The following is a 72,089-nucleotide window of genomic DNA, read 5'->3' on the forward strand; positions in this document are numbered from 1 at the left end:
ATAATGTTAAAAATTTAAGTAAAAAAATTAAAATGAAATATAAAAGATAATTTAGGTCCTAGGGTTGAATATTAAGCTTCCCCACTCATAAATTATTGTTTTCAAGCAAAATTTTGAGACACCTAACCATTTCTTAGAGGAGATGTCCACGAGCACCCATTTTGGGAAAATGTATCCCCACACTTTTGGGAAATGTTTCCCCTACTTCACCCCCTTTGTCTCCACAAAAGGGGAACGTAAGGAAACATTTCACCCCGGGCATCCCCTATCCCAATTGCATGGTAAACGTGAAGAACTACTCATCCAACAAAGAACCATAACGATAATCCTATAGGTCACTAGCGTCTGTTTATAAACTCAAGATAACCCAATGAGAATCAAATTCTCCCCGTACCTACCAATCTTCCCATCAACGTGATTTCTTTCTTTCCATCAACGTGATTTCTTTGGGAGAGCTCCAACAAAGAACCATAACGATAATCCTATAGGTCACTAGCGTCTCTTTATAAACTCAAGATAACCAAAGAGATCAATTTCTCCTCAATCTTCCCACCAATCTTTCTTTTTTCCATCAACGTGATTTCTTTGGGAGACCTGGACATGGCTTATGATTTATCATATTCATACTACCAATATTACTTCTCATTGGCTTGGCCATTGAATGGTTCAGAAATGTAGCTTTTGTCCGCATGATTATATCGTAGGCCGAGCTTGGAGATGAAGTCCATAATGCCATTGAATGGTTCAGACATGTAGCTTTTGTCCACATGATTATATCGTAGGCCAAGCGTGGAGGTGAAGTCCATAATGCCAGGATTTGTTGTATACAACAAAATAATGAGTACTTTCTATATAAATGTTTGCATAATATATAGATGTTGTATATTATGTAGGAATGTTTCACCGTGCAATATTTTATATATGAATATAATACCAAAGGTTTTATGTATTTGATGGGTCATTTTTAAGTTGAAGGTCAGATCAAAATCTTCAGAAAAATATTCCCTAAACCATTCAAAGCATACATGCAGCCGTCAATTTTTAAACCTAGTTTGCAGGGAGAACAATCCCTGGCATTTACCAATTGACTTTACCTAATGATGCATTTGCCTATAAAACTTTCCACTAAATGGTTTGTGTGTTCACTCAACCTAGTTGGGGGAGAACGATTTTTAGCAATTATGCCAATTGTCTTTATCAAATAATGCATTTGTCTATAAAACTTTCACTGAAATGGTTTGTGTTCACTCGAAACAAGTGGGTTGAATCTTTAAACCTAGTTTGCAGGGAGAACAATCCCTTGGCAATTATACCAATTGACTTTATCTAATGATGCATTTGTCTATAAAACTTTCCACTAAAATGGTTTGTGTGTTCACTCAACCTAGTTTGGGGGAGAAAAATCCTTTAGCAATTATGCCAATTGTCTTTATCAAATAATGCATTTGTCTATAAAACTTTCCACTGAAATGGTTTGTGTTCACTCGAAACAAGTGGGTTTAAGGTTGGCTTACACGATTACACGTTAGAGGAATCATTCACATCACAGAATTTTATTTTCAAAATGTAAAATAATAATAATAATTTATTCTATATGTAAATTAAAATATAAAATAATAATAATAATAATCTAATTTTAAAATCACTGTCAAATTCAAATTTAAATGATGTATAAACCCTGCTATTTTTATTTTTAGTAATTTAAAGAAAAGTTCACCGAGGTCGCCCTAACCTGCCCTACCCTCTCTGAAAGTGTGTACATCTCAATATAGAGTATGTATGGTTTTGCTGACTCACGGGCATGTAGGCATTATCCTTATAATACTATCTCTAAATGTCACTTATTCATGGTTTTGATTTAGAGCTTGGTTTTGATTTTGAGCTGGCTTAGCTCAAAATCATTGTTGAATAGGTACGCATGTTCCACAGCGGTTGGGAAGCCCACAACAGGGGCTAATAATTTGCATCCATTTAAATATCTTAACATTTGATATTCTATCCGTAATTTGATAAAAAGAAACCTTTGGCATTTTATCGGGGATTACCATTGACTTCAGCAAAACAAGGAATTCATTATTGATTTTTATTGCGTAACAGCAACAACCAATTTTATCAGAAAGGGTTCATGTACAAACCTGAGAATACAAGCTTTCCTTTCAAGTAATGAACTCAAAATCGTGTAGAACACGATGCACTGGAAAAGATTGACCATCTAAGAGATTCATGGTATATTATTGCAGTAGAGAAATTAACTTATATTGTAACGTGGTACACATTTTCCTGTACCTGAAGTAGGTAATGAACTTTTATCTATCTAAAGCTCTCCAATCACATGGTACATACATACTCATGTGAACACAAATAATCATGTGAGTACAAATATGCAACAATCGGTTGGGATGCCTCATCTGAGCAGAAAGATATAACAAGTAGTTGAAATGGCTTCGTCTGAGCAGAAATGTGTAACAATCAGTTGGGATGCCTCCATGATGTTGGTGAACAGATAACCTCTTGATTCCAAGTCAAAATTGGCATTGATAAAAGCCTAGGCAGTGTAGCTTACGATGCCAGAAGGCTTGCGTGTTTGGGTCAGTTCATAAAGATCTGATAAAATAGTTTACTGAAGGATGTACAAATAAGGATTCGAGTAATCATCATTCGACCTTTGGCATATACAAGCCTAATCCACCCTGCTGGTAGACACACATTGGTTGGAGCTCTTCAATCGTGTCAATGTCTTTGTACCCATGAACTTCTCGCAATGCTTGCCAACCACGTCGTGCTAATAACTCACGAAGATCATCTTCACAATATAAAGTCTTCTCCTCAGTGGTCACTGTTGGTCGACCAGACCCATCGTAATAACAAATCTTCACTGTCACACCTGCAATAGTGAAATCAATGGCATTAAATATCAATGAACATTCTGCATACATAGTAACTATCAACAAAGTGTGCTAATTCCAACCAAATAATAGGAATAACAGAATGATGTAGAAGCAAACCTGGATCAATATGCAGATTGTAAGTTCGGAGAGGCATGTCACGATCAAAGCAACGGACAACACCATCTTCATCTTCTAGCCAGAATGCTCGTTTCGATCTCAATCCAAACACACTCTTGATGGCATCCTTAATGGCTTCTGCTGAACCATCAATACCTACTCTTCGGGTTACATCACCCCATTTTACAAGAATAACCCTCCCTGCAGGTATACTGCGATCCATTCCCGTATTCCACTGAGGTAAACCTGAGTAAACAGTAACCAAAATTGTCAGTGTGTTCTTACATTTATGTTCCTAACAAGACAAAATCAAGTAGATAAAGGAAAGTGCAAGCTAACTCACCATTGGCACTAGTATCCCTCCAACTCCATGGACTCATCCCATTTGCCAATGGTGACTCATGTGACAACAAAGACGTTGTTTGGCTGTCATTATCCAACCTTTGGTCGATATTTAAAGCAGGCCTGTCAAAATCTGACACCGACAAAAATTGTCAATTGCCCTCATTTCTACTAATCACAGCTTTGTATAATTGTATAATTTAAACTTGAAAACCGAGAAATATCTCGAATTTGTAACCTAACCTTACAACATCTATTCGATAATTGTATGGGAAACCTGAAATTGTATTCAAAGAAAACGACCTTGATTTCTCTATATTTACAAATTGTAAACTTTTTTTAACACACGATTTTGTGACAATGCCTACCTATCTAGCTCAAACAGATTTTTATAGCAACTGGCAAAGATAAGATAACAGAATGGATGGGAAAGAAAAATGAAAGCAAAGCGCTAGTTAGCACTCTGCAACCAAGAAACTCTTCCGGGGATGATATTAGTGTACCATCAAAGCATAAATGAAGGAATAAAATTATGAACCACAGTAGTTGGTTCGACACTGACCAAAAAAACTGATTATGTGATTAATCCAGAAAAACAATCTCAAAAAAAATGCATAACGTCTCTGATGGTTATTGATTCTCTATGCTCTCCCACAGGGGCATATAATGACACCAACATAACATGTCCTAAACGGCTACAGATGATATTTGTTCGTAGACAAAGTGATACATAAAGCATATCAATCTGTTAATCCAGAATCATTTCTTTCTATTGTTGAACCACGTCTAAAAATGATTATATTTATTTGCAGTTATATTAAAGTTAGTAATATATTGTAAGCTTTAGAATTATCAAGTTAATTCTGGTTAATAGCATAAAGCCTCGCTCTGAAGAATTTTGAATAATTGCATGGCGTTTTTCCTATTTAAAGGTGTCTTCACAATTATTTGTCAGTATTGAATCTCAGGTTGAAGCTTTTGGGGAGCTTCCAGTAAGTTGTCCGTTCTGCTATTGTACTCTTCTTGTTCTGTACCTACTGTTTTTGTTAATCAGATCATATAAATCACCTTCAACCAAATATACGGTCTCAATGACCTCTGGATTGGATTCTTTGGTTCATTTTTGCTGCATATTAGGCATTCTTGCTGTTCTTCTACATCCTCCTGGGCACGTACCTTATTATCTTCATGCTTCTCATGTGCATTTGCCCATAGTGGAATGTTTATGACTTGATGTTAGGTGAGAGGAGACTGAGCTAAAGATCCGACGGAAAAAATTCAAATTTCCATTCACAATAGATCCAAGCAACATGCAGTCAAGTATATCTTCCAGAACAGAGCATATATTAGTTGGTCATGTAGCATATTCCTTGGATCAACCAAATCAAGAAAAAAAAATGCAAAATGTCTTCTATTTATCTAGCATTAAAAAAAATTGGGCGCATATTCTCCCACGATAAATAAACTAGTTAAAGAAGATACACTGATACCATAATTTAAAGGACTCGGCCACAATAGTAATATCCCTTCAGTCAAAACAAATCACCAATTACTCGATAAGTCAAAGAAACATGCCTAATAAAGAAGCTTCATTAGAAAATCAGTCATTTTCAGCACAACTTATATCTGGTATGTATCATACACCTAACAATGAAAAGATGAGAGCATTTATGAATAGTAGTGGCCTTGAAGTTGGTGGGCTCAACCTGTCAAGAGTACAGTGGTGGCGACTTCAAGAGTGTTTGCTGTGAGTAATAAGGGTGGTAACCCATGAGGGCCTTTGTGGAGTTGAATGCATCGCATATCAAATATGCAAAATATAAACTTTTAAACAATTGAACTAAATTTTATCCAGTACAGTAAACTTAAACACAAAAGAACATTTCATTGATTATAATTGTGGCAGGTGCTGGAGGGGCTATCTACAGCCCTAAAGAGACAATTGTATATTCCTATGCACCGAGCCTAGGTGTCATGACCAATAACATGGCAGAAGCCTATGCCTTGCTATAAGGCTTAAACTTGGGAAAAGGAATGAACATCTATACTCATTGTAATCGGAGATCTCGAATAGTCATCAATCATATGCAAATGGATTCACCTTCATCTAATTTTCATTTAGTGTTTCTATTCTGGAAAGAATCAAGCATTTTTGTGAAAACTTTGACAGGGTGCAATAATTTCAAGTCTTAAGGGAAAATAATTCAGTGGCAGACAATCGAGCCAATTTGGCCACTGAGAAAAAATTGTGGGACAATCATTAACGATCACTTGTATCCAACCCATACCATAACCCTATGGTTCCAACAAATTAGCCCACACCAAATCAACACTTGGTGAATTGCACGACCACTCTCTGGGTAGGATGCAATTCCCAACAACTTGGTTGGAAGCCTATGAATGAGATAAAGAAGCCAAGATGGTAATCAATGCCCAAACCAGAAGTAAAAGACTCATTCACCTCTCATATATGCCCTCCTTTGGCAACATTCACCAACCTCTCCATCTTCCCTCCCTTAAGAACCAACAGTTGTTCCAAGAAGAGACAACTATACGCCAATGCCTCTGACTTTCGCATAATTGTGATTAGTATTTCAAAGGGTAAAGAATAAAAATTATTTCAAGACGACTCAACAACAATCCTGAACAAGAATTCGAACACACAATCCCTCCTACTCAAGAAGTAACATGTTAGTTTATGGCAGCATCGGATAGGTGTTCTAGTCCCAAATGATGCTACGAGACTAAGGAACACTAGATCTCCAAAACCCAGAAAAAGTTTCGCGAGATAAGCTTGAGAAACACCTTAATTAGATTAATTTGTCATAATTAAATTAGTTCCTACGCCTAACCTAGGAAAAGTTGTAAATTAAAGTTAATTAATTAAGAATGTTTGAGTTTGCTCTAGAGACTTCTATTGAAGTCTATTTGATCTGATGGAGATTAAATCGTGGTCATTGAGATCAACGAGAGATTATGAGAGCAAGTTCAAGGGCTTGGAGATAGCATCAAAGTCATCAGAGTGATCATTGTGACAAATTGAGCTACCCAGTTCACAGGTTCAGTGAGGGCACAGTTCCAACCAAAGGGAGAGCATCAAAGAGAAAGCAGCAGAAAATTTGGAAGCAAGATTCCAGAGACTTTTCTAGGGACTCTCCAATGTCGAAGAGACAGGAGATAGGAGGCTGAATTATCTACGGAGATGGCAGCAAAAGCCAGTGCGAATAGCCAGAAACCCTAGTGTGAATTGTCGAAAGAGCCACTGATCAGCAACTAGAGGCCAAAGCTATTTCCGGAAGGAGGTGCGAGTGGTTTCCAATGAAAAAAGAAGGTAATATGGCTCACTTTGAGCCAGTTTCCAAGCAATGTGAATTATTCCAAAGCCAGCAGTCTAAGAGGAAATAAGCGGTAGACAATGTGGGGTTAGAGCAGACCAGAGAAGACCGAGTTGATTAGCAAAGGAGATCTTTGATCTCCAGATTATTTTGCCAGTATATTTCTGGAGGATAGCCAGTTGGACATCCAGTTATAATAATTTCCAAATTGCTACATAATAAAATAAACCTTCGTCTATTGCATCGGTTTTCCCTTCAGGGTTTTCTCAAAGACTTTTAGTCCAAAAATATTGGTGTCATTTTTATTGTGTGCATCTATTTCTCAACCCCTTATTTTACTTTCTTGGCGTATTTTTAATTGTGAAGAATGCATCAGTTATTTATTTGTTATTTGTCGTAAACAAATAAACTGCTAACAGTTAGAAGAATAAACTCTAGGCGATACATTCAAGGAAATTTCACATAACAACCTTAGCAATTCCTTGTGAAGAATCTCAAATTTCTCTCCATCCCTTATTTGGTTATCTGAAGTTGATTGGGTGTATCAAGAACGACAAGGGGATTGTGTTGATTCATAGTGGTAGCACCCACAATTTCATCCATAGGAAAGTGGCAAAAGATACTTATAGTTATGCTAATGCCATACCTAATTTTCAAGTTATGGTAGCCCAAGGCTACTTGGAAGCGGGAGCAAGAAGCGAGAGCAGGGGCCACAATTTTCAAAAGCTTCCAGGTCAAGAGCGTTTTCAAGATCGATTTTTATATTTTTATATATTTTGATCCCATATATGTCAACAAAAGCATGTGGAACGATGAATTAGTTATAAAAAGCATAAAATTATGGATTAAACCATATAACATCAATCATCTTGTATTTATAATCTTCATCAACCACAAGTCCACAATATCTCAAATTTCATCAATGTTTTTGATAAAATTTGCAAGTAATAAACCCTATTCTAGCACTAACCCTATTCAAATTGCCATGTGGATATGTTTCTGATCAAGATTTAGAGGTGTGTATTTTCTTGTGTTTTCATTTTGGTAACAATTGTTTCAGGTTGAGATTTTCAAATCCACTTCCACCACTAAGGCATGGTTGTTTGGCTATAATTATCATGTTGTTCATTGTTTACCACCAAGGCATGGTTGTTTGGCTATAATTATCATGTTGTTCATTGTTTACCACCAACTACATGTCACCCTATATTGTCAATGAAGATAACATCCATTCAAGACATTCACGATACAACAATGTTTGAAAAGATAGGGCTAGGGGCAAGCTAAGGTTAAGGATAGTCTAAAGGGGCAACAATAGGGATAGGGGGATCAAGTAGGAATGTTTACAATCATTGGGGCTTGTACAAGGATGATTTATATAGCCATCATGGCACCTCTAAGACGAGTGCCTCTCTCCATGCATTTTAGGACCCTTCCCTACAAAACACTTCACCACAAAACCCCTGTGCACGAACTACTCAACCATCTTTTGCTCATAGAATCACAAGCTACTAAAATGAAATGGCAACCACAGTTTGAAACATTGCTCACAAAATCTCTCAATTGAACCCTACATGAACCTCCTACACCTCTACTTGAATCCCTTCCACATCTGTATTGTATATCTGCATGACTCTATTCATGAAAAGCATCCCCACCCACAAAACCTCTAATCACACAACAACAAAATATCCATAAAATATTCCCTAAGCAATGTGAAACAAAATTCCAAAATTTATAGAATGAAGAAAAGGCTATGCTTTAAAGGTCATGTTCTCATGAAGCTAAATTTAAAGTATGATAGAAACTCTAATACAAGACTCGATATGAAATATTATATATCTTTTTACTTCGGCTAGTAGAGTGAGTAAATCTCAAATGTTCTTCATGTACATTCTTGTGATTAGGTTTTATAGGATAGATTTTGCAAAAAGTGCTAAAGGGATCCAACTCGCTTGAGCTCTTATATCAATCTAAATATACCAACCAAATAATACCAGGATGTTAAAATCGATTGAATATAGCAACTCCAATAATTAAGTAGATGTCAAGAAAATGAGAAAAAATAAACCTAAGATTAACTAAATTCATGGCAAAAGACTTGTATTATTGTTATTATTATCAATTATTTTCAAGGAAACCTAGGGACACTTCCCCACATTTTATGGATGGTGACTGTAGTGAACTCATTCGCAAAAACTATTACACCTCCCCTCTAGGACCTAGCCGCAAAATTTCATCCTATTGATGGTGCTAGAAATTCGTCAACCAAGGGGATCTCACTGATTAGAAGTCTCAATTAGACCTCACACCATTTGGAATCGGAGCCCCATTCGGAGTATCAACCCGGTTACCATATTTTCTTATTGATAAAATTGGCAACTAGGGCCAAACTCCACATGGGTTATCTTATTTATGACAGCTAATATTTTTCTTGGATTCCTCTCTCCCAAAGGTGTAGGATTGATCCAAATATCATCCGATTCCAACATGTACAAATGAAGTTATGAATTTATTTTGATTATGGACAAATTGTCAAGGTCAACCAGCAAACTTATGTTGGCTCAGAAGCCCAACAGTCACGTCTATTCATCCTCAAGGTTTGCTATAAATACATGATGCCTCGCCCTCATTTGGACACACTTCACTTCACACTTCACTTCGCACTTCTCTCTCCCTCTCGTCATTGATTGGGTATAGATTTTTGGGCCTCTCCCTCTCCACATGTCCAAAATTTCAGGAGCGAAATTTAAGAATGCGAAATTTCAAGAGAGCGAAATTTCAAGAGGCCGAAATTTGAAGACAATTTGACCAAGTGTTGACCAACATGCATTGACCTCCTTTGGCTGTGTTTTTGTGAGGGTTATCTCTATTTGGGCAGGCCACATTTCTAGGCAAATAAATTAAAGCTAAACATTGATTGTTGACCAGTGTTGACTGTAGCTAGGGCTGACCGCAAGTGGGCCATTTGACCAAACTTTGACTAGGCTGAATTTCACTATTTTGAGGCTTGTTTTATCTTGTTGTTTGGAGACTGAAGTTGACCAATTTGTTGAGGGTCAAATCTACCCTGTTGACCAACGTTGACTTTTTTGGTTAGGGCTCTTTTGTTGTTTTTATAGATTATCAGATTTGTAAATTGTACTATCTCTCTCTGTTGAACTATTGAAGACTAAAAGAAGATTTGATCAAGGGTTTCCCCACATTGGGGTTTGTCCTTAGCTGGTGCCACATCTTGTGTCCTCCTATCTTGGCTTGTCTTCTACTGTTTATGTTAATGTTCTATCTGCATTTTAATATCATGTTGATGTGATTGCTAATCTGAATATTGATACTGGGCTAATAAAGAAATTGAAGTAAAATTGCTCTAAAGCATAGAACATACCATTGTTGCCTAAAATTAACACTTGTAGATTTGCCTTGGCTTTAACTGTCAGTGAGAGAGAGAAACGTATTGTGCCTTTGCGAAAAGCAAGTGTGCCTAGTGAATGTTCAATTGCAGGTGTATCTAGGTTCTTCTACTGCGGAGGGAGGAGAGGTGAGTTTCTAAGAGAGAGGTAATAGTACCACCCTTGTAGAGGCGCACACAAGTGAAAAGATAACCGCCTAACGTCAAGTAGAATAGTCCACATAGATGCGACGATTGTTCCAACCATTACAACACATCTTCAATTAGATAAGTACTAAAATAACCAAAATAGTTCAACTACTTTAGTACAGGTGAAAGAAAACATGAATCATAAATATTCACAGAGCAGTCTTACAAATATTCACAATCCATGCATGAAAACGTGTCAGCCATTAGGATTCAAGTATTAAGTAAAAGTCCCAAGATACATGAATACAACGAGCATCACTAGCTCCAATAGTGGAGCATTGGAGCCATGACTTGCTCCCCAAAAGTACTAACTTTGTCTCTTGATGCCTTATGGGAGAAGCCAAGGTGAAAAGTCCTTTTCTTGTACCATGAGGGTGTATATATAACAAATGGGGCGATCCTTCACCTCCCTTGTGACTCTTGGGCTACCCTCATGATTGTTCGACTACTCGATGACCTTTTGACTTCCTACATGACTTTTCACATTACATGAATGACTCTTGGACTTCCACTTTACATTATATTTCTCCAATATTGAATTACATATTCCACAAAATGATGTGGCACATGATGACTCATGACATGACATGAAATGACACTGATGATATGGACTACATGATGACATGGCAATGTCAGGGTATTCTTTGTTGTTGCTTGATTTGTGTCGTCTGAAAGATGGATGATGACCTTCTTCTTTTTCCTCCAAAACGGCTTGGAGATGAGGAGTCTTCAATGTAACTTGATCTCCAGTTATTGTCTCAATTTGATGTCCCTTTGCTTCCTCTTGATTGATCAGCTTGTCTTGCTGCGAATGAAGTGTCTCCTGGCGGTCTCCATCTTCTTCATCATCATCTCGTCATGATATGACAGAGTACCTGTGTTTTCAATTCACTCATGACAAGACATTAGTCCCATAAACCCCTAGTCTAAGATGTTGCATGATGATCCACTGGCTGAGCCGAAAACGGGTGATAAGATGAGGGAGAGGCTGAGTGACTGCGAAATTGAGCAGCTCATGTAGTCAAGGGTTAGGCTTGAGCCTTGAGGCTGGACTGAGGAAGAAGCCTTGAGTTTAGGAGCTCAATGAGACAGGCTGAGGGGTTGAGCATTGATTCAGCCTACTGCACAGTTTTGGAAGGCAAAGGAGGTTGGTGACTGAGCAGTTCATGAGCTCAATGCTGAGGCTTGAGCCTTGAGACTGCGCAATTGCATAGTTCAGGAACTCAAGGTTGAGGCCTAAGCCTTGAGACTGCGCAATGCGAAGTTCTGATTGGGCAGGAGAGAGAGATTGCGCAGTTTTTGATGTCAAAGGTTGAGCTTGAGCACTGTGATTGCGCAGTACACAGTCTTGGAAGGCAAAGGTTGCACATTGCGCAGTGCCAAGGGACAAGGGTGTTGCTTGAGGGCTGGGACTGTGCAATGCGCAGTTCAGACTAACTGGCCTGGTCGGGGAGTTTTCCCAATTGCACTAAGTGTTGGATCAATGAGATGAAGATGAACAAGAAAGAGACTCTGAGCATGATCACACTTAGATCACTTGATGACATGACAAGGAACACTCAGAACATATGAACAACATACCTTCCTCAATGCAACAACTTTGTGACAGCTCCTACCAAGTGCGACACAAAAAATACACTTTGCGACAAAAACGGCGACACTGTGCGACAGGGCTTGAAACTTTGGAAATGAGTGTAAAACATGTTTACATGATAAGAACAACTCATTATCACAAAGATTGCCCCTTGAAACAAACCAAAACTCCACTTTACGTGATAAGCGACATTTCCCACGCCAAAAGATGACACTTCTGATATGACAAGAAAAGTGTGAACAACACTTGAGATATGCGACCGACAATGGAAGCAACACATGCCAGAGTGAAGATAACATGAAAAAGACACTAATTAAAGTGAGCGCAAGCAAGCGACAGTCAAAAGTATTAAAACGACACTCACGAAAGCAAGGGTGCGCAAAGCAACAGTTTGGAAAACTCACCAAAATAGAAGTACAAACGCATCCAAAAGTGAGAAATTGTCAATGTCAATGCGCATTGACTGTCGACATGGATTCAACATAGCGCAAGCACTGTCTTAATAGACTGTGCTAGGCTTATTCGAGCTTGCATGAAGAAGTGCACTCATGAATTCATTACAGACCGAGCATATGCAAGCAGCTGACTTCGACACTTACAATCCAAAGGGTAGCTCAAAGACTTAATAGAGCTAGAAGTGACTACGGAAAAGTCAATCGAAAGATCCACGATAGGCTCCAAAATTCAAGTATAGACAAAATTTTGGAGGGTGTTTGTCACAGTGACAAAACAGCCCCACCTTTGCCTGCCACTAAACCCATCAACCCTTATCATAGGAATCCAACCTGAGTTGAAAATCTAACAATGTTGTATTTTAATTAGCTTTGTTTCTCCTTAGGTTGCATATATATAGAGAGACAGAGACAGAGAGAAAGGGGCCCATTGGGTTAGCTCAATCATTTTGATTAAGCAAATTTCAAGGCAAAGATTGGTGATAGATCATTGGTTCAAGTCCAACAGAGTCCCTTTGTTTTAGTAGTACAAGTTGTAGTCCAACAAGATTTACCACAAGCACCATTCATAGAATGTGAGAAAATGCTTAGAGGATTTCTCTAAGAACATTTTCCATGGAAAAAATAAAATGATTTTATATATATTCTATTATAGTGATGACTAGTGTATCTATTTTAAGTCCCCTAACATGGGGACAAAGGGATTCAATTATCCAACACAACATAGAATCCAACCCCCCATCCCCCAAAAGGAAAAAAAACATGTCAACAAGATATGTATGTGCATGTGGCAATCAAGTTGTGGTCTAGCAACAACTTGGATCAATTGTCATGACAATGACACAAATTTAAACCAGGGCAAGCTCACTACCCCTCAAATGGTGTGGCTCTATCATATTGACTTTAGTTACCCTGTTACCAAAATTGTACAAGCCTACATACCCACGAATCAATTGTTTTGAGTGGGCCTTTATTGCACTTCCATAACTCAAAACCCACACTTTCTTGGTGCCCACATATCAAACATCTAGGTCACGCATGGGAGACCCATCCGACAAAGGACACATAGGACCCATGTGTTTAACACATGAATTCGAGAGATAAGAAAACTATCCAATGTGTCATATTTTTTAACTAATCTATTTATCTCTAATCAATATTGCATATAATTACATACATATATATCATTCCAAAATGACAAAAGTCTTGGTCCTCATGGTTAGCTTGTGGAGCTTTTGATGGATTTCTCCAAAGGATTTGTTGAGGGCTATAGATGAGTCTACATGATCTGAGAAGATGCTTGTTGTATTCAATGCCACATTCATAGCACTTATTCCCAACATTGAAGATCCTTCTTTATTCACAAACTGCAAAGCCATTTATTTGTGTACTTATACATATAAAAACATGACAATGTTGTATATATAATAAATAATAAAACCATCAATTGGGGTTATCTCGTGTGGTTGGCCAAAATAATTATTATCTTCCCCGCCTAGGTTCAAATCCCTATTAGTGACATGATGAGCTATAATGCCTTAATAAATATTGTTGTAATGGCTTCATGCGTATAAATATTGTTCTATTAGCTTCGAGCCCTCTTGAACTCTTAAGTATTCCTGTGGGTTGGCCTGCTACCAGCAACATCACTCCAACCTCAGGCTGAGAGGTGTTGAAGAATCTAGGGCAATTAGGTTAATGAGATTCTTCTCACGATGATAACTATTTGTGAGGTACTTTTTACCTTTTCATATTAGCACAATCTTCTCTTGTTATTATTAGAGTTTGTTTTCTTACTTCATCAAATAGTTACCAAAATAAAAGAGACAAGAACAAAAGATGTTGGCTTTCTACCAGGACCAAAACCTCTCACTCTTTGAGAGGAAAACCCACACAAATTCCTTATAGAGATTCCAATTAACGACTACCAAGATCAAGACCCTAGACCGATGCGGTCACTCCCAGACCAAGACATAGTCATCCTTCTTCCTTGATTCTTCAATTTCTTCATGGCAACAAAACATGATCCCTACAACATCCAAACATTGTGATATATCCCTGAACTTTGGCCCCATAGAATTGTGCATCATACCTTCTTACTTTTACTGGCACCAAGTTGCATCATGCAGCACCTAGCATCATTGATCATCATATTACTATTGAACATAGCACTTGGTATCACTGAGATCTAGCATCGAGCATCACTGAGTACCATCTTGTTAGCACAGCACTCAGACCTTATCCAAACTGTACCACTGTGATATGTCCATCCGCATTACAGTTAATATATGCTGAGACAGTGAGGAATATATCACTGTAATGTCACCCCAAACTAGTCTGCACTGTGATCATTGTGGTAACCGAACTCCTTGTTGTCTTGACCACCGAGAACCTCAGAAAATATTTCGATAAGATTGTTGTGGATGATCCACACCTCATCTCTATTCTACCCATCCAAAATCTCAGAGATATATCAAACTATCTCCCTTCGTTGTCCCATCTGAATTGACTATGATTGCTCACCAAACACTGAGATCTGAACTTGACTTACCTATTGCCCATTCAAGACAACAAAGAGATCTGTTGTACGAGACAATAGAGATCTGCAAGATTCTCTCTATGATTCATCATCAAAACCTCAGAGAATCCAAACTTTTGTATGTCCATACTCCATTACCAAAACCTCAAAATAAGTATGAACTTGTCTTTTGCTTCTGCCATCCGAAATTACAGAGATATGCAAAGATTTCCATTGTGGAAATGCAAAGGGTATAGGCTCCTATATATAGTTGTTTGCCCCTACATTTGAGCCGACATGACCATTTGAAAGGGCGTGTCTCCATATGTGAGCCGACTTGTCATTTGTATACATTCTGAGGCCGACATCAAGAAGAGGATCACTGTTCTTGTCTATTGGAGGGCTTCTAGTCAACTTGTAGACCTAGATACATTCTTTATATGCACAAGAAGGGTCATACATGACATTGATTTTAAAAACAACAACAAAAATCCCTTGCTCATGAAACCCATGAAGCAAGCCAATTACTTTCTTTATTACATCATCTACATGTCATTATGAAGACCAAACCTAGTTACATTCTACAGCACTCCCTCTTAATTAAGGAGGTATTCATAATGGTATTTGGTCATTCTCAATCTGAAGAATTTCTCATAAGAAGAATCAGATTGGTAATCCATCTGTATAGCATCATAGTAACCAACATTGTTTCCACAGCAGGGCCTTGACAACTCTATATTTCATCAGATCATAGCACAATGTTGGCGAGGTACATACCCACCCCGGTGTTCACTGAGTATGACCTTCTAGGACTATTCTTATCCTTGGTTTCCATCCCTCCAAGAATATTGATCCTCTTGCCTACTATTATCTTGGATGCCCTACGCATCCTCAAAGAGCATCAGATGCCAGATGATTACCCAATCCTCCATTCTTTCTTCCCAAGTGAAGACAAGAATGTTGTGTCTATCTCTCCCTCTCAACGAGGGAAGATATGTCCATTCATGTAAAGGAATGTACCCAAGCTCCCTCTGACCATGGACTTGCCCAAGCTCCCTCTTAATTAGGGACTCTCCTTTTCATCAACAGTGTCTTCTTCGTGGGTCCTTCCGCTGCTTGATCAATTTATTTCCTTGATGTCATTCAGTCAAGTTTCTTCCTTGTAGGGCATTAGCCATCGATCACTTTCTTTCTTGGTTCGTCATGTCATTCCTTTCTTCATGGAAAGTGGCCTTCTTGGTACATATCTGGAACCTTCTTCATATGGCTACTGCTTTCTCATCATGCTTCTTTCATGAATTTCAATCCACCACATGAATGCTAGTTGTACTTGCACTCACAACTCTTGTTCCAGTAGCCCTGCATGAACCTGTCCAAATATTATTCAAGAAATCAAAACATAACATCAAATCAAATAGTACCTTACGAGGTGACATCTTGTAGGTATCAACATCCTGCATCCATGTTGACACATCTCCCAAAGATATCCATTGTCAAGGGTATCCATCTTTTTCAGACTTCCATCAGAGCCTTCATATCTTTCCAGAGATTTCCTAGTCAAATCTCCTTGGTCTTTTGGATGTTGATTACCTTCATCATGGTTGCATATCTTACGATCTCTTCCTTACACATTCCATTCCCAGGAGCTTCCAATCAAAGTTCCTTAATTGTAGTCAACCACCTCATACCTAATATGAGGACATATTATGTTGATTTCATCTAGTGTGACTTATGCCTTCCTGCATCCTTTCAGAGGAGGAGATCTTTTTCCCTTGATCATGCTTCTCAAGATAGAAGTAGTGATCCATGTTACTTGCAACCATACGACATGACTTTATAATATTAAATACAAGCATACATACCTCATTTTACCTTTAGGTCATCTAGGCTTCTCTTAGCAGCTTCCTTGATTGAAAAGACCTTCAATCCCTTGATCTGCTTCATTTCTTATGGCATCATGCCATCATCCCATGAACTCCACAAGTTGGAGTTTCTAATGAAACACTTGCTTCCTTTCTCGATCGGTGAATCCTTTAATGAGAATTCTATCTCGCATATTCTTATTCAGCAGATGTTTCCCTTTTAACTTGATGTACGGTGAGACTTGTCCTGGATGACTTCTTCCTTTGATCTTCCAATGAGGTCACCAAGAGTTATATCTTCCAAAGTTGACTACATAGATTTTGTTCCAGCAATCCTTCATGTTTTCCTATGGTGGTGTCACGAGCTCTTAATGCTTCTACTTCCTTGTTCTTCCTTCTTTCAACTTCCTCCATTTCTTCAGTGAAATGGACTTCTTCTCGATTCTTCTTGTTATTTTCCTTCATAAGCTAAGAACAATCTTTCCTGTAAAGTACATAATCTTTTACTTCCAACAAATGTTTGAGTCCTCAACACTTTTGCCCTCAACTTCTCCTCTTCTATCTTGCATAGAAATCACAAGTTGAATGAGGTAACTTACTTATGCCATGAATTTTGTTACCCTCGTGATGATGTCACAAGTTCTTGTTGTTGATGTTCCCATGATGTCACACCGCATCTTATTGTAGACATAACCTATGCAGGATCTAGGAGCCATAAAGAGACCTATAGTGGGAGAGACTATCTTAATGATTTCTTACTCTCTCTTACCTTGGAATTCCTTTCCTCAACTCCTCTTATCCATTCTAGTGATATGAACTTTCTTTTCTTGTAATGTTCATAATTTTTTTTCAACGTCTTTGATGTCTCCAATATTGTTTATGTGAGAGGACCTTAAGAGTTCCTCCCTATGAATTCAAAGGAGACCTTTTTCATTGATATGTTTAATGACTTCACTTATCTACGAGGACTATGATAATCCTCCTTATTCCATGCAAGGACTTTATGATATCGAACTTATAGTTCTTTGCAACCACGAAGTCATTTTACAAATAATTAACGAATGAACTTATACTTGACAATGTGAAGATGATTTCATTCTTGACGAAGTCATTTTACCAGATAAATTAACGAATGAAACATACTTACTTGACAAGTGAAGATGATTTCTTCTACTTGATCACGATGATGGTTGAAGAAGTATTAGAGCTTCCCCTTGGATGATCCTCTTTCAAATGAAAAAGCCTTTCTCTAATAGAAAACGTTGCTCCTTTTGATGAGGATGAATTTTTGCTTCCTCGGATGATCTTCTTCTAGGGCAAGGAGATGATCCTTGTTTGTTTTATAACCTTGAATATGATGACAATGCCTTCTCGCCTTCAATATGCTTTGCCTTCTTTTGTAGTGTAGATCAGAACTGCTTCTAGGATTTCGACTTTCTCCAAGATGATGTGATCTTCGTTTTTAAGGTCCTTTGAGCTACCTTGCTTTGTAGACAACTTGATGAGGGTCTTTGTGGCCTTTTGATGACTACAAAACAAAATCCCTTGCTGTTGTAGACTGCTTCTTGTAGATCTTGATTTTTTAACTTGTTTGGATGCCCTTTTTGAAACTTGATCCTTGAATGTCTCTTTGTTTCCCTTCATTTGACTTCATCACCTTAGCTCTCATACCATGTTGAAGAATATAGGGAAAATAGGTTAATAAGATTCTTCTCACGATGATAATTATTTGTGAGGTACTTTTTACCTTTTCATATTAGCACAGTCTTCTCTTGTTATTACTAAAGTGTGTTTTCTTAATTCATCAAATAGTTACCAAAATAAAAGAGACAAGAACACAAGATGTTGGCAACCTGCTAAGGCCAAAACCTCTCACTCTTTGACAGGAAAACCCGTACAAATTCTTCTTATGGAGATTCCAATTGACGAATACCAAAATCAAGACCCTAGACCTATGTGGTCACTCCCAAACTAAGACACAATCATCCTTCTTCCTTGATTCTTCAATTTCTTCATGGCACCAAAACATGATCACTACAACATACAAAGTTCCAAACGTTGTGATATATCCCTAAACTTTGGCCTCACAGAATTGTACATCATACCTTCTTACTGTTACTGGCACCGAGTTGCATCATGTAGCACCTAGCATCACTAATCAACGTATTACTACCGAGCACAACACTTGGTATCGCTGAGATCTAGCACCGAGCATCACTGAGTACCATCTTGTTAGCACGAGACTGAGACCTCATCCAAACTGTACCACTATGATATGTCCATCTGCATTACAATGAATATATGTCGAGATAGTGAAGAAGATATCATTGTAATGTCACCCCAAACTAGTCCGCACTATGATCACTGTGGTAACCTAAGTCCTTGCTGTCTTGACCACCGAGAACCTCTGAAAATATGTCAATAAGGTTGTTGTGGATGATCCGCACCTCATTTATGTTCTACCCATCCAAAATCTCAGAGATATATTGAACTGTCTCCCTTTGTTGTCCCATCTGAATTCATTGTGATTGGTCACCAGATACTGAGATCTGAGCTTGACTTGAATATTGTCCATTCCAGACAACAGATAGATCTGTTGTACGAGACTATAGAGATATGCGAGATTCTCTCTATGATTCATCATCAAAACCTCAGAGAATCCTAACTTCTGTATGTCCATACTCCATTACCATAACCTCAAAAGAAGTTTGAACTTGTCGTCTGCGTCTACCATCTAAAATTATAGAGATATGCAAAGATTTCTCACTGTGAAAATACGAGGGGTATAGGCTCCTATATATAGTTGTTTGCCCCTACATTTGAGCCGACATGACCATTTGAAAGAGTGTGTCTCCATATGTGAGCCGACTTGTCATTTGTATACATTCTAAGGTCGACATCAAGAAGAGGATGATTGTTCTTGTCTATTGGAGGGCTTCTAGTCAACTTGTAGACCTAGTTATATTCTTTATATGCCCAAGAAGGGTCATACATGACATTGATTTTAAAAACAAAAAAAATCCCTTGCTCATGAAACCCATGAAGCAAGTCGATTATTTTCTTTATTACACCATTTACATGTCATTATGAAGACCGAACCTAGTTAGATTCTACAACAAGAGGGAGGTTGATTTCTTTCCTCATAATAACTATATATATATATATATATATATATATATATACACACTAAGTCACCAGGTTCGTGTTCGAGTTCGAGTCGGCGACCTTGAAATTCGAATAAAGTTCGGCAACTAAAATTTTGTCGATAAAGTTCGACATATAGAAATTTGAAAGAAAAAAATGTATATATATTAAGGGAAACTGATCGCTATAATTCTTTAGTTGAGTTTCTATTCATGTCATAGAATTCCAACAAGTTTTGTGTCCAAGGAGGGGGTCAAGCTCATGGGAAACTTGCATGTTACATTGTTCCCACAATCTATTGATGTTGTACGAACCTTCTAGAGGTGTTACCTACATTATAAGTTCATCATAATTTGCACATTAGCCATACATCTTGTTTTGGCTACTCAATACTAAGAACAATTGTGAGTTTCTTTCTCCCTTAACTATGGAGTGGAAGGTTGGTTATAGATAACCCTGGAGCAATTTGATTAAATGTTAAATGCATGACAATCACTTCCCATCAACCATGGGTAACCGCCCTTTGTCATATGAAACATTTTCAAATCATTTTCTTACTTTGAAACCTTGTCTCTTTTTAAACTAGTTTTTGAGTTCATTATTATTTGACTAATAAATTTGTATATTTATTATCAATTTCATATATATATTGTTGTTAGTTTTATGTTAAATTTGTTTGCAAAGTCATTCTTGAAATGAACTTATAGTAAAAATCATAACTTAATGATTATCATTATTAAATTCCAATAAAAATAATAATTAAAGAGAAAGTTTCTATTTAAATTAGAACCTTAGAAACACATAAATACACACTCCACCAAATTGAGTTTTACCCAAAATACCACATAACAAACAAACCACTTAAAATAAAGTAATTTTTTAAAAAATATAATTATTTAAATGAAAAAAAAAAAACTTCCACCAATAAAAAAAATTCTTTTTTTAAAATTTCATATTGATAAAATATAACCATAAACTTACCATTTATTAATCAATGTGCCCAAGGAAATACAATAATAAATCTTGCCTTCTCATTGGATAGAAAATGTGACCATCAAAAGCCATTAAGTTGCACAATGCATGACCCCAAAAAAATATTAAACTCAATTGAGAGGATCACTTCATTGAAAATAAAAAGGGAAATGTAAGAAAAGCAAGGATCTTTCCTCGCAGGAAAAGTTGGGAAGCTCCCGTCACAGCGATTCACTTTTTGCTCTTTCCTACCCGAACCCACCCCAAACACGTCAACAATCCGGTTATAAGTCCCCCAACGTCACCCGCAGCTAATGAAGTTTATTGCATCTCTGCATCGTAGAGTTTCCTTCAACAGAGATCCGCCCACTATACGAAAAACAGATAGTCTGTAGACTGGCAGTGTAACTGTGTATCAAACGATTCAAACTGAAACCCTCCGCACGACGCAAACAATGAAACTAACCCTCCGGCAAACAATGAAGCCCACAATTGATTTGGAAATTTTTTTAAAACAGCAAAAAAATTCGAACCAAAACGATTTTCTTCGAACCAAAAACGAACTTAATCGATTTTGTTCGGCATTAAATTCGAGTTCGTTATTAGATTCGAGTTCGCCATAAAATTCGGCAAACTTGAACGAATAAGTTCGTATTCGTTTTAAGTTCAACGAATTTCGAACTTAATTCATTCAAATTCGTCGAACCTGGTGACTAAGTATATATAATGAAACTAACAAAATGAATAATAATTAAAAAGGCATGTCTTAAAGGTCATTACTATTCATAAGGGTACCCTTAAGTTATATTTAAGTCAAGCCCCATTCATTGTAACAACATTCATTATTCACTATTCATTCATTCTTCACAAAGTAATATATCGTTTATTGAGCATTGAAAATATCATGCAACATTTGGTATCAAAGCCAACCATATAGCGAGTGTTTTTAAAGATCACCATCGTACTACCCTAACGTTGCCACCATGCAATCCACATTGTTTGTCGCCATTATACAAACCTACAATTGCCATTGTACAATCCACAATGTTCATCACCATACAACCACCAACCTGTCCATACAACAACTCACACTATCTGCTATGTCCGTACATTCCCACCAACCACAATGTCCACTTTTGACCATATAATCCTGATAATTTCCCTATACACTCTATCAATACAATCCCGACCATATGTTTTAAGTTGTGTTCGTACATTCAAAGTAGTTGCATCTGTATGATGAGCATTGACATAGTTAACTTAGGAAGGGTATCTTTTAGAAATTAGAATAATATAAAAGCTTTAATAAGTTAGGACAATATAAAAAATTAAAAATTAAAAAATATATATAGTTAAATAATTATATATATGAGGAATTTGTACTTAAAATTCAATCAAAATAGTTCGAAAAACCCCACCAGTCACTAAGACAATGTCTATGAGCAAATTCGATGCAAGGATTGTCAGAATGAAAGAACAACAAAAACAAAGTAATGAGAAGCATGTGGCACTTAGGAGTTAAGGGAAAAGCATGCACTGTTAGAAATACAAATCAATCAAAACCGCAATGTCATACAACAAAATCAAGCAAAGCTAAAGAGGTTGGTTGATAGAAATCACGTTGAATTAAAAGACCAATTCACTATATTAGAAAATCTCATAATAAACCTTGCCATGTCACAAAACATGGCCAATCCATAACAAAATTCTTTCAATACTTCCAACCCATTGACCTCACCTAACATACAAAATCCACAAATAAATATAACTTCGAGCACTTAAGGGAACCATGAATGAGGCATTTCGACCCTACCAAAGGAAGTTTCTTTTGGTTTTCTTTGACAACATTCTTGTATATAGTAAAACATGGGATGAACATCCAAAGTACGTGGAGCAAGTTCTTTCTCTTCTAGAAAAGAACCAATTTTATGCAAAGATGTCACAATGTACCTTCAGAAAAGAAATAGATTATTTGGGATATGTGATATCATGGCAAGGAGGGAAGGTAGATCCCAACAAAATTAGGGCAAACACACAATCACCCGAGCAAACTAACATTTCCAAGTTAAGATAATTTATGTGTCTAACAAGATACTATCAAAGGTTTATTTAGTTATGCTCATGTAACCGCTCCCCTAACTGTGGATATTTGTGTAGCATCGAGAGGTATTCTCGCATGCCAAAAAGGCCTCCTAAGTTGGCCAAAGAAAATTGTACAAAATAAAAAAGTCAATAAATTAATTAATTAATTAAAATATATATATATATATACATATATTGGGCTTCATGTAGGCCCCAACTATCAAATCGGCCGCAATGTTTGAAGAGGTGAGACCCTTGGTAAATTTCTCACAGTTGACAAGTATAAATACACATTTGAAATTCCTCAATTTGGACCAATTCGGATCATCCAACTAATCTAATCTAGCAACTACACGTGGGAGTAAAAGGACGAAATTACAATGTTTTGACTAAATTTTGAAGTTTGACCAAAAGCAGAGCACCAACTTGTTGATTGACAAAGTTGACAAGTTGTGTTTGATCGAGTTTCTAGCTAACTTTTACCACAGAAAAGAGGCTTTGTTTGACCAAAATTATGGATAGTTTGATCATAGAAAGAAGGATCTTTGATTGCAGGTTTGACCACATGAAGTCAACCACAAGTCTGAGTTGACTGCAAGGGTCAACCACACACCCGAAGTTCACTACAAGACATTGTTTGACTAGGTCAAAAGCTTATCAAAAATGATGATTTTAAGGGTTTGACCAGCATTGACTAGTTGATATTTTGACCAAGTTTGACTGGTATCTTTGATCTAGATTTTGGCACAAATTCCTAGATTAATTTTGGAATTGTAATTATTGTTGAATAACAATTTCCTTGAAAAGACAAATGTGTTGGGTTTTACCCAAGGTTGGGTTTTCCCTAACATTGGGTTTTTCCCAAGGTAAAATTGGATTTTGCCAAAAAAAAGAAAATTTATTAGAATTTTATGTCTTTAAATAGATTATATTATATAAAAATATCATGAAAAAACTATAAATTATAAAAATTCTAATTTAAAAAGCCAAAATATTTACCAAACAAAACATTACAACATTCCATAACCCTAAATTATAAAAGTCATAACTCAAAAACTCAAAATAATATATAACACACAAAACATTACAACATCTATTCCATAATGAACTCAATAATTGCTTAATGATATATGTGAAATAAGATAAATTGATTGAAAATCATTGGAAGTAATTATCAAATTAGAAGATCAGATTCTCTTAAAGAAAATCAACACTAACAAACATTCTAAAAAAAAACTCATTCCAATGGAATGATAAAGTAGAAAGATGTTTTGAAATATTAAAGGAAATTGTGTCCACCATACTAGTATTAGCAACTCTAGATTTTTCAAAACCTTTTCAGAATAGGGGTAGTGTTGATGCAGGATGGCCCTCCAATGCCATTCAAAAACAGGAAGCTCAATAAAAGGGAATGTTTAAAATCTACATACAACAAAGAATTCCTTTCCATTACACATGATCTAGCCAAATGACAACAATATCTTCTTGGAAGCAAGTTGATGATACGAACAACATCATAATAGTTTTCAACACCTTGTCCAACAAAAGACACTTTCTACAGAACAACAAAAATGGATCAAAAAAATTGCCAACTTTGATATGGAGATACTACATAAAAGGGGTAAGGACAATATAGCAGCCCATGCTCTCTCACGAAAGGACAAAGAGTCATTGTCACTTGCAGTGTCAATTGTAGCTCCAAAATGGCTAAATGAAATTCGAAGCAAATATGCAAAGAATCCAAAAGCAAGTGCCATAATCAATAATCATGTTCAAAACTCCAAGTTTGAATGGAAAAACAACATCCTTTTGTATAAAAGAAGAATTTACCTAAGCACAACAATATCCTTTGGTATAAAGGAAGAATTTACCTAAGCCCAACTTCAAATTTTAAGTCCCATGACTGACAAGTTGTTGGAGATGTGGGTATTTTTAAAGCCACTCACCAGTTGTTGGACATATGGATTTTTTTAAAGCCACTCACCAATTGTTGGACATGTGGGCTTTTTTAAAACCTACTATAATGCCTGGCAATCATTCTTTTGGAAGGGAATTAGTAAAGATATTCAAAAATATGTAGCAGCTGCAATGAATGCCAAAGAAATAAAAATGAAAATATTATAACTCCAGGGTTGCTCCATCTCCTACATATTTCAAACCAAAAATGGAAAGAAATATTGAATATTAATTAAAAGTCATGTCTTAAAGGTTATGACTATTCATAAGAAAACCTTAGGCTATATTTAAGCCAAGCCCCATTCATCATAACAACATTCATTATTCATTATTCATTCATTCTTTACAAATTCATATATATTTTATTGAGTATTCAAAATATTGTGCAACAGACAAAGACCATAGCTATGAGAGTTAAGAGATTGATATATGTTTATATTTCTAATGAATAATTTGCTTTCTTACCAGGTAGGCAAATCAATGAAGATATAAGTGTGGCTCAAGAGGAACTCCATTCTAAAGACAAAATGATTACAAGCTAACATTGTTAAACTGGAACTATCAAAGACTTGTGATTGCGCTAATTGGTTAAATTTAAGGATGATGCTCCTCCACTTGGGCTTTAGTGTTCATTTTGTAAATTGGGTGACCATTTGTGTTGCATCAACGCCATTTTCTATTTTGATCGATTATTCAGCATCCACATGGTTCAGAGTTAAGACAAGGGTGCCCCCTATCAACATTGTCCTCCCTCATTATACTATGTGGGTAAAAGGGAAAATAATGCAGGCCCAAAGGGGTTTGAACTTTGATGGATTGGGGCTAAAAAATATCCACTAATTTGCCAACACTTTGGCCACAAAATGGGGATGGAGATTGATTATAAGCCAAGGTCTCTAGGAACAAGTTGTATTCAAAAATATGTGGCCCCTAATAGTGTTGAACATTGAATTAGAAAACCTGCAAGTCTTATCACGATGCTTTCATTAAGTGGAAGGCTAATACAATTGTATTAGCATTTCCATTGATTAGGAGGTGGCTTGTTTGGAAGGTAGGTAAGGGAAATGAGGTCAAATTGGGTGACGACCCATGCATTGCATGTGGTGAAAATTTCAAACCCGCTATAAATTCGGTAAATATTTTGCCAAATAAGAGCTACTTTACTCTCAACCAAGTGGAAAATTCTAAACTCACCATGATATTGAGGCAAGAGTGGAAATCAAAAGATATGGCGGGGTTACATGGTGATGATGCTTGAACGGTATATTGCCTCTTTAATATTTGGTCATGATTTGTTAAATGAAACAATGGAAGAACTAATATGGTCAAAGAATCTCGAGGGCATAGGGGAGGGTCAGCTACCCTAGTCGCCTCCCCTATTTCGTGTCGCCTCTGTTTTTCTATCTATCGCGATTTCTCCTTGCAGGTGCCTCTCGGGTCGTTGGTTCGTGGTGGTCATCGTTGCGGTGTTGGGTTTTGGGTGTTTGGGGCTTAGACATTTGTGTTGTCGCGTTGTCCGCGTGGTGTTCGTCTGTTTCGATTCTGCCACCGCCTATTTCCATGGCTCTTGCAATCTCGAGCTTCTTGTTGCACCTGTGGTCGCCAGCTCTAGAGGAGTTGTTGCATGCAGTGGCCCTTCCAACCCTCCATATTGTCGCCTTGTCTCGGGCCTTACCCCCACCTCTAGGGTCCTCTTGGGGGTTTTTTGCCTTCTTTCCTCTGCAGCCTTGTCTCTAGGCTTAAACTTTTTCAGCTACCAAGGTAGCCTATGCCCAGGTTTCTCGTTCTCTGTGGGGGTTTCCCTTCTAGGGGTTGTTTTAACCCGTTTTGTAATTTTTTCTTGGCTCATTTTGGGCTTATGACCATTGACAGTGCTACCCCTCAAGGTTTTTTTGTGGCGGGCCTATGTGCCCTTTTTTTGTTTTTGCAGTTTCTTTGGCATAGGGTTTCAGAGTGAATGTATTGTGATGTATTGTGTGTTCCATGGTTGTCAGATTCAGATCGCTGATTTTTGGAGAAATGTTCTTTTGGGAACCTTGACCTCTTCTTTTTTGGTAGTTTGTTTGGTTGTAATGCCCTCGGGCACCTGCAAAATGTAATTTTGTCCCTATTTTCAGGTTGAATAAAGCTACGCTTTTTTCTTCGGGGAAAAAATGGTCAAAGAATCCAACTACAATGCATTACAGTTACACTCCAAAGATTGGCTATAAGGTTCGAAAGACCAAAAACAATATATAGAAACATATACCAAAATCTATTCTATATAAACTCCTACAAAAGCATCAAACAAATAAAAGTAGATCTACCAAATAACACAGGGGAGTCAAGAAATTTATGTGGTAAAATCCCAAGATGGGGAAAAATCCACAAAAGCAGGGCCTTCTTATTATTCATATAACTCTTACAATTACAATAGCTAGAGCAAACACATGTATGGAGTTCAAATGGGAACCATACAACTCTCGAGCATATGAATAATCTATCCTAAGGAACCCTAAGGTCCAAGCTAATGATCAATACCATAACCCACACTCCACTCTCTTGGATTCCAAGCCAATTGCTTTCATTTGTAATACCCAAGAGAAAATTGCAAAAGAAAAGTAGGTATGGCCCTCATAAGTGTTTAATATACAATGAGGATGAGGAGATTATTCATCTTATGCTTTACTATGTCCCTTTACTATGCAAATATCGAAAGAGATGGAGAACCTTCCAAGGTATAAAGATGTATGGAAGGGGTCCTTTGTTATAGGGCCACTTGAGGAATTGGTATAAGAACATAAATTTGAAGAGTTTTAAAGCCTTACCAATTATCAAGAAATGCTAGGTTGTTTAATGACAAGGTCAATCCAACCATTTAATGTTCCTCTCAAGGACTGAACATTCTGAGGTGTTTTAAACAACCTTAAAATGTGAAAAGACAAATTGTAGTGGAAGAGGTGCATAGATCCGGTGCTTCGACTTATTACAATGATGTTGCTCAAGGAAACCCATAGGTCAATTGGCCAAGTGGACTTTTGTTCATGAGGGACACACAGGTACTAATGTTTAAAGTTGTTCTAAGGAAAGGTTCTAATAAATTTTATGGCTCTAAAGTTAATCCTTTTGCTTGGCGCAAGAAGAACTATTTAGAAAACCTCTTGTTAATTCCTATTTTTAGGAGATTCAAAGCATCATAGCTAGTTTGAATCAACGTTTATTTTCATCACGTTTACAATGAGAGAGAAATGATTAGGGCAAAGGGAAAATCTGGACAACAGGAAAGGGCTAATCCAAACATCAGGCAAGGCCATACTATAGCTCGCAACACAAGGATATACAAACATTGCATGTCCAACAATGTGACCCAAAACTTTGCTTTCTTGGTTTTTAATTGGTTAAGGGACCAAGTAATTTGGTTGCATTTAAAAAAAGGTTTTTTTTGGGATCAAATGTCTCCTTTGCATGCTTAGCTAATGCCACTGGTTAGCAAAGATTGGCATTGGCTCAAGTTTCATTCAAAATTGATGAAGTGGCAACCTCACTCCCTCTTCCAACCTCTATAACACTCCCAGCATGACCTTTTGCTTGGGTATCATAATCATTATTGCTGCCATTACTAGTTCTTTCATTCGAATCACTCATTTTTGGTTTTAAGCATTTATGTGCAGATTTTTAACTTTTGGTAACTTGTAACAAGGGTTTATCAATAAAATTGATCCACTTAAACTTGCTTTTAACTTTTCATGGATTGCATGCCCAAGCATTGAGTTTGAAGGTTGGAAATAAAAAATGAAATAGAAAACAAAGAAATTGCTCAGAAATTAAAAACAACAAACATTTCAGTTTCAAATTTGCGATAGGGAATCTTAACCCCACCCTAACAATACTAGATGAAGAAATTTATTAAAGGAGAAACACAAAAATATGCTAAAGGAGAAATCTGAAATCAGCTAAAAAGAAATCATAAAATATGAAAATGTTGAAGGGGAAAAAGGCAGCTTAAAGGATAAAATGATGGCTTCCCCTTTTATCAAATCAATGCACTCCTTTAACAAGCAAATCAATTCACTTTCTCTTCCAAAGTTCCAAAATAAACGATAAATCTCTAAAAGGACCATGATAGATGCTAAATCGCTCCAATAAAATCATAAATTGCCTGAAAGAAGCCACTACTAGCTCAAGGCAGCTCACTCTTCTCATGAAAAGATAAGGTAAGATAATTATATTTATGTCCAACTATTGACCACAAAGTAGTTCAACGGGACTATTGAGTACAATGATGTTCATACAAAACGGGAGAACCATACAGTGTCCTATGAAAAATACAATGCATGAAGTAGAATCTCATGATGGGGCAAAGATGCCTTGGTAGAGAAGATCTAGGAGCTAATAGGCTTGAGGATCAGACTCGTCTCTCCTAACATCCAAGGCTGAATGAAGAACACTGAAGAAAACTCAACAAAGTTTGTTGGCCCGATGAAGAGCCGGTGGAAAGTGTGGACTATTAAATCCACTAAATATTTGCCTAGGAGAGTTTGTGCACTGCTGAGGTCTAGACTCTAGAGGCCCTAGTCTTGTCTCCTAAGAACGGATTTGCGATGGATCTACTGTTGAGATCTCGTGTGGCAAGGTGAGGTCCCACAGACCCTCACTAATCTGGAGTCAGTATATGTAACGGTATCAATCAGTCTCTTGGTGACCCTGTCTAAAGATAGTACCCTGGAAAATGTCGTGATCATTTGTGTGTGGTCTGACCTGATGGGAGGCTGAAGAATATGTGGTTGGAACCTAAGAGCCTCCTGCATATATAGGGCCAAACATCTCTAATTGGGGTACCTGAAAAAGTCAGTGAGGGTCTACGAATCTCTGAACAAGCAATTGAACCTTCCTTTGATCTTGTAGTAGACAAGGCATCCAAAAATGAAGTACACCTCGATCTCCACTTCCTGTAAATGACATACCTGGTAGATAATGTTTGGTCTATCAATCTGGTGGTCTGTCTCTACCCTAAGTCTATGAGAACCTACTTTGAACTGGCCTAGAGGAATGCCAAGAGCATGCATCCAGTGGTGAAACGCATACTAGGGTCGAACAATGAGCCCATCCCTAATCTCCAAGAAGTGCTCATCGTAGAAGGCCATCTTTGGGCACAACCTCCAAGAGGAATGACCCAGGTGACTTGGACGAATAGCATGTAGATGTCCTCCCTAGTTATCTTGTTTAGCTCCTGTCTAGTAGGTAACAGGTGACCAGGAGCATCTAAGGAATATCAAAAAGGAGGAAGACGATCCAACTGAATACCCATTGATTCTAAGAGATTTGAAACTCTTGTAAACCAACATCTGGCCCAGCCATAGGGAGTAGAACAGGCAACAGTCTCAGAAGAGCAATATGCCGAGTAAGGATATCAGTCCCTACTCTTTATCAAGTCTGCAAAGCCCGGGACACGATGCAAGAATGAAACCAAACTGGAGACCGTCTTCAGACGAAAGGGTTGAGCCCCAAACTCGCAAGGATGATGTGTTGAGGTATTGTCTGTTGGCATCTAATGATGCGGCGGAGAAGAAGAATCTAGACTCTCTCAACTAAAGCCCAATCTGACTCGAGTAAAGACGGTCCCCAAATATTTGAGCCATATAAAACAGTGGGAAGGATCAAGGTGTCGATGAGGCTCATCTTGGACAAGATGTCCTAGAAGTGATGTCGAAAGCATTGTCTCTCGAGAAAAGCTAAGGATCCATATCATTTATTGATCTGAGTCTGAAGCGTTGGTCGCAAACTTAAGCGGGGACCTGAGAATTTCACCCCCAAGTATACGTGTTGGTGATCTCAACCTCCTCCCCTCTGAATAGGAAGTGAAGGTCTGAAGTTTCCTTCACCCCATTGAAGATCATAACCTTGGTTTTACCCAGGTTGACTGTCAATTGTCGAAGATCACAAAACAGAGCTAAGGCATCCAGTTGTCTCTGTAATCCTTCTAGGGATGAGGCGAGGAGGACCACGTCATCAACAAAGAGTAGAATAGATATCAAAAACTGGTGAAGAAGGCAGCCATCGAAGTCCTGGATATGCTCGTGTAGAAAGCCTCCAACTCATCAATATAGGTCCCAAACAGGGTAGGGGGTAGTGGACAACCTTATTTAACCCCAATAGTGCTTTGGATGAAATCAAACATCCCATGAGTCGTGCGAAGACGACCAAGGACAGACTCATATAGGCGTATAATTGTTGTTAATAGGGTCGCAGAGATGCCAATATCTCTGAGTCTTTGGAGTAAGGCTTCCCTCGGAACAGAGTCAAAAGTTTTCCGAAAATTTACAAAACAACAATAGACTTTAGAGGAGCACTGTCGTGCCTCCTCAATCACGGCATGGAAGGTGAAGATGTGGTCAATGGTCTGATGAGTCGGTCGAAAACCTACTTGTCCCCTAGCTCTAAGTTATCTCTGCTCAAGGTCACTGGAGAGCTTCCTATGTAAAACAATAGCATACAACTTCGAGAACGTGTGGCCCACCATGATCACTCTGCAATTATTGGGATTTGAGTTGGAACTTGATTTGTGGATCGGATGGATGATGTGGTGTGATGATGCCAGTGGAAAACCTTCACGGACTACATGGTTGAAGAGATTAGCCAAGTAGCTAACCAAAGCACAAAAATTGTGCTTAAAGAGCTCTACTTGGTAGCCTTCATCATCGGCTACCTTGCTGTTGTTCGTCACCCAAATGGCCTCTCTCATATCTTTGTCTGAGAATAAGTAACAAGAAGAGGGTGGGAAGGTAACATGAATTTGGGCATGCCCATGAATATCATAAAGGTTGGAAGTGTGAGAGAACATGGTTATGGGGTCGAGGTCGAATGGAAGAGGGGAGCATCGGAAAAGGATGGTACGCCAAAATTGTTTTAGGGAGTGGGCAAGGAGAGCAGAAAGTTCTCCTCTTCTATGAGAGACAAAGAGTTGTTTCTTGCGACAAAGGAGACGATGATAAGAAGCTTTGAGGTTGAAGTAAAAGGGATGAGAATGGGTGAAAGAATATCTAAGTTCTCGATCTGGAGTCTTGCATTCGTCATCGTACCATTTGTTCATAAGGTAAGGTCCAACTTTTGGGGAGATGGAAGTGGAACAAGTGGAGTGGGAGAAGGATTTGAGTGTTGCTTCCCAAATGACAGATCAAAGACAGGAGTTTAGTGGAAGCAGAATCAAGAAAGGAAAATTGGGTCTCCGATGGGAGTATCTTGCACAAGGTAGAGGAGAAGATGTTAGGGTCGCCTTTGTCAAATCGAAAGGTTGTTAAGGGTGGGCCCCAAGGAGAAGAATGGGGTGGAAGGGGAGGGTCAAACCAGAGAGAGAAGGAAACAAGTGCATGATCGGCAAGGGGAATGGGCGAGACCAAGAGATGGCGAATAAAAGGGAGCAAGTTCTGGCTAGGGAGGACATAATCAACTACACTTGCACCCCCACCATATGGATGGCATGTGAAAAAGCGGGAGGCTATGAAACAAGGGAGACCATTTAAAATCAACTCTTGGGATTCCCCCAACTGTAATATATGCTTACCATAAACATCATCATCTGACATCCAGTGAAGCCCTATTGAATCTGGATCAATCCCCTGGGTACAAAACACATCCTTTGATCGATCGTGGATTGGGATCTGGAGATCTGCAGTGCGAGCATTGAAGTCATCCAGGAGGATGACTTCCCCATCAGCAGAGTATTGGGCAATGTCAGTGTACAGATCTATAAAGGGATCCCCATTTGAGCCATTATGGATGGAAAATGGTCAAGAGGTTGGGGGAAAGTAACAAACTGCAATGTAGATGTCCCTTAAAGGAGAGACTTCGACGCTAATCCAATTCCACATAAACCTGGCAAACTCATCTTTGACTACCAAAGATACCCTGTTCCGGAGTAAGTCACTAGCCAAACAAGCAACTCCACCTGATCCTCTGGCCCCTCCCAAGCTCCTCGTCTCCTGCCTGCAAACTAAGAACCAATGCTAACCTACAATCTCTAGGAAAACATGACCACAGAAGCTCATCACATATTAGTGAACATATTTAGTGTGTGTATCATTTAAAATCATTACTTATGCTTGTTTTTTGGTGCCCTTAACTTGTTCTTGCACATTTTTTATTTTATTAATTTAGGGCAGTAGCATGATTTGTTGCCTTAGAAACCACATCGCATACCTTAGGTCACTTAGGGAAGCCCCTTTGTGGTGGGCAAAACACCAGCCTAAAAAGAAAATATTAAAGGAGACATTGCCTCTATTGCTAGAAGTTATCCAAACTCTTTTCTAGTTTTACAAGAATGAATTTATGGGTGATGACAATTCTCAAAGGATGTAAATAAAGGAACGAAGTACCAAACCATCTAGCACACAATTTGCACTTATGATAACAATGAAGGCAAGCAGTTGGTTGTCTTATTTGACATCATTTAACATTGTTTGAACTTTGACATATTATTTGTTATGAAGTTGATGTCAAGGTACAAATGGTTGAGTGAGAGCATGAGATTGGCTTTCTCAACCTATCAAAAAGGAGTATTACAGTATGAACAACAAATTCCTTGGCATGCAATACGATTAGCGATTGAAGCTTCAAAAGAGTCTACCTTGAAACCTTGGACCCGTGAAGAGACTCAAGGGCTCTACAAGAAGCAAAGCAATGATGGATTTCAGTCACAAAGTGTCATCAATTCAATTAAGCACCACAACATCCTTCATCTTGTAGCAAGAAAGAATGCTAAAATACCTCCACGACTATGAAAAAGAATTACAACAAGGAGTTGATGCTCTTAAAGACAAACTAACAAAATGAACCTGTATGAAAAAGCTCTGAAGATGAGAAGGAACGTGTTGGTAAGTATTTCTGGAGATTCTTCCAAGAGGCAGCAAGAAGTCTACAAACATGCCTTATGCTTCCTTACTAAGGGTACCTACAAACCTTGTCCCAAAAGTTCACATGGCGAAAAATGAATAAGGGTTAAAAACTATATCTTGGCTGAGGACGAGTCAATGTTGAAAACCATATATACACTAGTTAATGGGGCATAAAATGCTCTTAAGAATGTACAAGCAGTGGACATGGAATATTAGAATGGCATGTGCCAAGGGTTTTCATACAAGTAAGAAGGCAACTTGGAAGCTCTAAACACTTGTTCACAAATATATTATATTCATCTTCTTGATATTAAACAAGGTATTCCATATAGGACAAACACCTTCAATAACCACTCATATAACCAGATCAAAGATCACAACGCCGGCGCTTTTACGTGGTTGAAACCCTATAGGAAGGAAGTAGTCCATGGCCCCAACCAACACAACCACTTGAGGCAATTTTATTAATGCAAAAGAAAAAAAATTATAGAAGAGAGTCCTCATAATTGATCATCGGCCACAACCCTCTATGCTCTTTAAATAGAGATTATGGACCAATCAGGTTTTATGCCATGGATCAATAGTCGTTAGTATCGAGGAGATTATGAGTCGTCATACCACTCTATGTCTAGAACATATCATGACCATCGAGTTACAATGCAACTAATGCATAGTAAGAAAACACACTTACCTAATAAACACATCCTGACATCCACCCTCAAGAAAAACTTGGGATAGGATTGAAGGGTTTACAAAGGTCACACAATAGGAGAAGGAAGGAAGAATTAGAGCCTTATTACCCCTTAATGACAACTTCCTGAACTCCTAACATAGATCGAAGTTTAGAAACTTTGCTTTTGTAAGAGACTTTGTGAGAATTTATGCAACTTGATCATTTGAAGAGCAAAAGAGCACTTCAACAACTCAATCACGAATGAGCTTTATGATGAAGTGGATTTGTGGCAAAATTGCACTAACTAGATCTTTAGCGAAATTGATGGCACTCCGACGCTCCAAAGGGTGGTTGGATGCTCCTATTGGAGTCCAAACTCTAAAAGGATTTGTCGAAGACACAAGACTTCTTGGCTTGCATTAATTGTTGCCTAGTACACTGCTTCTACTAAAGAAAGAGCATAAGCCTATTGCTTTTTACAAGCCCAAGTGATAGGTCTGAAACCAGCACTAAAAACATAACCTTCGAATCTGACGAAAATTGTCATATCTCGAGCAAATGGACACCTTTTTGAATTAAATGAAAGGCGTTCTAAGCTTAAAACAACATTTCAGATGCAATGGACAAATTTATTCAAGTCAAAAATAGTACAAAAATAGCAGATCTCATAAATGCAGCAACACTGGCTAAAGATCTCAATCACCAAAAAGAGCAATTCTTCAAATGGACTCTAATACCATTTTCTACAAAACAAGGTATTCCATACAAGACAAACACCTTCGATAACCACTCACGCAACCAGATCAAATATCACAACGCCAATGTTTTTATGTGGTTAAAACCATCCAACAGGGAAACAATCCACGACCCCAAACAACCTGGTCACTTGAGGCAATTTTATTAAAGCAAAAGAAAAAATTTACACAAGAGAGTTCTCCCAATCAATCATCAATCATCAACCACGACCCTCCATGCTCTTTAAATAGAGTTCATGGACCAATCGAGCGTTAAGCGACAGATTGATAGCCATTAGTATCAAGGAGAATATGAGCTATCAGATTACTCTATGTCTAGAACATATTGTGACCATCAAGTAACAATGCAAATAATGCATATTGAAGAAACACAATTTTAACTAATAGAAATATTTGAAGTTGAACTTAACTAACACTTAAGTGTCTAAATATCCTAACACCAACCTCAACTTGGATGTATCAGAGACCCTCTCTTTGAAAGGCCTTTATACAAAATGCTACATGTTAATTGTTTGAACACAAGTGAATGCATGTCCTTGGAAAGATGTTGAATGCACACGAATGACAAAGTACATGAATTATGATTTCCATATAACATATAATTGTGCACATGATAAGATAGTTGCAATGAGGATAATAAAATATATATTGATTATTAGTAACCAAAAACCCTGTCTCAAAAGTTCGCAAGGAGTCAAAGACTGAACATATGTTAAGGAAAAGTTAGTGTACAAAATTGTAGATACACTGGTTAATGGGACATCCAATACGACAATGTAACGTGCCAAGGGTTATCATGCAAGTAAAACAACTAGTGAGCTCTAAACCCTTATTACAAAGATATTATATCCATGCTTGATATTAACCTCAAAGATTACATAAAACCCTACATCTGCATAAAATTTGCAAGTAATAAACCTTATTCTAGCACTAAACCTTTTGTCATTTGCATACAGTTAAGCTTCCAAACCTCACCTTGTATATACCAAACATTCCCTCTTTCAAGGCATCCTCTTTTTCAAGGCCTTGTACTATACGCTGCAAGTCAATTGTTTGAACACAAGTGAATAGTTAAATGACTATCCTTGAGAAGATGTAAAAGAGATTCAAATGATGAGGATATCCACGACACATGGTTCTACATGTCTTAAGATGGCCACAATTCATATAGATTAATTATTGGTACCTCTAACCCTTGCAAAATGAGGATGATATGCTTTCAATGATATATTAAGTATTACTAGTCACTTTGGTCAATCCTTGCTACATTAAATATCACAATGTTAACCATATTACCATCTCAATTTCTTTGGACTCCAACTGTTGAAAAGTGTAACTAGGTTCAGTCTTCATAATGACATGTAATTGCGATTTTTGTAAAAGATGTAAAGAAGCAAAATAAAATTATTATTGTAATGCTTGCTTCATGCGTTTTTAGATGGCTCCCATTGTGAGCCTTTAGGATTTGTAAAAAAGAATCAATGTCATGTATGAAGAACCCTTCTTGGGCATGTTACAAATGTATATAAGTCTATAGGATTGTCAAATAGCCCTCCAAGACAAGAACAAGTTACTCCTCTTCAAGTCAGCCTCAAGATGAAGTAGAAAATTCATGTCAGCTCGCCTAAATTAGAGACACATCCCTTCATAAGGTCATGTTGGCTTAAATTCATAAGCAGACTACTATAAATAGGTAGCTCGGCCTATTCCACAGGGTAGAAGTTCGGATCACCTCTAAAATTTGGATGACTATTTCAGAGAGGAAGTTTCGGTGCCATAACAGAGAAACACAATTCAGACAAGGGTATAGAAACTACAATTTGGTGTTATGAGAAGACTACAATTCAATGATATGGGAAGACTACAGTGCGATGATATGGGAAGACTACAGTTCGGTGTTATGCCAACTTCACAGATTCGGTATTCCCACATTCCAGTACTCTCACAGTTTCGGTGCAATTTATGTCTCGGTTCTACCACAAAAAGAAAGATCAAGTGCTATCACAGTCTTAACTTCGCTCAAGTCATAGTCTCGGTGATATCACAATTTGGGTATCATTATAGTTCATGAGGTATTGGTGCTCCTACAAGTGATAAGATCTCGGTAGTATTACAGTAATGAAGATCTCAAGCAGTGATGAGGTTTTTGATGATGTTACAGTGATGTATCTCGATGCTATCTCATTACTATCACAGTGAATGTCTCAGTGATGTAGTCTCAATGTGAAGGTCGAAGTGGAAGAGGAAAAGAGCAAAAGGTTGACAGTCAAGCGAACTAGTGTCATGGTCTTAGAGTGGCAAATAGGTCAAGGGTCTTGGTCTTGGTATTCGTCAATTGGAATCTCTATAAGAAGAATTTGTGTTGGTTTTCCTCTCAAAGAGTGAGAGGTTTTGGCCCTGGTTCATAGCCTACATTCTGTGTCTCTTGTCTATTTATGTTCTTGCATTGGTAGCTGTTTGATGAAGAAGAACAATAATAACTTAAGTAAAAGAAGATCCTAATCTAAAGAAGTAAAAACGCTCACATGATGTTACTAATTGAAGAGAACTCACCTAATACTTAATGCCCTAGATTTCTCAACACCATCAAGTTCAAAGAGTGAAATTATCTTCTACTATGTCTACACTACATTTGCTTAATTTAACCAAATTACTATAATATACTTGAGTTAAACTATTCATTCAACTTTGGCCATTGCATTCATAAAACTAGAGATTAGGGATTGGACACCTTGTACATCTAATTGAAATGATCCTACAGATCTTGTTGGTTGAATGAAAAAAATCATAGCTTCAAAATACTTACAAGTTGCATAGTCAATCATAGTTCATAAGGAACTAATCGCTTCTACTTCTTTATAGAAATCGAAGATTGTACCAAACCTTGTTACTATGATTCTCAAAGAGACTCAAATATAATTAGAATTACCTCAATTGTCAAGAATTGGTTGTAATTGGTTTATGAGACCCCCTTGTTTGTGGGACAGGGGACCCACCTCCATGCACCAATTTGACCGCTAAAATCTACAAACATGTACATAATCTACCCCCCTTTGGATGGGTCTATCATTGCAATGGCTTCGATTCTTGTTGCCTGAGAGTCCCTCAACGACCAAAACATGTAGGTCCTATATTGTGTGTGTGTGTGGTACCATAAATACATATACACATAGATGGATGTTTTTCGAAGAAGTGAATGGTAAACCTGTCAATAACTTAAAAGGTTCAATAGAAGGGTAGTAAAAGATGCTTGCAAGGATCAAGATACAAAGGGATACCTCTTCTTTGTAACTGGATCATAAAGAGAGAGAAAGAGCTTTGTCAAAGGACTTTTGTTAGATATTTCAACCACTAAAATCCATCCTTTCAATCTTTGGTTTCATGCATCGATTCCTTGTGGTCTAGCTCCATCAATGATAAAATCAAAATCTCCCCATTGCATCATGGTTTCTATAATTTCTTGTTCAAATGCTCAAAAGAAAGGGAGGTGATTTTTAAGGGTGCACCCTCTATGTACAAGGATTCAGGTTTGGAGCTTTTCCCATTGAATGAAAATTTCAACTCCGACACTATTGGTTGCAATTCTCTACATATTTGGCTTCTATGTTTGCCTCTTGATTTCTAGAATAGCAATGTCTTTTGAGTTGTTAGAGTTTGGGATCTTTTTAATATATTGCTCCATCTACATTTAAATCATATTCAAGAACATCTCAAGGATTTCAGTTTTAATGGGCATCAATAATCACATTTATGATAAGATCATCATAAAGTGTGGAGGGGTTTAGAATGGGAACAAGACATATACTACAAAAATATTCCCATCATGTGCAATTCTATCACCAAACTAAACCTATTCTTCTTGCTCATGATTGGACGCGACAGATTTCTACATATAAGAGCATTGGAGGATCATGTTTCTTGAAACTATAAGGTCTAAAGGAGTACTACAACTAAAGTTAGTGAAGGTGGCTTGTCTTTAATGATCGACATCAAGCATTCACTGTAATGGCTACTAGCAAACCAACCTCTCTTCTTTTCTTGAGGAACACTTGAGTTAACTCTAATCCATCAATCCTTTGCATCAAAGGCCATGAGGGACTAAAGTGCAAATGATGGGAGGTCATTAGCTCAAGTTGGTCTCTTTTTACCAACAATCAACTTATCAAAAGGAGGATTTTCTAGGTAAAATATCCCAAAGAGTCTACGATATCTTCTTTTTCCAAATGGACATCTCATCCCCTAACAATGGCAAATAAAATCCTATTGCAGATGAAGACAATCTTCCTCCTACATTTCCTCCTACAAATTTCATTGGCTTTTTTGAAAATCCACTAAAACGAGCATTTCTTTCGAATGTCCCGACTATCTTGAAGTTAAGTTCCCTCTCCATGGAGGACATCAACTTGCTAGTGCATCAACACGCACACAATTATTGATGACTCCGATGAAGAACCTACCACTCAATGTCACTCATCATCAACATCCTACTCCAACTAGCCAAACATTAAGAGTTCCTCAGTGTTAATAGCTTTAAAAGCATTTTTGTTGTACTTGCACTCTATCAGATACTTTTTATTAGAATTTATTCCCATAGCTAAACACTTAGATATTATCTTCTTATGCTTTTATCATTGACCTACAAATTGCTTTTGCACACACACTTTGTGTATTTTCATCAAATGTACTCTCGATCCCATTGACCTATTTTTTGGTCATTCATTGGCCATTAATAAAAGTATCTTACCTTATTTAGATTAGGTGGATTCACGAGCTCAACCAAGGGTTGACTCAACTCCTAGGAAGAAATGTAAATCTCAATTTGTGCCTCTATATTTTCTTCCATTGAGTGCTCACACCAAGACTAACATAATGAGTGGAGCAAAGTAAGTTCTCAAGTTTCTTTTCTAACAAATTCCCCACTTACAAGGTTGGCTTGATCTACTAGCCTTCATGGCTGTTCATTTCTCAACACCATTTCCTGTAGTATTTTTTGGTTGATGGTAATTTTTACTTTCAAACTCAATCATGCACGAGATCCTTTGTCCCAATCATTTTATGACCAATGGTCATTTTGATGTAAATGTTGTATGCTTTATGGCATTTTTAACTTAGCTTTGGTCAAGTTCAATTATGGGGCAAAAGATCCTCTGACCAAGATTTATTTCCAATGTTCTAGGTATTAATGTGCATTTGTTCATCCAGTCATTTTGTTTGGTATCACATCATCAAATCATTTCACATAAAATTCGAAGTTCACCGTCAAAATTTGTAGTCACGTATAAACATGATAGTCTATACTATATGGTATTATGCATAGCATTTACACTTGCCATTTCCTAAAACGCTTGAGCAATTAAGAAAAAAGTAAAGTGACATCCTATTAATGGCACCTGGGCATAAGCAGAATGCAGTTTATCTTTAGGAATGTGTGTCTCCATAATAATTTTAGTTCTGTGAAGGGGCTACGAGATGAATGTCGATCTTGAATAAAACCTTAGGTCTCTAAAGAGGTTATGAGACAATGTCTATCTCTATTACAGGTCTCTCTACTTGCACATTTCCTTCAATGGTAAAGGTTCATTTTAGGGACCAAATTGATGGTTCACTGTTCAACAAGCAGGCAGGAGTATTTGGGATGAAATCGGACTAATAACTATAAGTATCTCATTACACACACAATGTTGAACAACTTTTCATGAGGTAATTACTCTGTTCAATCTGGAATAAATGTTTGCTTTTGAATCAGATCTAGATGTACTATTCTCATCTAGGATTGCCATTTTTTAATAAAGATATAAATAGTAAATACTCTTGAAGACAAAGTAGATATATATGGAAATAATCTGACAAACAAGCATCTCTTTGTTATGGAAGTGATGATGTTAAACAAACGTATCATGAGGCAAATACTCCATTCAACCTAAAAGAAGTCTCCGCTTTTGGATCAGAACTAGTTATTCAGTGCTTGAGAATAGCATTTCTAGCAAAGATACAAATACTCTTGAGGATTAAGCAATGTAGATAGATTTTAAGACAATCTGACTGACAAGCATCTCCTTCTTACAGAAGTGAAGGTGCTAAACAACTCTCATGAGGTCAACACTCCATTCAACCTGAAAGAAGTGTCTGCTTTTGGATCAGATCTGATTATTCAGTTCTCAGAAATATCATTTTCAGGAAAGAAACAAATACTCTTGAAGATGAAGGCAAAGGAGATAAGCTCAGCATCCTTATATACAAAGGTGGATCTTGTGCATGCTTTGGTTTCTTGACATTAACTCCATCTATAATTATTTATGATGAAATATTGATCTCCATGATCTGTGAATTGTATGATTTTAACATAAGAGAAGTGGGTTTAACAAAAGAATCGTTAGTGGCAAACCACAATTGCTGATTTAATTAGTAAACAATCCACGAACCTTCATGAATCATAACTCTCTTTCATTTGGATGAGCAGCTTGGGCATTTACCCAAAGATGCATGGTCATTTTGTCCATCCCCAGTTTTGTGGACAGTTTGAAAAGTGAAATATGGAGAAGTTTCTTTGTTTCCTTATCCAAGGTTTCTTCAGTAAGGGAAAGATAACATGTCAGCATGATTTCACTTGCATTGTGTTGTAGACTAAAAAGCATATGAACTCAACTTATATTCAAGTGGCTTTTCTCTAGGGCATTGAGAGAGGCAAATTAACTTTTCAAATTTTATGTTGTAATTTCCATTGCACACGCAGCGTATATCTTAACTTACTAGCAGCAGATAAGGTAAGCCCCTAAGGTTACTACTGTTGAAAAATATGGTAGCCATGGTCGGTATTTTCATCTTGAAAAATAAATGGAAATTTGAATTTTAAAATTTGCCTCCAAATTTATTAGGTGGGCTCCATTCGAGCCCCACTTGAAGGCTCTACAAAGGGGATTGTTTCTCCTCATTTGGACACATCAACTTTTGTCTCACACATCTCTGATCCAGCGAAATTTCAGGAGGTGGCCGATTGGCCGACAATCTAGGAGGGCCGAAATTTCAGGAACTTGCTTTTTGTCATGGCACTTGATCATGATCTTGGTTACTAGTTTGGCTATCATTCTGTTATGGTTATTTCTGTTGTATTGATGAATCTATAACTTTCTCTGTCTCTCATAAGGAAAGCATTTCTGGGTTTTCCCATTGTGGGTTTTGCCCTAGCTGTGTGCCTTATTTCTGTATCTCTTGTCTCATGGTTCTGCTGTGATTTGCTACTGCTCTTTTATGCTTATGAATAATTTTCTTATCACTGTTTAATAAAATAAATGTTAAATAATACTAATAATGTTTCAATGCTGTGAAAAATATGAAAATTATTCTAAGCTATGCCCTAGATAAAAAAATTCAACAAGGAATCAGAGCCAGGACTGCATTGAAGAGCAGTTTGAGGAAAGTCAAGACCTGGGAATTATTTTTCCATCTGAGCTATGCGAATTCTGTGAGGTCCAATTCTAAGAGGATCAGATTTATGCTTATGATACAGTACAGGACCATGAGGTCCGATTCTATGAGGATCAAATTTATGCTTATGCTACAGTAAAGGACCTTCGAGTCTAACTTCCATGATCTGAATTAAAAGTTTATGGCAATGAAAAAGGAGGCTGGATCTGCAACACATCCAAACGTCCGAAGGTATGTAACTCTCCCTGTGGCATGGTATGTGAAGAGGGCTGAGACTGAGATTCTTGTGAGTTCTGTAGCCCTTCCTTATACAGGCTGTGTATCTTCCAAATGCAAGCCTCCTCAGCAACAAGCTACCTATCTCTGTTTGCAAAACTGAAGTCGTGTACCTGTAGTTCCTGCCAAGGCTGTGTGACCATTTTCTGAGTTCAATAAAGTTCGTCCTATGAATTGTGATGGAGCAAGTTTCAGAAACCATCCAGAACTCCCTGCTTGGCATCCGATCTGAACCTTTTGTGGCTGTCCAAGCTCCTTTGAAGGATTTAAAGTTTAAACCCTGCTTTATGATCCGACCAAATGGTTCTGAGTATGATCCGGGTTTATTTGGTCAAGGACTAAAATGATAGCATTAAGTCTGTGAAAGTTCAAGCCCTTTATAATGATCGAAAGACTCTTTTCCACTGCTGTGGTGGACGCAAACAATTTCTGTAGTTGATCTCCAGTATTAAAGGCCGTACCTGTAATAGTATTTGTGATGGAAGCTTGGTTCGATCCTGTGGTTGGTATAAAATATTCTCTGAGAACTTCTTCGTTATGATCATTAACTCAGAACTCTGTTAGTGCGGCTATGCGAATGTCTTTATGGCACTATGATCCTATAAATGTGAGTTGACTTTGATGCGATCTTATATGTGATACATCCTATATAAATCCTAAAGCGTTGATTCTCTGTATGCGAACTCCTGTGAGTGGTCTATGCAATCTAAAGGCACTAAATCTTGAAGTGCAAAGAGATCCTTGACCCGAGCTTTGTGAATAGAATTTATCTCTCTTATGCGAGCTTCCTATTTGAACTTCTCTATGCATGTTCTGTGGTATGAGAATTTCCTCAGGGTTCTGTGACAAGAAAATTTGCGAAATTCCGGAGGATATTTATGGAAAGAGTGTCTGTTTATAATTTGTACTATCCTCCATTGTCCACATCCTAACTCATTATATGAGATTTGTAGTTTGACCAAATTGCTACACAGGCTACAGTATCTCGGGTGACTGAGTAGTGTATGAGCAAGAAATTAAGGGATACAGATATCAATCTAAGTCCCTCCTTTACATATAAGATCAAGCACTACAAAAGGGCTGACATTGAGCTCAAGAATCTAGACTTCTGAAAAATTGTTTCAAAGCTCCATATGTAAGGAACAATGTTGAGGCATAGAAATTGTTGGACACTGTTGACTCTGGAAATAAGTTATTTACAGAAGTTATTTAAAAGAAAATGAAGGATATCATATAACGGGACTGTCTGGAATTCACTTGGTGATGTTATTCAATTTTTATAGGGTGAAGATGCTATGAAGGCTTTACTCTCTGAAAATATAAAAGGAGTTTTGAAAATATTTATGAGCCTTATCAAAAAATTGGAATACTAGTTACATGTTACTAGAACATGCTGAAGCACTATGAAATATGTGATATAGATCAATGTATTATAACTAGGTTGAAGTCTGGACATTGTAACAGGAATGAGGCCTGTCTTCTCTATGCATGACAAGATCCGAAAAGGTCTGGAATCATTTCTATGGTTTGTGATTGCTTGGAGGACACCCTATTCTACACATATAGGTCACTGGAGAAGGCTGGCCTGAATACAATGGAGCCAACATTATCCCATGATTGAATCAAGACAGAAAATCCTGATGGCACCTAAAATAAAATAATAACCCTAGCCAATAAAATAATAACCCTATTTTGGGTTGGGCCTATGGATTAATTGCTTCCGCTTAAGAAGATCTGACATCTTGTTGTTAAGGTTGATTTGCAGGTTGAATGTAAGAGGGCTAAAGATTAAGAGGGAGCTGAAAAGATAAGTATCTTATGTTTTTCATTTTATTTTTAAATCGTTACTAATGATGTGAACTCTTTGATGATGACAAGGACTCCTTGTTGATGATATGGACTCAATGATCATGTGGACTCGTTGATAATGTGGACTCATTGATGATGATAACAATGTAGGCTTGTTGATGATGTGAACTCATGATGTGGACACGTTGATGATATTGATGATAATGATGTTGACTTAATAATGGTGTGGACTCCTTGATGATATAGACTTATTGATGACGAACTCCTTGATGATGAACTCTGTGAATGTGAACTCTTTGTTGATGATGATGTGAACTCCTTGATGATGTGGATGATGGACTCCTTGATGATATGGATACATTGATGATGAACTCCTTAATGATGAATTCCTTGATGATGTGAACACCTTGATAATGTGGATGTGAACTCTTTGTTGATGTTGATGTGAATATGTGGATGATGGACTCCTTGTGAACTCTTTAATACTAATATGACTTCCTAGTGATATGGATCATGATATGGACTCCTTAATGATGATGAAGAGAACTCCTTGTTGTGGACTCCTTGATGATGATGTAGATTAAACTCCCTGAATGAATTTCTCAATAATGATATAAACGAGGTCAACTTCTTGATAATGATATGATGATAATATGGGCTAGGTCAACTTCTTGACGATGACATGGACTCCATGATGATATGATGATGATGATTCCTTAATGATGTGGACTACTTGATGATGATGAAGATATGGACTCGCTGATGATGTAGACTCTTGATGAAGATGATGATATGGACTCCTTGATGACTTGGACTCCATAAACTCTTTGTTGATGATGAAAACTCCTTAATGATGATGTGGATTCCTTGATGATGTGGACTCCTAGATGATGTGGACTCCTTAGTGATGTCAAATCTTTGATGATTGTATGGACTACTTGATGTGATGAGATTGACTCGATCAGAGAAGGCTAAGATCAAGAGGGAGTTGACACACTCTCAAGAAAAAAGGATTATCTTGATTGTTTCTATTGATTATTTCATTACGAGTCTCTTGGCTTGCTTGGTTGTTCTTGTCCTTCAATAGCCTCCTAGTGAGGTTTGCAGGTATTGGAGACTGCCAAGATGTGGCAATTGTTGGAAACAACAAACAATGTGACAAAAAGACTCGTGATAGGCTTTGTACTCAGAGGGAGCAAACAAGAGATGTATTGTTGGTTCCTCCCTTAAGCTGTGTGTTGTGAGACCTTGTGGTTGGGGAGATGATTTGAGATGGATGTTATGTATCTTTCCTTACAATGAGACTAATGATCTCTCCCTTAGGTTGTGGGTTGTGAGACCTATAATTGATTAGGGAGATTGATCTTGACAAAGAGGGATTTGTATTTGTGATCTCTTCCTTAGGTTGTGGGCTATGAGACCTATGATTGGTCAGGACAATTGATCTTGAGAGAGAATGAAAAGTACCTCCCTGGCTAAGAGGGAGCGTTGAAAAATATGGTAGCCACGGTCGGTATTTTCATCTTGAAAAATAAATGGAAATTTGAATTTTTAAGAAAAATATGGTAGCCATGGTCGGTATTTTCATCTTGAAAAATAAATGGAAATTTGAATTTTTAAATTTGCCTCCAAATTTATTAGCTCAATTGGGCCCTTAAGAGGCACCCATTCAACTCCTACTTGAAGGCTGTATAAAGGATATTGTTTCTCCTCATTTGGACACATCAAATTTTGTCTCACACATCTTTGATCTAACAAAATTAGAGGAGGGCCAAAATTTCAGGAGGTGGACGAAATTTGAAGAGGGTTGAAATTTCAGGAACTTGCCTTTTGTCATGGCACTTGATCATGATCTTGGTTACTAGTTTGACTATCATTTTGTTATGGTTATTTTTGTTGTATTGATGAATATGGAACTTTCTCTCTCTCATAAGGAAAGCATTCTGAGTTTTTCCATTGTGGGTTTTGCCCTAGCTGCATGCCTAATTTCTGTGTCCCTTGTCTCATGGTTTCTTGATATTTCTACTATGATTTACTACTGCTTTTTTATGCTTATGAATGATTTTCTTATCACTGTTTAATAATATGAATGTTAAATAATACTAATAATGTTTTGATGTTGTGAAAAACATGAAAATTATTCTAAGCTATGCCCTAGAGAAAAAATTCAACTACCCATGTCAACTTGTGTTTACAGTCGCTGCATTATTTCTTGCTCAATGCAGGCAATTTCAATTCCTAACAAAGGATAAAGTAAGCAGCACACATTGCATCCTTAGCCCCGTTGTCTGCACTCTTCTTGTCCAAAGTTCAGACCTTCCTAGAGGACCAATACATAAACAATAAGCGAGCAAAGAAAAAAGAAAATAGAAGTGATCAACTGGATTCCTCAACAAGTTCATGCATGTAGCATGAGACTGGAATTAGCACTGATGCTATTTACTGCTATAACAAACACAGAAATTACTATTTGGAAATGAAATTGAGAATCCAGATTCTAGATAAATAAGGAAAGTCAAATTCCCCATGAACATCCTAGCATAAAGTAGGGAGAATGAGAGACATCTCAAATATCTTTCAAGTGACTCTAACATTTAAGGACCAAAACATTTTACATAAGCATAAATATTGATAAAAGGAAATGTGGTTGGAAAGAAGTCACGTGTCATTGGAGCTAGCAGTGTCCACCTTTAGATTAAACCATCGAGGGTGTCCATGATGAAAGGGAAATGTAATTCAGTGGCAGAGCAACCCATTGGATGTGGCAGCTCCAAGGCTTGATTCCTAGCTTGTCGAGTTTCCACTAGAGTATAAAAGCCAGGGAGGTTATGGTAGCTAGGTGGCAAGAGCTAGTGTGGCTTAAAGGAGGATATTAGAATATAGAGGTAGCAACATGCACGATTAGTTCAAGTTGTTAAAATGTCAGTCATCAATGGGCATCTTGCTCAGCGATAGAGCAGAGTTCACCAAACGGGGGTAGGTCTTGGATTGAATTCCCAGCATGTTTAGATACCAACAGACATGAGAATCCTTAGTATCCTTAGTATAAGTTACATAAAGGCAACCTCATATGATCGAAGCAACCCACCATAAGCAACAGATAGTTTGATGGATCATTCAATATAGTACAACATCCTTCGGTGAACTTTCTGGTTATATAAATTAGAGCCATAGATAAAGGTAGCATGCATTCAAAAAGAATAATGCAATGCTGTATACAAATTTTGGCAATGATTTTGCATTTAATTTCTGAGAAAATGTTTACAGAACAGTTTTCCTTTGAACATACCAATTCATAGTAAAGAAGGGAAACAATTTGCCTTACATACACAAGGGGATGGTCAATTTTTGGTGATGGATGCATTTAATTTTGGGAGTTACAGATCAGTTTTACATTGAACATACCTATTCTTAGCAAAGAACAGAAACAATTCGCCTTGGACTTCCACGATGATAGTGCAGTAGACAAAATAATATGATTTTACTAATGCCCAATAAAAGACCACATAAGTAGGTCCATCAAACAGAAAAAGTACAACCAGTATAATACAAATCGGGAGTGCAAAAGCAGCTCCTATAGCTACCATAACAGCAACAATAGAACATCGAAGAACAATTTTTTTAAACTAACTCTGTAACAGAGAGACATATGGAATACATTATCGAATTCTCATCGAGTACATGTCAAGAGGGGCTGGAACTAAAAGCCAAGGCCAGAAGAAGTGGGTAGAAGAGTCGTCTCCTCCACCTAGTCCTCGATCACAGTGAAGGAACTAAGTGATAGTGAATAGTAAAACAATTTTCCATGGGGCAAAAATTCAACAGCTTCAAAAACAAAACGAGACATCTGAAATTTCTTTCAGATAACATGCCAAGTAAGCAAAAAGTTCCCCCAAAAATACACAAACTAATTACAACAACAACCAATTTTACCCAGGGGATACCGCATAATCATTTGGGAGAGACATTGTCCATCAAAGGTAGAGTTCCAAATTCAAATCTCAAGTAGTACTGGCCCCACAGTTAGGCTTCATAGCACAACCCCTCAACCCCCGCACAGAACAATCAACAGTGTTCACATTTAAAGTAATAACGCCAATTTTACACGTTGCCAAAGGTTCAAATCACCCAAAAGTTTTCCATGTAGGACTATAAAAAAATTCAAAATGCAAAACACAAAAAAAGCATGAAGATTCGCTTACCTTTGGGCACCATCTGAATCGTAGATTCGTACTTCACAGGGCTCCGATGCGGCGTATGCTTGGCCCTCTCGACCATGACATCTTCGATATCCTTATAATATCCTACCTTGGGCGTGTCAGGCTTCTGCTGGTGCCTGAGCTTCCTGTAATCCTTGAGGAGATTCCGCCATTTGTCCTTGCACATGGTGGGGGACCTGTCATAACCCCTCTGCCTCATTCTCTGCGATATCTGCTCCCATAGGTGCTTGTTGGACTTGGAAGTATTGAAGAGACTCTCTAACTCTTTTCTGTAGGTGAGCATGGTTTGAATCTCGTCTTGAACCCATGTCTCAGCCCTCTTCTTAGGGGCCCTCAGCTCGTGGTCATCCCCGCTACTCTCAGTGAGGACCATGTGGTGCTGCTGCTGCTGCTGTTGTTGGAAGGGCATGGCCAGCGGAAGCGGGGGCACGCCATTGGGAATCGCTTCCATGGCGTTAGCCAGAGGTAGGTCACAGGTTCGAATCTTTAGCTCGAATTGGGTGCGAACAGGGTACTACTGGGCCTAATTTTTCAAGAATTTAGAGGCCGAGAATGGTGACCGGGCACAGAAAGGAATGAAAAATACTCTCCACAGAGCAGTGCAGAGCATACCCTAGTTAGTGAACCTGAATTAGGGGTTCGAACGCAGTGGATTGAACACAAAATGGAATTTTAATGCGGATTTTGATAGTGATATATATTGTTGTAGCTAGGACCTTATTTTGAACGGTCTCAAATGGAAAAGCAAGCGTATTAATTGACCACTTTCTTTATTAGATTGGGAATAGATTTCGGGGGGATCATTTTCACCCTTAATTAGCATGATTTAAGAATTTGTTTCCAAGCTGGGCATTCTTGAAAATATTTTCCTTTTAATTTATTTTTTATATGATACGTGTCACTTGGTTTTGACCAATTATTTATGTTCGGGTGGTTAATGTTTAGTGTTTTTTTATATATATAAATATTTAATTAATTCTCACCATTTATGATATAAGTTAAAAATCAAGGTCAATCATTATGGTTAAGTATTTTGTCAAGAGGCCAAAGGGGATTATTTTCTTCGACACTCTTGGGGTTAGGTCATGTTAGTTGGTCGAAGCGTTTTAAAAGATTCTCTTCGGAGTTGATCTGCCCAAATTTTCGGTGGATATATATATATATTAAATATGCTCCTTGATTTTTTTATATATACATCCACGGAAAAGTTGATATGCCCAAATTTTCGGCGGATATATATATATATATATATATATTAAATATGCTCCTTGATTTTTTTATATATACATCCACTGAAAATCTGGGCAAATCAACTCCAAAGGGAATCTTTTAAAGCCCTTCGCCTGACTAGCATGGTCTAACCCCAAGGGTCTCTCGAGAATAGACCCCTGTAACCTTCTGGCAAAATAATTAACAATAATGACTGAGCTTGATTTTTAAGTCATAGTTTAACTAGCGGGAGGAACTCCCCACAAAGTTATGGAAATTCCGGTCATATTTAGAGAAAATCCGGCAAGGATTTTTGTAAATCCAAATTATAGTTGTTAAACTTCAAATTTTTAGGTGTCCTAGGCGTTTTTGATGGTGTTGAATTCATTTCCACCATCAAAAACACGATTCAAACACTGTGTCTACAAGATTTTTTGAATTTTTTTACTGGATTCCAGCTATTTTTTGCCTTCCCGGCAATCCGCCTCGTTAGATGACTCCAATTTTTAACTTATATCATAAATGGTGAGAAGTAAATATTTATATATAAAAAAACACTAAACATTCACCACCCCAACTTAAAGAATTAGTCAAAACCAAGTGACAAGTATCATATATAAATATATATATATATATATATATATATATAAATAATTTATTTATGAGAAAGATTATATTCCTCACGGTGTGAATCTTTATTTTGAAGTTAAAATTGGAAAAAACATTTTCACCCGGATTTAAAGTGTCTGAATATTTTATAGATTAATTAATATTTGATAAATTAAAATTAATTTGATACAGAGAGATTTAATTATTAATTTTATTTATTTTTAGGTTTATATAATTTAAATGATTTAAAATGTTTAGATAAACATAATATAACAAGGCATTACAATATTTTTTCTATATTAAATTGGAAAATTCCTATTGACACAATAAAAAATTTTAATTTTTTCACATTTTATAATATAAATTTTTAATTATTTTTAAAAATTTTAATCCAATTTTTAATATTATTATTTCATTTTAAATTACACACTATTTTAAAATGATTTTCATTCTCATAGATTTAAACCTTAAATAATAATAAATTTATATAAATTAAAGTTAAAACCCAAAAATTGTATTTTCAAAAATAGAATAATTTTTTTAATTACATTTAAATTTTTTATAATTCATGATATAAATTTAAAATTAAAGTTTTTAATGGGAAAGATTTTGATTGAATTTTTATTCCATTTTAAATTTTATAGAATTTCATTTTACCATATATAAAACTTAAATTATAATACAATTTATATATTTATATTTTTAAAATAGTAATATTAAAGATTTCATATTGGATATTTTTTTACAATTTCAAAGTCAAATCATTTAGTAAAAGTTTTTTTATGTAGAATTTGATTATATGTGGTTGTTAAGAGTAAGTAAATTTTAGTAGTAAAATCATTGTGTGGATGTTGGTCCCTTGTCTTTAAATCTAGGGAATCTCATACACCAATTTGGTGTCTAACTTAGTAGTGAACTTAAAATTAGATTATTCTTATTATTATTAACCTTCACATGTAAAAATATTGTATCTCTCGTTTTTTAATATAATCTCTTTGAATATTTTTTTAACTAATAAAAGGCAAATTACAAAATTCAAGAACTAAACATAGTTGAATAATGAAAAAACTCTTTTGCAAATTTGTGTAGGAAGATAGTAGCGTTCCAATAATGTTTGTGCTTAGTCACTATTGTAAAATTGTAACTTGAGCACAACATTGATGAGGAAATATCAAATGGTGTCAATGTATATTATGCAATGAAACTACAAAAGGAAATTGATGACGATGATCTCTCTTACTCTCACGTAAAGCATCCAAAACTCTGTATAGTTTTGTCAACAAGCGTGCATTTGTAACCAATTTATCTAAGCAAATCAACTTCATCCATATATCTCGCATACTTCTCTACCATCGAGATGTTAGGGACTCGTGCATGCCAAACTCACAAGAAGAATCCATTGGCACCAAGAGCCAAGACCTAAATGAGATTTGAAAACTACAAATCATGTGTGAAATTCAAGCATATCACATGGACTCTACCATGCCCTTCAAGGTGTGAAAAAATTCATCTATCACAACAACTGGAAATTATTTTCCTAATTGTTAATTTTATTTAACAATTTATTTACAGTTTGCCACGACAAATACCAAATAATTCATACTATGGTTTTCACAAATAAATTGTGGAAAAATAATAGCATTGGAAACTAAGAAAATTCTAGCACACACACATAAAATGACAATAAAAATGACACCATTATTATTATTGTTATACAGCAGTGAGAAATCCTGAGTACAATCTAGATGTTAAAATCTAACTATCCTGTAGAGAAAATACTAGCAAAAATATCTAGAGGGAAATTACCCTCACTTCGGGCAATTCTGGCACTAGGCTGCCCCTGAAAAGCAAGTCGTCCAATTAGGCCTGTGTTGGCTCTGCGTCACACTAGAGCTGGCAAGCACACATGCTGCCTGAATCGACTACCAATCTAGTCGTCCTACCTATTGCTGCCTGAAAAAAATGTCTCTCCGGTACTTTGGAACCTTTGTCTGACCTCTAGAACTGAAAATGTTTGCCCTCTTTAGCAAATCGAACTGCGTTCTTAACCCTCTACACAGCCTCCTAGAGGTATCTCGACCTCTCTCCAAATGTACACGTTGGATCTGGAAAACTTCCTCCAACTTCACTATCCCTGCCCCTCACCATCCCTGCTTCGATCTTTGGCTTTCTGGAAACTATTATTGCTCTCTGGAAACCGATTTGCCAAGGAAATCGAACTGCTGAAGTGTATTCTCCAAGTTCCCATCGACTTCTTATAATCCTATGTTGGGACTCTAGCAACCAAGACTAAATCTTAATCAAGGGCTAGAATCATCTTGAAGTCGATATGTGTGAGTTTCTAGAGAATTCTCACCTTGATTTAATTAATTTTGATTAATTAACCAGATTTCCTAAGTTTAGACTTAGGAAACATTAAAAAATAGGTTAATAATCTAACTAAGTCATATCTAGGTGGAACTTCCATAAACGATTTATGGGTTTTGGAGATCTCATGTATTATAGCCCTTCCACTAAGTTTTTTTACTATAACACGTCGGATGCTACAAAAACTAACATTCCCTCTTAGTGAGGGTTGTGTTTTAGTGCTGCACATACAGCTACAACATTAGGTCTTTGTATCATCCTCTACCACGTTGTTGATGTCTGACAAAAAACTTTGTTGGAAATGACTGTGTTGCTTCCTTAGTCACAATGCTTCTCCCTCAATCACAATGTTGCTTCCTCAGTCACTGTGTTGTTTCCTCAGTCATTGTGTTGTTCCCTTAGTTATTGTGTTATTCCCTTAGTCACTGTCCATCAACCACTACACAACTCTAATGTTGCATTTGTTTTGTTGTTGACACTGTTATATTGTTGCCAACTCTACATCTGCACTGTAACTTCCTCTCATTTGTTGCTGCTACAACTGTGATTACTGCAACTGAGAAGCATATGAAATACTTAATCATTTGTGTCTATTGCATCTCTTGAGTCTTGATTTCTACTAGCTTCTACACTGTCACTGAAGAATTTGCACTACTGCTAACTTTGCATTGAGCCTCTTGCTCTGTTGTCAACACTGCACTTTTCTCCTCAACACCTGACTGCTACTAGTCAGCAACTGTCACTCTGATATCTGACTGCATCTCCTGACACTGATCCATCCTGCTACTGAATGTTGTGGGCCCCAGTAGCAAGGTAATGATCCATGAGGTGGAATTCTCAAGGACATTGCCCATATTTGTAGTTATTTGGGGCTACAACACCAAGTTACCCCACCTCACTCCTAGAGGTATATCAGTGAACATCGCAAAATCTTCCCCCGACCTAGAGGACAACTTATTTATTTCAGCATGTGTTTCTGCCTGGTCCTGCTTCTCCAGCTTGTCCTTCTTCCTAAGAGGACATTGGGTACTGTGGTGGCCAAACTTGCCACACCTGAAGCACTTGACCTTAGATAGGTCCTTCTTCTTCGTCTTCTTCTCCCTTGCCCCTAACTAGGACCCTTAGATGCAAGCGCTGCATTCTCCTCCTTATTCACACTCGTCGATCTGTTGCTACTATTGTCGTTGATGGAGCTCCTAAATAGAGCTTGCCTCAACTCCTCCTGTTGTAAGTCGGCCCACATCCTGTCCTGTCTTGGAAAAGTGTCCCTGCCAAATATACTTTGGACAAACACTTTCCAATCCTCCGAGGCATTGTTTAGTGCCAATCGCACTGGATCTGATGGTTTAGGTGTTGCTCCAACAAGTGCATGTTGATCTCAAACTTCCTGAATCCTGGTGAAGAAGGGATCTATGCCTTCTCCCTTCTACATCCTAATGCATCTTATCTTTTCTTCTAGGAACATCTTTTGCTACTCGGAACTACTTTGATATAGCATGGAGAGAGCATCCCACATCTCTTTGGTTGTACCCTTATCTGCTACATGCGAGACTATATGATCTCTGACTCTATCCAAGATCAATCGCTTTGCCCTTTTCATCTCCTTCATGTATTCTTTTTGTTGATCGACATCTTGGGGAACTGCCACAACATTATCTGCATAGGCTTTCAAGCCACCTTCATCTAGAAGGAAGGACATCCTAGCCTTCCATTTGACATAGTTGGAAGCTCCATCCAACCTATCCTAATCTCTAAGCCCTGTTGTGGTCATTTCTGATCAAGTCGAAAACTCCATCTTTCCCTATGCTTGGTTGATGCTCTGATACTCGTACTCCCGCGTGGAATGTGTAGACCTACTAGCTACTATTGCTAATCTGCTTGGAAAAATCGAACTTCTAAGATTCAAAGTTCCTTGAGATAAACTTTCCCTGTGTGTGTGTGCTTTTCTCCTCCACACGATGTTGGTTATGTTGCTACAAAACCCTCTATGTCCAACTAGAAATCTTCTCAGTGAAAAATTTGAGTTGTTGTTGCTCCCCCTAACTACTGGAATCACTATCCTGAGAAACTTATCTTTTTTGCAACCCTGCAACTGAAAATCAAATTTCTTCCCCAACAATTCAGCTTGTCTGTCAAGGAACTATGCAACCTCTAAGAATTTCGGCCTGCTGCTCCCTCTGAGCTACGAAATTCTTTCCTCCACTTCTAAGCTTCCTGGTGATCGCTCACGCTTTGGTACCATGTGAAAATTTCATCTATGATGGCAACTCGAAATTAGTTGTTAATTTTATTTAACAATTTATTTGTAGTTTTCTACGACAAATACTGAATAATTCACATTGTGGTTTTCACAAATAAACTGCGGAAAAATAATAGCACAGGAAACTGAGAAAATTCTAGCACACACACATAAAAATGACATCGTTATTTTTGGACAAAAGTCCTCGAAAAAACCCAACTTGGGAAAATTGGTGCAACAACTGAGGGTTTTTATTCTTATGCAGTAGTGAGAAATCCTAAGTATAATCTGGATGCCGAAATCTGGCTATCCTACAGAGAAAATACTAGCAAAAATATCTAGAGGGAAATTACCCTCTCTCCGGGCAATTTTGGCACTAGATTGCCTTTGAAAAGCAATTCGTCCAACTCGGCCTGTGTTATCTCTGCGTCACACTAAAGCTGCCAAGCACACGTGCTGCTTGAATCGACTACCAATATAGATGTCCTACTTGTTGCTTCCTAGGAAAACATATCTTCAGCACTTTGGAACCTCTGTCCAACCTCTAGAATTGAAAAAATTTGCCCTCTTCAACAAATCGAGTTGCCTTATTGAGGCTCTGCATAGCCTCCTGGAGACATCTCGACCTCTCTGCAAATGTACTCACATGATTTGGAAAACTTCCTCCAACCTTACTATCCTTGCCCCTCATTGTCCCTACTTCGATCTCTAACTCTCTAACAACTACTACTGCTCTTTGGAAATCGATCTGCCAAGAAAATCGAAATGTTGAAGTGTATTCTCCAAGTGCCCATCAACTTCTTCTTATAATCCTCTATTGAGACTCCAACATCCAATATTAAATCGTAATCAAGGGCTATGATCATCTTGAAGTCGATCTGTGTGAGTTTCTATAGAATTTTCACCTTAACTTAATCAATTGTGATTAATTAACCAGTTTTCCCAAGTTTAGACTTAGGACTCATTAAAAAAAGTAGGTAGTAATCTAATTAAGTCATCTCTAGATGGAATTTCTACAAACGATTTTTGGGTTTTGGATATCTCATGTATTCTAGCCTCTCCACCAAGTTTTGTGACTAGAACACATCTAATGCTACAAAAACTAACACAAGGACTTCTACAAAGATTTAGTTTGCAATCACATAAGAAAATATTATAGAAAGGTTGAACATATAGAATGGCTTAGAAAGAGATCGAGGGTGAGTCAAATCACACAATTACATAACCAATTATAATGTTAATTGAATTATGAATCCACCCCCACACTATCATAATTTTTCATAATTATTGCAATTACAATCGACAATTATTATTTCCATAATTTAGTTATGCCATATAAGAAGCCAACAATTATAGGTCATTATACACCCTCTACGACCAATTATAAATAGTGTATTCAATTTCACAATTACTATACATGAATATTTTTATAATAGAAAAAATCCTAACAAAGGTGTAAGGGGTGGTACATGTTGTATATGTCTTCTTTTTACATAAACGATTAGGATTTGTATTATACATGTTGTGTCTGTTCTTCTTTTACATAAACGATTAGGATTTGTATTATAAAAAAGTTGCATGGCAATGAGTACATATGTTTAGGTACCTTTGTAGCAAAAGTTTTCCAATATTTTTTTGCCTTCCTTACACAAAAAAAAAAAAAAAAAAAAATTAGAAGGTAAAGGACTTCTTAAAAAAAATACTTGTATAGATTCTTTTTTTTTTTTTTAAGTTGTGGTTCATGGTCACTGAGTGGCCGCTACATCCACGGTAAATATCGGGGCAGTTCCACCCGAAGGGATCTGCCCATCGGCCAATCTTAACAGGCCTAACCCCGAGGGCGTCGAAGAGATTTGACCCCGTGACCTCCCAACTGGGGAAGTGCTTAGCAACGGGAACTCGACCATTTGAGCTATCCCTTGGGGCTTACTTGTATAGATTCTTACATATAAGCCTTGTAGTAATTTAACTTTACAAAACATTATAATAAAAAAAAAAAGCTTTTATCATTATAGTTGTAAATCCAAATTGACGTTGAGTTTCTTTTAAATGTTCTTAAGCCCTTAAGCCCTTATTTATTACCTTTGATTCTTTTTTTTTTAATCTTGATTGACTGGAGCTTCTTCCATGAGAATCAAGGAGACAATATAAGGTTGATTTGGAACTGTAGAGTGTAGGATCATTTGTGCCATTTTTATGCTCAAATTATTATTTACCCTCTTCAAATTGGAAAGTTATGCTCCATAAGTTGATAAAGTGTTGAGAATAAACATTATTTGTTGGTTGTGTGCTCAAGTCTGGCTATTATAAATATGCTTAATTCACTCAATTTCCACTTGCAACCCCTTAACTTTATTACCCGCATAAGGTTCACAATTGGAGAGGAGAGGGGCTTTGTGCCACACAAGAATTGTTTGAGGCCCATAAACCAAAGGAGAAATCATGGTGATGAGGAGTGACAATTAAGGCTATTCATGCTTCCCAAAGTGAATAAAGAAATGGCCTTGAATAAGAATGAGTTAAACCAATCAGGGCAACCAAGAAAGGAGTGAAAATAATTAAAGGGAGGGATGAGAACCAAAGGGGTTTGAAGGTTGATGCAATAAAAGGTCAATGGAACAAAGTTCTATTAGACCCAAAAACATCCACATATGAAACCAAATGAAGCTAACAAATCATGCTGGGGTAGAAGTTCAAGAGCCAACAAATAAAATGGAAATCAACATGGGGAGGATATAAGGCTCTCCACACGACATATGTTGGATGAGATAGAGCATTCGAGAAAGGAAAAACTGAGATTTTCAAGAGGAAGAGATGAGAAGTGATCCAAAGGATGCAAAGATAATAGATTGGAATAAAATTTGATCACACGTGAATTTTTCCATAGATGAAGCCAATAGAAACTAGTGGTTAATTTGAAAGGAGACATAGCAAAGCCAAGATAGGGGAGCTTGTGAACACACCATTATGTCGTCAAACACACAATCATAGATTATACCACCCCAATTAATCATGTAACAATCCATGAGATTAAATGGAAGGGATCAAGCCATTGTAGATATAGTATTTGCTACCTCAAGATGAGGAGGAGGGGAGAGATATGATGCAACATGTGTCAAGCTTGTGGATTGATGGCTTAGCGATTCAAATGAGTGGGTGTAATCAAGGTTAAGATCCAATTTTGGTTTATTGGATGCATTAAATATTCAATGAATATGGAAACCATTGTTCCTTAAAGAGGTAAAGAGGGATCATTTTGAAGGGAGGAAACCTCTTTAGCTAAGATATTAGCCCTTTCATTAAATTTCTTGAGGATCTAATCAAACTTTACCTATTCAAATTTTTAATTTCTTGCTGGATTTAGACAATATTTTATTCAAAGGGGGGAGAAACATTTACCTTTTTATTATGCACTGAGATAATCATCGAGAACCACAAGTATTTTAACATGTTGTACATGTTGTTTTTTGATAATTAGGCCAATATTGAAATATTTTAAGCAAATCATTATAGTTTTGTAACTATTATCCTGCTAGATGGGAAACCAAAATAGTAGCACAAAAGTAAGTCACTTGTCAAAAATATCAAACCAATTCTCATATAGTATTTGTCTAAATACCTGAGGTTGAGCTTATTAGATAAGAAAAAATAGCCATAAGATTTAAATTATCAGTTAGCCCAACATGCTTGCTTATTTGCAAAAAAAAATTAAAACCCTAAGTTGTAAATAACATTTATGCAGCGAGGGAGCCTACTTGAATTGGTGTTTGATTGCATGCCTCCTCATCATTGTTGTTAAAGTCCAAATCAATTACTTTCTTGGCGAGCATTGAAACTTTGTTGTCTAGCTGGGTGAGTTGCAACTTTAGGGCATCCATGCTGAGAAAAATCCCTTATTATGCCTCATTGTAATATACTATAACTTTTCTCATAATGGTTTATATTTGTTAGTGGATATCCACCATCTACATGTACCAAGTATGCCCAAAGTAGGTGTTACCGTTGTCTCATATCCACTACCCCATGTTCTCTTCAACCTCAATTTCATAAAGGAATCGTCTCTCCACTCTTACTACCTACTCAATGATGTCCACTTCTTATCTGGCTTCATTGGAGGTATGTGCCCAGTAGCGAGCCACCAAGGCTTGTATGTTAGATTGGGCCCAACTACGAGGGAGTTCACTCCTTCCTCTTCTTCTCCAATGAGTAGAGGAAGAGACATGATGAGGCATGGTAAGAAATGAGACCAGGATGAGAGGGGGATAAAAGAAGCCTACTAATGAAGCAAAGTACAAAGCTCACAAACCTACAAGAAACCCTTTGCTAGGAACACACACCAAAAAAGGGGATAGAAATAGGGATTTGTATTATAGAGGGTGGTAGTAGACCAAAAAATGAGGAAGCAAGAAGAGCCATGGTGAGCACAAAGATAGAGAGAATAATGTGTTCTTAAAGACTAGAATCAACATGAGATTGCTACCAAACTGAGGCACATTGCAAATAAGTTATGGAAACTCATAGCAACTTACCCAAATGAGGTGGAGAACCAGGGATCTATCCAAAATCTCAAAGTTATTAAGGATGTTGAACCATAGATCTAAAGTGACAACTATCTTGGTTATGGAATGCTCTTTAGCCAAGTCACAATAATGTTCAAATGCAGGGATGATCATCAATGAATGAAGGGATTAATTGAAGTGATCACGCTTAATTTCTTCCCTATTCTGGCCATCACACATGTTGACTAACTTCACCAACTATCCACATTTCACAACCAATGTTGAAGATGACTTCATGGAGATGGGAATCATCGTGTATGGTGTCTGTATTATACACATGTTGTGAGGAAACGTATTGTACGTGTTAGCAATGAGATGGTGAGCCACACACACACACAAAACTCAAAGCCATTTTAATATTAAGAAACAAAAAATAAACCTTGCATTACAATTAATAATATAGTTGTAAAATCATCAATTATAAATGACAAAATAAAAATTATTATAATCAATCAATTTAAACTTTACTTACACTTCCCTTAACAATGCCTTTTGTATATATAATCTTTAATATCACATTAATATAATTCAAAGATATTTTAACATTAAAAGGAGATTTAAACCTTGCATTGTAATCAACAATATATTTATCAATTCATCAATCATGAATGTATAAGTACTACAATCAATCGATCTAAACTTTACACTTCCCTTAGCAATACCTTTTCCACCCATTAAGCCCATCACAATAATGTAGTGTTATCATGATGAGAAGAAAAATTATGTATGGGCACACACACATTTGTATTTTAATCATGCAAGGATGATATAAATTATCATTCTCCACTAAACATTTCAAGCATTTTATTGATCAAAATTGGCATGTTTGGGTTTTCATGTTTATCTCAATAACTTAGAACACTAACTTGAATATCATGTATTAAGGGCTAAATTAACTAAAGGTATGGGACATAATTATTACGGAGAGCTTGCTTGGCCCAATAATCTTTCATATATTTTTTCAATAGTAATTTAGGTACTATTGTGGCACATGGTTGGGCTAGGACTTTAGATGTAACATTGGCCCTGGGATTATTGGTGGTGGGACTGGATTAAATATCAGTTGTGTTGATAATGTTGGATAAGTGTAATAACAACATATTTTCATCATTTTAAGTCATGTTTCATCCTCTTTGTTTGCCCCTTTAAGGTGTATATTAATGTGTAGCATAAAACACACACCACCATCAACATCACAATTATCAACAACATATATTTTACTGTTAAATCTACTACTAATATTATATTATATTGGAAAAAGTTTGATATGGTTATATATTTATTGGTGTAATAACTCACCACAAGGAATCAATTCTTATGGAGCCTTTAGAGATTTTTGTGCTCTTTGGAACTCGATAATATTATCTTTCTCTTATGTGAGGGCTTCAATATGTTGGTTGATAATCTCTCTTACTCATCTTCCCTCTAGCAAGGAATTCAACATCATCAATGTGTATATGCCTATAGTGTATTCAGAGAAACAAGATTTTTGTAGCACTCTAGGATCCTTTTAGGATTTCCCATTTGGCTCGTAGTGTATCTTTGTTAGTGATTTAATACCACTTTCAATCTCAGGGGAAATAAGGAGGAAATTTGTTATGTGATCCCTTTTGAGAGAGTATGAAGTACCTCATATCAAGTTAAAACCTGATGGACATTCAGAAAATTAAAAGTAAATTCACTTGGATAAATAGAAGAATAGGATCAAGCCATATCATGACTCATTTGGATATGTTTATGGTGCACAACTCATTCTTGGAGGATCCTTTAATCTTATCCTCCTTTATCCTTGCTTGGAGTGGGTGGGATCATTATCTTATCTCCCTCCTTCTATTAAAGCAAAAAGATTATTGGCCCCTTCCACTTTGTTTTAATCCCCTCTAGACTCATGATCCTTATTTCTTAGAGGTGCTTTGTTACAAATGTAGCACATGGTTGATAGGATCTCTAATATACACATTAGGGAAAAAATTCAAACAAGCAAAAGAAACCTTAAAAGCATGGGTAAATAAAACATTTAAATGTTTGGCAAGTGAAATAGGTTCCCTTCAAATTGTCTAGAATAAATACAAAGTAGAATGGAGCAAGGTGAAGTCACTCCCTCCACGTGAAATGAAGAAAAAGAAGCCTTCACACATATGTTGATTGCATTTATATTTGGAGATTGAAGTCTATAAGGTTATGGATTAGATCAAGGGATCAAAATACAAAAAAAAAAATCATTATCAAGCCATATCCAGACTCTGTAGCAACAACATTAAAGAAATCACAACTTTTGATGGGAAGTGACTTAACACATGTGATGGGACCAAAGATGGAAGGTTTTAACAATTTGCAAATCTATACATGGAAGAAGGTTTTATATGCTTGAATGATTTTTTTTGTTTTTGTTTGTTTGTTTGTTTTTTTTTTTTTTTTAGAGCATATCATGTCTCTCATTATTAGGGGATAAAATGAATGCCTCGCAGTTCTGATCTCTTAAGATGAAATCAGATCAGTTGTAAAATCACTTGACCTAGAGAAAGCTCATGGACTAAATGGATTCACAATCCACTTGTATATCAAATGTTGGCATATAATCAAGGTAGACGTGCTTCAAATGATTCAATATGTCAAAATTATGCTTGCCTAGGAGGAGTCATCAACTCTAGTTTCTTAAAACTAATCCCAAAAGAGGCGAATTTGTCATCCTTTCCTAGCTTTAGGCCCATCTTGTTGAAAATAGCAACAAGAAATGCTGAAAATAACATTGCTATAGATAGCATTTTTGGATATATTCCAATTTTAGTTTGTCCTTCAATTAAAATTCGAAATTAGTCTCACCAGCTGTTTGAAAAATAATTAATTAATTCATCTTGAGTTAATTAGTTGGTGAAAATCAAACATGAAGTGCTTGTGAAGACATGCAACGGTTATCCCTTTGATTGAGGAAGTTATCCCTTAATTAAGGAGATAAGGATGAGTTGTATTTGAGTTGTAATTAGTTAGCTCAGTTAACTGATTAAGTCCAGTTAAATTAGTTCCAAACAGTTTGTGGAACTAATTGTGAGCTCAGTTAGTTAATGCATGCATGCATGCAACTAGTGTTCTCCAGATAACTAAATATTATCTCATAAATAACTCATGCATGTCAATTTACCCGGATGCGGGTGCCACGAAGGGGAAGGACGGTTTGCCACCTGTTAACCATGAGTGGCCTCAAGTTTGGGAGGGTCATTAACTGCACTCCGCCGCCCTGGATGGCAAGCGTGAGAGTAGAGGCGCGAGAGGACGGCAATTCATTGTCGGGTCTGAGCTCCATTAACGGTTGCAGAGGGGAGTTATGGCATACCAGGATCGAGGCAGACCAAGGCAGCATAAATATGTTAAGAATTGGGAATATTATGCATCGGATCAGTTTCGAATTGTGGAATTGGGTTTCTGGACGTCAGATCTCCGAGCTCAAGCTCAAGAGCTCCCTTTGGCAATTGGAGGTGGACATTGGGCAGCAAGGGTGGGTGAAGGCGGTTTCACACCCTCCTTATCTTTCTCCCCTGCTCTGTCACGCTCATCGGGTATCAAGGAAAGCATGGTGCCGCCAAGACAGCGGCTCATCAGTCGACGAGGCACTGGAAGAGGGGGAACTTCACGCCCCCCGGTTGCCAATCCACCTTCACGCTGCTGTCGTTGTATGTGCCACCAAGTGGCTGAAGCAAACCCCATTCAGTCGAACCAGTTTATGGACGCCAGGACTCCGGATTCGAGCTCTGCCCCGCTACCTGCGTTTGGAACAGCGGTATTCTCCTTCAGCAGCGCCCAGGGCAATTCTAACATTAATGCTCATGTCTCGGTCCTATTCCTGGAGGAACCAAAAGAGGAGGTTGGGGAGCAGCCCAACGTCCAAGTACATCCTGCTGAAAGCTCCAGGGCTGCTGAGGAAAAGGCAGAGGCACAACCTGAGCCGGAGGTCGTTCCACCATCGTCTCAACCGGCGCCCGCTTCAGGCAAGGCCAAGGTTGATTGGGGACCTCCCCCGGAAGGCGAGTACTGGATTTATGAGGAAGATTCGGACGAATAGGAGCCGACTCAATCAAGATCATGCCCTCAGACAATGCTCAGGTTTTTTTGTGAACTGTTTCTCTTATCACAAGTGCTCAATGTATGTCGTGAATGTCTCTGTTTGGTTTGATAATTATGTAGCTCTGTGCTTGACTACGCCCTCGCGAGGGATTCTGGTGAAGAACTTCTTTTTCTCTCCTCTGCCCCTGCGTGGGATAGATAATTTTGCTTTTTCTACTCCCCAAAGGTCTACAGCCCCTGCGTGGGTAACACGTCTCAGTCATGGTGCCCTTGCATGGGTTTTTGGTCTCAATGGTGTTGCCCCTGCGTGGGCGTTCAGTATCGATGAGGATACCCCTGCGCGGGTAGTTTTGTGTGAGAACTATCAAACCAGAATGCCATCCTTGGCTTCTGGCGACATGAACTCCTGGCTGTAACTGTTTTCTCTTGTTAATGCAAATAATAGAAATAACATAGTTTTAACGAAAAAAAAAAAAAAAAAACCTCATGCATGTCAATTTAGATAGAGACCTAGTTGAGATTAAAGGCAGGGAAAGTGTACTATCAGTTGCTAGAATATTCCCATGTGAATATCTCTTGTATGCAGAAGGAATTCATTCCTTGAGGATTGTGCAGTTACTACAGAGGTCAGAGCAGTGTGTGAGGTGAGAATCACACAGGTGGCATCTAGAGGACCCAGGAGAAACTGTGCAAGGAAATAAGAGGCTTGGAGGACTAAAGGAAGGCATATGTGTTGTATATTCTGTCTATGAGCAGCAGTGAGGGATTGTACTACGAGATGGATAACTTGAGAGCTAAAGCTTTGTGTAATCCTGAGATATTTCCACTTGTATGATAATACAGATAGCGAGGTTTTTAGCTGAGGCTTTCCCCAGAGTATTCTTCTGTGTTTCATGTGTGATTGAATCTTCTTCTCTATTATATGTGTTCTGTTTGATCTTGCTCAAAATCGATTAAGCTTCCGCAAGTTTGATTGTAGAAGTAGATTAAGTATTTTGCTTTAGTACATTGCATAATCAGTTTAATCTACAGTGAGAATTTCTACATGGTATCGGAGCCAAGTTTATCGAAGCAAAGGCAATCAAAGCGGAGAACAATATACAAAGAAGGGAGAAGTTTGAAGTTTGAAGTTCTTGATTGTAGGTACAAAATCGATTTCTTATCACATCTCAAAGTTCACCAATGGCGTTCAATGGCTTGAGACTCGAGTATGCCCTGGATGGCAGCTCAAATTACATAGCATGGAAGGATCGCATGGAAGCGGTATTAGAGGACAATGGTTTGAAGGACTTCATTGATCAAGAAGTCCCCAAGCCAGCAGCAGCTAATGCCCAAGAATTGGCGGAATGGAAGAAATGTGTGGCGAGAGCAAGGAGGATTCTTTTGGAGGGAGTTCGAGACCATATTGTCTCGAGTCTCCATGGGAAGGAGACTTTGTTTTCAATGTGGAAGACATTAAAGGATCTATATCAGAACAATAGCGACCAGAGGAAGCTAGCGCTGAAGGACAAGCTTCGGAAAATCAAGTGTGAAAAGGGCGACACGATCTCTACATATCTGAACAAGCTCACCACCTGCAGAGATGAGCTTGGAAGTGTAGGAATCACAACAACTGATGATGATATGGTGAGTCTTGCTCTCCTTGGTCTTCCTAAGAGCTCGCATAGCTACTAGGACTTAGTGAATGGAAGAGAGAAACTACCAGATTGGGAACGACTGTGGTTGGATCTGATGCAGGAGGAGATCAGGAGAAGCACCAAAGATGGTTCTTCATCAAAGCAAGATGATGAAGAAAATCTAGCCTTAGCAAGTAAGGCGCGGAAAGGGAAGGGGAAGGCTTCCCATTCCAAACCGAGTTCTTCCCATGGTGGGAAGAATATTGACAAATCTAAAGTGATATTCTTTAATTGTCATGAGGTGGGCCACTATGCAACTAATTGTCCATTGAAGAAATCCAATAAGGGATCCTCGAAAGGATCAGATGGTGAGGCACTGGCCTCACAGTTCAAATTGGATTTTACCCTCATTGCATGCATGGTTTCATCGATGGTGGGTTGTGTTTGGTACCTGGACAGTGGAACCTCATTCCACATGACCGACGATAAGAGTTTATTCAGTAGCTTGGAGGAGAAAGACCTCCAGATGCACATTGAGATGGGTGATGATGGAAAGTACCGTGTTTTAGTGAAGGTACGGTTGTGTTTTAGAGGGAGCATGGAGCTCCTCTCACCCTGAATGATGTAAAGTATGTGCCTGGACTGAAGAAAAAGTTGGTATCGGTCGCGATGTTGGAAGAAAAAGGCTATGATGTAGTCTTCAACAAAGGAAAGGTGTTCCTAAGACACATAGCCACGGGTCAGACCAAGAGGATTAGGATTCGAGTGAAGAATCTCTACAAGCTAGAGGTAGATGATTGTGCTGCATTGAGTTCCAAATCAAAATTGGTGCAAAGCCAAGATATTGGCGAGTTATGGCATAGACGGTTGGGCCACTTGCATCATGGGGCCTTGAAGATAATGCAGCAGATTTCTACTAGACTTCCCAAAGGTAAACTTGAGCAAGTGGACACATGCAAAGGTTGTACCTTGGGTAAGTATGCAAAATCTTCCTTTCATGATCGAGACAGTCGAGCTGAAGCAATCTTGGAGTGAGTTCATACAGATGTGTGTGGACCATTCTCGACGGCATCCACCACTAAACAAAGGTATTATGTGATTTTCGTTGATGATTTTTCTCGTAGACGCTAGATCTATTTCATGCGGAAGAAGGATCAAACCTTCTCAAGGTTTTGTGAGTTCAAAGCCTTGGTTGAGAAAGAATCAGGAAAGAAGATCAGGACCTTGCGAAGCGACAATGGTGGAGAGTATGTCTCTAAAGAGTTTAAGGACTTCTGTGTTGCAGAATGAATTAATCGGGAGTTGATGGCACCTCATAACCCACAGTAGAATGAGGTGGCCAAGAGGAAGAACAAAACGATTGTGGGAGCAGCTTGAGCGATGCTGCATGACCAAGGCCTACCACTTCATTTGTGGGCTGAGGCATGCAACACATCAGTTTACTTGCAGAAGAGAAACCCACATCACATACTTGGGATGATGACACTAGAGGAAGCTTTCTTCGGGAAGAGACCAAATGTGGGTCACTTTAGGATCTTTGGCTCATTGATTTATTTCCATGTGACCAAGGATGCCCGGAAGAAGCTAGAGCCGACAGTAGAGATGGGGATACTTGTGGGGTACACTGATACTCCCCACAACTATTGGGTGTATTTGTCTACTAGTCAGAGGACAGTGGTTCGCAGAGATCTTAAGTTCGATGAGCTGAAGGCCATGCGAGTTTCTCTTGAGAGGGAGCTCAAGTTGCAGGTAGAGGAGGAAGTTTTGGTTCCTAATGAGGAGGAGTCTCAAACTGATGCAGAGCATCTGCATGTAGAGATTTCAAGAGAGGAGACATCCACTCATGCAGAGTCTTCTAGAGAGGGGCGGAAATGCACAAGGGAAGCTGACAGATTGTTGATGGATGTGAGAGAGAATGTGGGAGAGACATCTTCTCAACGTAGACAGAGGAGGTCACCTGGGCGGTATACTAGTTACATGGCCCTTGTTGGGGAATGTGTAGAGACCGAACCATCTTCCTTTGAGGAAGCAGTGCAACAGCCGGTTTGGGTTGATGCTATGGTGGAGGAGTATGACCCCATAGTTCGGAACAGTGTTTGGGATGTGGTTCCAAGACCAGAGAACAAGTCGGTTGTGAGTTCCCGCTGGCTTTAAAGCAAGCTGTTGATGGTAGCGAGGAGAAACATAAGGCAAGATTTGTTTCCTGTGGTTTCTCATAGGTCAAGGGGATCGACTATGATGAGACTTTTGCTCCTATAGCAAGGTACTCATCTATCAGATTGATGTTGGCACTATTAGCACAAATGGGTTGGAAGATCCATCAGATGGATGTGAAGACTGCATTCCTTAATTGCAAGATTGAGGAAGAGGTGTACATAGAGCAACCGTAAGGTTTTGAGACCTTCGATGGTGAGTCACATGTGTGCCGACTCAAGAGAGATTTGTACGGGCTGAAGCAAGCACCTCGTGTTTGGTACACTAGGATAGACAACTACTTCATCGGGTTGAGCTTCACAAAGAGTGAAGCGGATGTGAACTTGTACCACATCATGGTGGAAGGTAAGTAATTGATCATCGTTCTTTATGTTGATGATTTGATATTGACAGGTGATGATCAGTTGATCATGTCTTGCAAGGAGGACCTTGCAAGAGAGTTTGAGATGAAAGACATGGGTCTCATGCACTACTTTCTAGGCATGGAAGTGTGGCACAAGGATGGGGAAGTGTTTGCGTCTCAAGGCAAGTATGCCAATGAGATACTCAGGAGATTCCACGTGGAGAAGTGCAAGCCCATGCAGACTCCTCTAGCAGGTAACTGGAGGAAGGAGGATGCTACTTCAGGAGAAGTAGTAGAAGCTACTGTGTATCAACAACTTGTGGGTTCACTGATGTACTTAGTGAACACATGACCAGATTTGTGCTATGTGGTGAACCAGCTGAATCAAGTTATGGTTTAGCCTACCAAGCTATTTTGGAAGGCAACGAAGCATGTTTTGAGATACCTCAGAGGCACATCTCAGTATGGATTATGGTACAGATGGACAAAGGGAGTGAAGCTATAGGGCTTCACAAATGCAGATTGGGCAGGGAGTCCATCAGATCAGAAGAGCACATCAGGAGGAATTTTCAACCTTGGTTCAACTGCAGTTTCTTGGTACAGCAGGAAACAGAGGTTAGTTGCACTCAGCTCAGCAGAGGCTAAATACATGGCTGCAAGTCAGGCAGCATGTGAGGCCATTTAGATGCGGAAAATTCTAGTTGGTTTGTTTGATTAGAGGATGGATCCAACTGTGATCTATTGTGATAATCAGAGTTGTATCAAACTCTTTGAGAATCCAGTATTTCATGACAGGTCCAAGCATATCGACATTCGGTATCATCATCTCAGAGACTGTGTGGCGAGGAGGATCATGTTGTTGCAGTATATTTCGACCGAGGAGCAAGATGCTGACATTTTGACTAAGGCATTGTCAAAGTGTAAATTCGAGTTCCATAGAGATAGGATCGGGGTGGAAGATAATCCCTTTCTTGTTGAGAGGGAGTGTTGAAAATAACAACAAGAAATGCTAAAAATAACATTGCTATAGATAGCATTTCAGGATATATTCCAATTTTAATTTGTCCTTGAATTAAAATTGAGAATTAAAATTCGAATTTAGTCTCACCAATTGTTTGAAAAATAATTAATTAATTCATCTTGAGTTAATTAGTTGGTGAAAATCAAACATGAAGTCTTTGTGAAAACATGCAACCGTTATCCCTTTGATTGAGGAAGTTACCCCTTAATTAAGGATATAAGGATGAGTTGTATTTGAGTTGTAATCAGTTAGCTCAGTTAACTGAGTTAAGTCCAATTAAATTAGTTCCAAACAGTTTGTGGAACTAATTGTGAGTTCAGTCAATTAATGTATGCATGCATGCAACTAGTGTTCTCCAGATAACTAAATATTATCTCATAAAGAACTCATGCATGTCAGTTCAGACAGAGATCCAGTTGAGATTAAAGGCAGGGACAATGTACTATCAGTTGCTAAAATATCCCATGTGAATATCTCTTGCATGCAAAAGGAATTCATTCCTTGAGGATTGCGCAATTACTACAAAGGTCAGAGCAGTGTGTGAGGTGAGAATCACACAGATGGCAGTTGGAGGACCCAGGAGAAATTGCGCAAGGAAATAGGAGCCTTGGAGGACTAAAGGAAGGCATATGTGTTGTTTATTCTGTCTATGAGCAGCAATGAGGGATTGTACTGAGAACTGGATAGCTTGAGAGCTAAAGCTTTGTGTAATCTTGAGATATTTCCACTTGTATGATAATACAGATGGCAGGGTTTTTAGCTGAGGCTTTCCCCAGAGTATTCTTCTGTGTTTCATGTGTGATTGAATCTTCTTCTTTGTTATATGTGTTCTGTTTGATCTTGCTCAAAATCGATTAAGCTTCCGCAAGTTTGATTGTATAAGTAGATTAAGTATTTTTCTTTAGTACATTGCATAATTAGTTTAATCTACAGTGAGAATTTCTACACATCTCATTTTGTAATGTTTGCCACAAGATAATCTCAAAAGCTATTTCTACTCACCTCAAAGACATCTTCCCAACGCTCATTTTAGATACTAAGGGGGCTTTTATGGCCTAATGGTAGATTGTAGATAATATAATATTAATCCAAGAAGCTTTCCACTCAACAAAAAAAGAAGCAAAAATGATGTGTTCAGTAAACTAGACATGGCCAATGCATTTCCCAAAGTACATCATAGTTTCTTACTCAAGGTGCTCCAAAGATTTGGTTTATGTATTGCTTGGTTCTCCTCTTGTTTCAATAGCCCCTAGATCTCACCATTGGTGAATGGAAGATCTATGGTTTTTTTCAAGGCCTCTAGAGGACTATGCCAAGGCTACCCTCTCCCTCCTTTGATGGAATATTCTCTTAATAGGAAGTTACAACCTGAAAGGGAAACAAGGATGTTGCCTAGTCTTCGATTTGTTAGGAGACTCAAGTTGATTATCACTCCCAATTTGTAGATGACACTTTTTTGTTGGGAGGTGCCTCTTTAATCATCATAAAAAGATTCAAAGATATCCTTTAATACTTTATTTATGTGTATGGGTTGAAGATCAATAAAACCATAAGTCATTTGTGTGCTTGCAACATATATAAAAAAAACTATAGCCTCTATTTTTCACATTCTACAAATGGCAGTACAAAAAGGTTGGCAATCCATTTACTACTTTGGTATCCATCTATGCTTGCATATTCCTTGTAGCTTTCTATGCCATTAGATTCTCCAAAAGATCAAGGATAAATTATTGTAGTGGGAGGCGCAATGGATTTATCTTGTGGGTAGGCTAGTGATCCTTCATGTTGTCCTCAAAGATTTTCTTGTTTTTCAATTCTCAATCATCCTTGCTTCAATATGAATTTGGAAACCCTTAGCTCGAGAGTGTCACAAGTTTCTTTGGGAATGAGGAAAATCCAACTCAAACATGTATCATTTGGTCAACTCAATATTTTTTTGCACACCAAAATTTCATGGTGGACTAAGTGTCAAAGGTCCCATAATGAATTTAGCTTTAGGAACCATGTTATTGTGGTGGTTAGTTTCTAGAAAATATGATTAGTGGAAGGAAGCCTTCATCGAAAATACTTAGAAGGAAACTCTATTCATTATTGGGATTAGACTTCAATGATCAAGGATGGTTCTGGAGCCTTGAAGCTCATGTAGATCGTTCTCCTCTTATCCATGAGCAACTCACCTAGATTATGGGCTCAGGAAATAAAATAGACATATGGATTGATAGTATCATGGAGAATCCTCACTAATCTGGATTGGATCATGATATTTTTTATCATCCATCTCATTGCTTTTAGAGTGGAAAAAGTTGAGGAATCAACTCACAGGACCATTTTTACTAGTGGGACCCAATTTGGTAAATTGGGATCTAAAACCTCCAGGGACCATTTTGAGCCATAAAACGATCTTTTTTGGGTGTAAAATCCTATTGCTTTAGCATGACACCTTTTTTCTTATTCTACACATAGATACTTTTGTCATGGTGTAAGAATTTCCTTAATGAGAATCCATCTGCAAAAGTTATGCCACTCGGAAGTTGAACTTCTTGTTTTGTCCACCATAATTCAAGAGGATGTCATGTAAGCCCAATTATCCATGGAAAAGGGACTAGCCATGTGATCATGATGAAGATTTGTCTAGAAGAATCAATGTTGTAACTCCATTTAAGAGTTGAGGAAGTTAAACTTGACCACTAGTAGGTCATTGTGTTGTGTTATTATGGGGCCACTAGGAGGAAAGCGGGTTCCATTCTTTTAGAGTGCATTTGTTCGATAAATTAGTAGACTAGCCGAGAGGTATTGGGAGAGAGCACACATAGGATTTGTACATTGTAGTATCCCTTGGGCCACAGGACTTACTTCTTTGTACTTGCATCCTTTTTCTATTCAAAGAAACAAAGCAAAGCGACCTCACCTTCCATATGGGCTTTCTCCTTAATGGGTTTCGCAGGTTTTATCTTGTGTCAATCAT

General features: G+C 37.7%; 1 protein-coding gene across 1 annotated transcript; it reads right to left on the reverse strand.

Annotated features, from left to right (window-relative positions):
* Positions 1–2,534: 2,534 nt before the first annotated feature.
* Positions 2,535–49,526, reverse strand: LOC149237690 (trihelix transcription factor GT-1-like). The gene is made up of 4 exons (XM_089372751.1): positions 48,871–49,526; positions 3,349–3,480; positions 3,006–3,251; positions 2,535–2,884 (listed from the first exon to the last, which is right to left on the reverse strand). Exons 1-4 carry the CDS (start codon positions 49,337–49,339, stop codon positions 2,655–2,657), a joined length of 1,077 nt encoding a protein of 358 aa, XP_089228877.1. The 5' UTR covers positions 49,340–49,526; the 3' UTR covers positions 2,535–2,654.
* Between the last annotated feature and the right edge of the window lie 22,563 nt (positions 49,527–72,089).

The sequence above is a fragment of the Pinus tabuliformis genome, chromosome 8 (genome assembly GCF_031772625.1).
Source record: "Pinus tabuliformis cultivar Carrire ecotype Pingquan chromosome 8, CPIR1, whole genome shotgun sequence".
NCBI lineage: Eukaryota > Viridiplantae > Streptophyta > Pinopsida > Pinales > Pinaceae > Pinus > Pinus tabuliformis.

What these genes read in the sequence shown, in the direction of transcription:
- LOC149237690 (XM_089372751.1), bottom strand. Translation starts at nt 49,339, where the DNA reads ATGGAAGCGATTCCCAATGGCGTGCCCCCGCTTCCGCTGGCCATGCCC. An exon ending in GAGGGATACTAGTGCCAATG is followed by an intron (nt 3,252 to 3,348) that starts GTGAGTTAGCTT and finishes CTGTTTACTCAG; the next exon opens with GTTTACCTCAGTGGAATACG. An exon ending in CAATCTGCATATTGATCCAG is followed by an intron (nt 2,885 to 3,005) that starts GTTTGCTTCTAC and finishes TCACTATTGCAG; the next exon opens with GTGTGACAGTGAAGATTTGT.